This window comes from Podarcis filfolensis (genome assembly GCF_964270895.1).
Source record: "Podarcis filfolensis genome assembly, chromosome: 6".
Taxonomy (NCBI): domain Eukaryota; kingdom Metazoa; phylum Chordata; class Lepidosauria; order Squamata; family Lacertidae; genus Podarcis; species Podarcis filfolensis.
In genome coordinates this window covers 94414624-94475571 of record NC_139609.1, presented here as the reverse complement: position 1 = coordinate 94475571, position 60948 = coordinate 94414624, and the positions used below count along the sequence as shown (strand labels likewise).

The 60948-nt window shown below is 48.1% G+C and overlaps 1 protein-coding gene across 2 annotated transcripts; it reads left to right on the top strand.

Annotated features, from left to right (window-relative positions):
• The first annotated feature begins 4371 nt into the window (after positions 1-4371).
• LOC310764647 (serine/threonine-protein kinase 35-like) lies at positions 4372-27934 on the top strand. 2 transcript variants are annotated; one of them, XR_014549194.1, is made up of 4 exons: positions 4372-4849; positions 10802-11551; positions 22150-23418; positions 23480-27934. XR_014549194.1 is itself a non-coding variant. In XM_083618998.1 (3 exons), the coding sequence occupies exons 1-2, from the start codon at positions 4387-4389 to the stop codon at positions 11512-11514; spliced, it is 1176 nt and encodes a 391-aa protein (XP_083475124.1). In that variant the 5' UTR covers positions 4372-4386; the 3' UTR covers positions 11515-11551; positions 22150-27934. The 2 variants fall into 2 exon arrangements, 1 of the variants encoding a protein (XP_083475124.1); XM_083618998.1 differs by having other exon boundaries at positions 22150-27934.
• The last annotated feature ends 33014 nt before the right edge of the window (positions 27935-60948 follow it).

The window sequence follows — 60948 nt, the reverse complement described above, 5'->3', positions numbered from 1 at the left end:
AGCAACACTGTTATGAGGCTAGAGGCTGTGACTTGCAAGAAGCAATCCAGTGAGCTTCATGGCTGATGGCCAAGGGAAACCTTGGGTCGAATCCCCAAGTCCAACACTTTAACTTTGAAAAGTCAGAAAGGGCTTTAATTGCAACATCTTGAAATGGGCCCAGAAGGAAATTGGTCATGGCTAGACTTGCAGAAAAATATGGTGCATTCTGTTCCTGTTCCCTAACCTACCCTCTGCCCAAGAGGTGGGTGTTAATCTGAGCCCTACAAGGCCTGGGGAACCATCAGTTTCAGCAAACCGTAGAGCAGCCACGATGGATTAAAATGGATGTGACCAAGATCGAAAAGCTCTGTGTTAAGTTTGTGCAGGCTGCTTGGGACTCCTTGCTGACCGTAGGCATCTTGAAAAGCATCATGCCCTCAGGATAATAATACGTTGAAGAACATTAAGAAAATGACAGTGGTGTCTCAGCAAATGTGGAACCCTAACGTTATGGAAAATGGAATGTGTCAAAGTGAGCGTTTCCCTCGGACAGATTATGGTGGCAGGTGAAATTGAAAGACATGATACGTAGATGAGCTTGATTAATCTGGAGCAGTTGCCTTGTGCAGAGTCAGGTCCATTTCTGTCTAAGCCAGGAGCAAGGGTACTTTTTCAACCAAAAAGCCACATTCGCTCCTGCCCAACCTTCCAGAGACCATATGCAGAGCTATGGACGTGGGCAGAGCTATGAACTTGGTTCTTAAAGGGACCCCTGGCCATTAGGTCCAGTTGTGGTCGACTCTGGGGTTGTGGCACTCATCTCGTTTTATTGGCCAAGGGAGCTGGCATAAAGCTTCCCGGTCATGTGGCCAGCATGACTAAGCCGCTTCTGGTGAACCAGAGCAGCGCACGGAAACGCAGTTTACCTTCCCACCAGAGTGGTACCTATTTATCTACTTACACTTTGACATGCTTTCGAACTGCTAGGTTGGCAGGAGCAGGGACCAAGCAACGGGAGCTCACCCCGTCGTGGGGATTCGAACCGCCGACCTTCTGATCGGCAAGTCCTAGGCTCTGTGGTTTAACCCACAGCGCTACCCGCGCCCCACAACTTGGTTCTTACAATAAGCTATGTTCCATCTAAGCAAGTGTCAGGGGGTTCTACATGTGCACACAAACATCCTCCCCTCATCCGGCCAAGCAGAGTCCAAGAACCTGTTCCAACCAGGCAAAAGCCTTTGAGCAAAGCAGGGCTAGTAATGGGTGTGGCATAAGAAGGAGTGGGTTGGGGAATCCCAAGCACAAAGAGAGAGGCCTCCAGGGCTACATTCAACCTCCAGGACCTGAGGGTTCCCCCACTACTGGTCTAAGCCCATGTCAGTCTATCCTGCTTGAAGGTCACCTCTGCTACCTGAGACTAGGCTTTTAGCAGTGCTTTGTTGTGTTGAAATGATGAGACTCCGGCAGGTTCACGCCAACTTGATACGTTGCTCCCTTATACCAAGACTCACCATCTGGTATTGTCTAGCCGCCTTGGCTGACTGCAGCTCAAATCCAGAGGCATTTCCTGTTTTTTTATATTGATAATATTAATATTCTCTATTTTTGTAGATTGCTTAGCGGGTTGGTGGGTTGTTGTTTTCACAAACAAGCCGCGTGCCAATTTTGTTAAATAAAAAGAAAGCTATGTCAGTTTGACATTGACTGGGAGATCCTGGGGACTGAACTGTGGGTCCTGCTCTATATGCAAAGCCCACGCACTGCCTCACTGCCACATATTAGCCCTCCCTTTTGATGAGGATTAAGGGTCTGCCAAGCAGCTGCCATTCCTCAGGTGACACCTCACCACGTTGTGAGGACAAACTCGGCAAACTGCAAGCAAGTTGAGAGTTCCAGCACTTCTATTGTGTTCTGCTTCTGGTTTTTATTTGGAAATGCAATCTTAAAAAATACATTAAAAAGGCATTTGCACTTTGGAGCACCTGCCGATAAGCCACTTTGCAAGGTTGTCATTCCAAAACAGAAGTAACATCCCAAGGAAATTATGATTAGGATCAGATTGGCTAAAGTTCACGTAACCAATACATTCCAGAAGACTAGCATGTGCTTGGTTTTAAAAGCATCAGAAAAGCTTCTGTTTTATATGTAACATTTATATCATAGTAACATAGACAGCTGCTTTATCGTTGGTCCATCTAGCTTGGTACTGTCTACATTGACTGGCAGCGGCATTTCAGACAAGGGTCTCTCCCAGTGCTACCTGGATTTACACAGCTCTGTTCCATTTGGGCTGTTGTTGTATTTTTGTCATTTTATGATTGAAGTGGTTTCATCTGTGCCCCCCTTTAATAATATATTTTATTTATTTTCAAAAGAAGGAACATAGGCATGAACGTAAACATTATCAAAGTACTAGATTCAGGTAGGTAGCCGTGTTGGTCTGATGCAGTCGAAATATATAAAAAAAATAAATGTCCAGTAGCACCTTATAGACCAACTAAGTTTGTTCTTGGTGCAGTGGTACCTCTGGTTGCGAACAGGATCCATTCCGGAGCCCCATTCACAACCTGAAAGGAACACAACCCGCATCTGCGCACGTGCAGGTCGCGATTCGCCGTTTCTGCGCATGACGTCATTTTGCGCTTCTGCACATGCACGAGCGGCAAAACCCAGAAGTAACCCTTTCCAGTACTTCTGGGTCGCTGCAGGACGCAACCTGAAAAGATGTAACCTAAAGCTAACATATCAAGAGGCATGACTGTATAAGCTTTCATGTGCATGCACACTTCTGAATAAGTGTGCGTACACACGAAAGCTTACACCAAGAACAAACTTAGTTGGTCTCTAAGGCGCTACTGAACAATTTTTTTATTTTTTTATATATTATCAAAGTAGTTGGGTTTCCCCCAGAACAGATGATTAGCGCATCAAGTGTTCCCATAAACCTACATGTGCTGTTGGTGAGTGCCAGCCATCAGGGTGCTCATCTGTTTTACGGCAGCAAAGAAATCCTGCAAATCAGTAACAGCAGGAGTTGCTGGAGGTTGAAATCTGGGATCTTCTGCGTGCAATGTAACGCTCCACCATCGAGCTATGGCCTTTCCTAAACTTAAGGGAAGTTTGCATTCAGATTAAATAATTCCCGCCCCCCTTCCAATTTGAAAAACCCACCAAGGGAAAGAGGCGAGTCTTCCCTCCCAGGTTCATACCCCCTTCCCAGGCAGTAGCGCACGCACCGCTTTTGGTGCCTCTTCGTGAGGATAAGCAGATGTTGCCTGCCTGCCTGCCTGCATGTCCCTCTCTCCCCTCACCGGGGATGGCCAGTTGCTATTACATAAGGGGGCTTATGCAATGATCCCCTCCCCCCCCCCGTCATTCCCCGCCGTCCACCTCTTTCGCTCCTCTCCTAGCGACAGCATCAGCTAAGCTCCCAGCTTCTCTGCATCCATTCAGAGGTTCAGAGGATCTCCCTCGCCTCCCTTTCTTCCTTCTCAGCTTGGGAACCGACACCTCCAACCGCGCAAGCTGGGGAGGGGGCGCTCAGAGGAGGGAGAGGGTCGTCTCCTCGTTCCAGGTAAGTCGAGGTTTCTTTGCAATCCAGCAGTTCCCCCCTCCCCCCCAAAAAAAAAAAATCCAGGGTTGCAAAAGTTGTCAAGGAAGGGAGTAGGGAAAGCAATACAATGGAGCATCTGAATGGGCTGATCTCCCGTTCCCCATCCCAAGCTGCAGAATGGACTCGTCCGCCTCCCTGAAGCTATGAATGAAATGTTGACAGTCCAAGAAGGGAGCGAGCTATTCCGAAGGGGGAGGGGGGGTTAACGACGGGTGCTCTCAGCTCACCTCGCGCTAGGGCGGAAAGAGTTTATTACGCGCGTTATTATTTAAAGGTTCCTTCCGCGAAAACAATCCGCGCTGGGGAGAACGGCGGCTCTCGTTCGGATTTTGAGAAGGGGTTGCTCTGTGCCCCTCCCCCTTTAGAGGAGGAAGATGGTACGGCCCGCTTCTCCCCCCCCCCCCCGCCCCGACTTCCACCTGGCTGCCGCGAGCGGCGATTGGCTGCGCGCTTTTTAAAGGGGCAGGCAGGGCGCGCTTTCTCCCCTCCGACCTTTCGCTTCTCCCATCCCCCGACGCGCTTCCCTCCTCACTGACCAGCCGCCCTTGTGTGTGTTTCTCTCTCTTTCTCCCCCCCCCCTTTGCCTCGCACCCGACGCCGCCCCCCCTCCTCTCCCTTCCGCAGTTCCTGAGGCGGCCCGGAGGAAGCGCGTCCGAGGCGGCGGCGAGCCCGAGGACCGTCCGAGCCCCGTCCCGGAGCAGCCGGGCGGGCGGGATGAAGAAGGGGCTCCCCCGGCCGCGGCCACGACGACGGCGGCGGCCCCACCAGCTAGGCCCCGCCGCGGCGCTGCCATGGAAACGGGCGGCGACGGCGGCCGCCGAGGGACACAAAGGCTGCCGGAGCGGCGCTTGAGGCGCGAGCGGGCCGCGCCGCTGCTGAAGGAGGGAGCCGCCGCCGCTGCCGCCGCCGCCGCCGCCATGGAGGTGGGAGGCGGCCCGAGCCAGGCGGCGGCTTCCCCGCCGCGCTACCGCCTGGTGGCCGAGATCGGGCGCGGCGCCTACGGCGTGGTGTACGAGGCCGTGTCGGGCCGCAGCGGAGCCCGCCTGGCCGTCAAGCGCATCCGCTGCGACGCGCCCGAGAACGTGGAGCTGGCGCTGGCCGAGTTCTGGGCCCTGACCAGCCTCCGCCGCCGACACCCCAACGTGGTGCGCTTCGAGGAGTGCGTCCTGCAGAGAGACGGCCTCGGGCAGCGCATGAGCCACGGCAACAAGCAGAGCGCCCTCTACCTCCGCCTCGTCGAGACCTCCCTCAAAGGTAGGCCGCGGCGGGGGGGGGCGCCATATACCACCCAGGGGGGAGGGGGGCCACCCATGGAGGGTCTCGCCCTGCATTCCTCGGGAGTAAATGCCCCACCTCGGGAGTAAGGGGCCCACCCAGAGAGAGTCCCCCCCCCCGCCTTTGCTGGCGCTCCTCGGGAGTCGGAGGGAGGGGGTTTGCTGGGCGAGGATCCTGTGCAAAGGTAAGGAGGCTGCTGCTGCTGCTCTGTACAGGCCCAGCACACGCGCGTGCACGCTGCAGCGGGTCCGCGCCTCCCCTTCCCTCCACTTTCAGTTTGTTTTGCTCTTTCGATCTGCATGCTGCTCTGGGGAAAATGATCCCCGGAGTAGTTTGCAAGTCGCTTGTGCCTTAAAATGGGGTGCTTAATGCACGGGGCCTAACGCTGCCCATGTGTTGGGTGTCTGGGAATGCCTACTTCCTGCTTGTGAGTTTTCTTCTGGGGGGGGATGAGGGCAGAGGACAGGTGCCCCTTCCGCCTTGAAAGGCCTGATCCCAACAGCCAGCCTCTTATTAAATGGCATCTGGTGAAAGGAGGGGTATTGGAGGTTTGGTTCAGGGCAAGACTCTATGGAAGGGGGGGAGTTTTTTCTCCCCAGGTTGGTCTGCTAAACTTCCTCTCGCTAAACTGAGGTGTGTATGTGAGGGGAATCCTTCCTAGGGTGCCTAATGTGGAATAATCTTGTCTGGCTACATTCAAGGGATGAAACTGCCCTTTGTATTCGTGGCAGAAGCAAAAAGGTGCGTAAATAGCGGTTGCGTGGCACATGAAACTTCTGTACAGTGGTACCTCTGGATGCGAACGGGATCCGTTCCGGAGCCCTGTTCGCATCCTGAAGCGAACGCAACTCGCATGCGCCGGTCGTGATTCTCTGCTTCCGCACATTCACATGTCATTTTGAGCGTCTGCGTGAGTGGCGAAACCCGGAAGCAACACGCTCCATTACTTCCGGGTCGCCACGGAGCGCAACCCGAAAAAGCTTAACCTGAAGCGACTACAACCCGAGGTATGGCTGTATATGCATACACTTCAAGGTACTGGACCTTGTGGAGATGTTGGGGGAGGGACAGAGAAAAATCCCTATGCAATGTTCCCTATACAGTCATACCTCAGGTTACAGCCACTCCAGGTTGCGTTTTTTTTGGGTTACGGATCGCTGAAACCTGGAAGTACAGGACCAGGTTGCTTCCAGGTTTCGGCGGTCGCACATGCGCAGAAGCACTAAATCATGCTATGCGCAGAAGCGCCGAATCGCAACCCGGGCATGTGCAGATGCGGGTTGTGAACGCTGCGGGTTGCAAACGTGCATCCTGCACAGATCATGTTTGCAACCCGAGCGTCCGCTGTAGATGCCTGGTGTGTGCATACACCAAAGTATTGGGGCCCATGAATGGATCTTTATATGTAATAGGTACACAATTTTAAAACAAGTATGAGAAGGGGGTGCTAAGCATCTTGCTTACACATCCTACAATATACTGGACCCCAGGGCCAGACCATCTGTGAGATGACTGCCTCAGGTGGCAGGATCCACCGGGGTAGCAGGTCTCAATGTAATACACACACACACTTCCTGGTGTAGATCTTGCTTCACCCCTTTTATTGGACCAGCCCTGCTGGACTCCTTTGGTTATGGAAGTATAGCGCAAAGAGTCATGGGGAAAGATGGGCACATCCTCAGTGGGACACAGACAGTGTGGCTAAGTTCTACCTCTAGCAGTGCGCTGGCTGCTGTGAGAACAGTATGCTAGACTAAATTGACCACTGGCTTTTCTTATGTTCTTACCACTGAGCTGTGCCTATTCCCTGAGTACAGTGGTACCTCAGGTTACATACGCTTCAGGTTACATACGCTTCAGGTTACAGACTCCGCTAACCCAGAAATAGTGCTTCAGGTTAAGAACTTTGCTTCAGGATGAGAACAGAAATCGTGCTCCTGCGACGCTGCGGTGGCAGCAGGAGGCCCCATTAGCTAAAGTGGTGCTTCAGGTTAAGAACAGTTTCAGGTTAAGTACAGACCTCCAAAACGAATTAAATACTTAACCTGAGGTACCACTGTATAGGAATATTGCATGTGGTCCTCTTAGGTCCCTTCTCCAAATCCAAGCTGACTGAATCATGTACAGAGACCTGAATCATGTACAGAGACCTTCCTCAGAGAGAGCACTGAGTATGTAGGCCCTGCAAAGATGAGTGAATGCTTACAAAATACCAGCCCCTGAAGTGCTTTTTTATAAAAATCCTCAGAAAGTTTGCTTAACAGTTGTGTGTGTGTGTCTTTGATGGTTCTTTGCAGTTGTTGTCTTTTCTGTTCCCCCTTTTTGCCTTCCTGACTTCATAAGTTGAAGCTGCATCTCATGGTGGCTTCAGTCAGTGCAGTAAAGAGCTCCTAAAGATCTCAACATGATCTTTGGAACGAGCAATTAGCTTGCAGCCCACCTGTAAATATTTTTCCAACTTTGTTCAGGCCAGTCTAGCGTGTGAAAGAGTCATTTTAATGCATATATCTAACCTCTACACATGCACACCTATCTCCTTGTCCCTCATCTCTCCTCTGATAGTAGTTCATTTCCTTTGGGATGAGCAGAGACCTCCTGGAAATAGCCTTATTTCTTTCCTCATACCCAACTCCCTCCACCACCACCTCGGTCTGTATTCCTGTCCCTAGTGGTCCACCTCCACACTAGTCAACCTCGTATGCCGTCAGGAGTCACCGTCGCCATGCCCTTTGGAATAGCAGGCACCACAATTACGCCGAAGGCTCAGGTGGTGAGGATGATCCTCTTGGGGGGTGAGGTGCCTAATAAGGAGGGAAAGAGAGCAAACAGCAACTGAGCTTTCTGTGGGACAATTCTTTAGCAGAAGGTTGCCACAGATTTTCTTTTATTATTTCTCTACATTTAGCGTAGCCTGCGTCTTTTAATAAAGGGCATTCCTTGGACCCAAGTAAATCTACCGCGTGTGGAGAGCGGTGGGGGTGGGGGATGGGGAGAAGAGAGAGCATGTGTGTGGAGCATGTGTGTAGGCAATGCGCAGCCTTGTACCCAGCGGCATCACCCAGTCTGAGCTTGTGCTGGGCTGTGTGCTCTTTGCAAGGCAAACTGTCAGTGTACAGAGCTGGCTTATTATAGCTAAGCCAAGCCCCTTCACGTGTCGGCTGGCGTGCCACGGAGCCTGCTCAGCTGCGTGCCATGCGGGAGCTCACAAAATGCCCAAATGGGCACCACAGAAAAACGTGCAGCATCCATTTGCTGTGCGTTGGCAACCTTTTGAGTTTCATGCTTTATTGCCTCGAACTCACGGCTAGTCACTCACTGTTGCCTCGTCAACACAACATGGGGGGGGGGGTGTCACTCAACATTGGAAAGAGAAGGTGATCGCTAACCCTCCAGTGTGTCTAATTAATATGGGAGAGGGGTGCTTTTCCCATAGCCGTTTAGCTAGTTTTGATGAATTGACTTTCTGCTAATGTGCACTAGGCATCTTAGCAGCAGCAGCAGCAGCAGCAGCAGCAGCAGCAGCAGCAGTAGTAATAATAATAATAATAATAATAATAATAATAATAATAATAATAATAATTTTTATTTATACCCCACCCTCCCCAGCCAAGTCCGGGCTCAGGGCGGCTAACACCAGGTATAAAAACAATTGATCAAAATACAACTTAAAAACAAGATTAAAGTACAGCATTAAAATGCAGCCTCATTTCAGTAGAAACTCAAATCAAAAACTTCAAATGAGGGATTTCACAGTCCAATCCTACACACATTGACTTGAAAGTAATTCTAATTGTGTTCAGCTAGGCTTTCTTTCAGGTAAGTGTGCATAGGGGTTACAGTTTCTGTGTGTGGCTGTTTATACCGTGTGGCTGTTAATTGCAAAGGACGCTCTAAATGGATGCGTATTCCTCATGGCCCATTACTGGCTATGAAATTGCTTACCGTGTTTAATACTTGAGGCGGAACAACCGAAACATTAAATTGTTTCATCTTGGTTATGTTACAAACTTCATGTTTTTCTTTAGAAGGGGAAAAAAACTTAGGTTTGAGGCATTAATGGAACAGGGGGAGCACCTGCGTGGCTTGTAATTTAGTGAATGGAGTGACGCCCATAAGACCTTCTGATTTTTATTTTCTGAGTGCAGCTACGGTCTCTTCAGTTTCCATTTTCTCACTGCCTTCCCTCTCATCCTCTTGTTCACCTCCAGCTTATAACAGGAAAGAATACTCTCTTTTTCCGCCCGCTCCCCCTGTATACAATCAAATCCTTCTAGAGGCCTGTAGCCCACACCCTTTTTCATGTATTTTTTTTTCTTCCTAAAGTTTTTCCTGCTTGCTGTTGACAGGGCAGGATAGCCAAGTGGTGATATAGCCTTCAATTACCATAGCAGTAGTCATGGGAACAGACTTGTTTATGCAAATAGCCTGTGCTCCTGACTATTAAGGAGGCTGTTATCAAAGACCTGGGAGCAACTTATCTCTGGTTCTGTTTGGTCATACTTGGCGTCTTCTCTTTGGAAGGTCTGTTTTGCTATCTTGCCCACTTCCCAAGGCCCTTGGCTTGCTGCAAGGTGGAGCGACAAGATGCGCGAGAGCCCAAAAGACATTTCAGTAGGAAAAGGAAAAGCAATTCAAAGCTTACATGCAGGAGTGTTATTATTTCATATATTTATATATCGCTTAGTACTGTCTTAAGTGGTTTCCCAACATATAAACGTATGTATAATACAGTCATACCTCATGTTACATCCGCTTCAGGTTGTGTGTTTTTGTCTTGCATGCCACGGCAACCCAGAAGTACTGGAATGGGTTACTTCCAAGTTTTGCCACATGCGCAGAAGCGCTAAATCGCGCCTGCGCAGACATAGCGCTTCAAGTTGTGGGCTTTTCATGTTATGGACGGGCCTCCGGAACGGATCCTGTCCGTAACACAAGGTACCACTGTAATGGAACTAAGAGGCTGTAATACCAGATGAAAGAATAGCATCTCAGAATAACAAAAACATAGTGGCATACTTAGACTTTTAATATGTTTCCATGGAAATGAGTCAGTAGCCTGGCAACAAAATACCTGTACAGTGGATGGAGGATTGAAAAAAGGTATGGTCCACAAACATTTGGACCCTTCCCCTCCAACCATAACCACAGAAACAGGATCACCCGTCCTCTCTCCCTCTGGCTAAGGTACATCCACCCTCACAGTGTGCAGCACTCACCCCACAAAAACATACACACACCACAGGAAAATGCACACAGGGCATAGCTTTTGTAATATGGTATCAAATGCTTTTCGTTTCAAAAGCGAAACCAGATTAGCTTGATTGAGCAATAACTTGTCTCCTGGATTTAATAAATTCCATCTGCTGATGGGCTGCGTGCTGGTGAGGACTACCTGCCGTCCCATTCAAGCAGCCAGTTCAGTCAGATGGCTCCAAGTCATTGTTTGCAATGAAACACACCCCGGCAGCCATTTTTGTGGTGCTTTTGTGGCTAGAGGCCTTGGAAGAGGGTGCCTAGGACATAGCTGCTAGTCAGCATGGGAGAAAGTGTATTAAAATATTGCCCGCGGGGTGTCAGAATATTGCTGGAGGTCTGTTCCTGTGAGATCTGAAATGTTGCACAGAAGTCAAAAGTGTGTTGATCTTTAATAGAGAGATTTCTGAAAGCATTTCTGTTCATCTGTGTTCGTCAAAGAGCCAGGCCATGTCCTGACCTGTTGACATGGCCTCCAGTGATGGATTCACTACTGCACATCCAGTTTTCACAAAATAGATTGGTTTAGTTTTGTGTAGAATAGACCTCTGGGACAGTGCTAGGAAGATGTGCTGTCCAATTGCACACTCCTTTCCCAGGTTCCGATTTATCTTTGTAGTCTCCCCGTCTTGCTCATGCAGTAACCCTTCTCCTTCTCCTTTCTCTTCCCCCGGCAAGGTGAGAGGATCCTGGGCTATGCTGAAGAACCTTGTTATCTCTGGTTTGTCATGGAGTACTGCGAAGGGGGAGACCTGAACCAGTACATCCTTTCCCGCAGGCCGGACCCGGCCACCAACAAGAGTTTCATGTTGCAGCTGACGAGCGCCATTGCCTTCCTCCACAAGAACCACATTGTGCACAGAGACCTGAAGCCGGACAACATCCTCATCACGGAGCAGTCGGGCGCTCCTGTCCTCAAGGTGGCAGACTTTGGGCTCAGCAAGGTGTGCGCCGGCTTGACTGCTCGAGGCAAGGACGGAGGGAACGATAACAAAAATGTGAATGTGAACAAATACTGGCTGTCTTCGGCTTGCGGCTCAGACTTCTACATGGCTCCTGAGGTCTGGGAGGGGCACTACACTGCCAAGGCGGACATCTTTGCCCTGGGCATCATCATCTGGGCAATGATCGAGAGGATAACGTTCATCGATGCCGAGACCAAGAAGGAGCTGCTGGGGACCTACATCAAGCAGGGGACTGAGATTGTGCCCGTTGGGGAGGCGCTGCTAGAAAACCCAAAGATGGAGTTGCACATCCCCCAGAAACGCAGGACTTCCATGTCCGAGGGGATCAAGCAGCTCTTGAAAGACATGTTGGCTGCTAACCCGCAGGACCGACCCGATGCCTTTGAGCTTGAATCCAGGATGGACCAGGTTACTTGTGCTGCTTAAACTCAGGTCAAAGTGTTGGTGTGCTTTGAAAACTGGGGTAAGTGCTCTGCAGTTTCTCTCTTCTCTGCACAACTTAGTGGGGCAATGAAGCCATTTTCTGTCTGTTAAGCTGCTTGGGGCTATAGAGACATTCAGTTGCCTAAGAATTTCTTCCTTTGATAGCATTTCCACCTGGTTTACCTTGGTTTTTCCCTTTAACAACCATCAAAAAAATTGTTCTGAGAACTCCGGGTATAGGGCGGTATATAAATTTAATAAATAATACATGATAATAAAACATAACCTACAGCTCTGCTATCTAATGCTGTTCAAATGGTGCAAGAGCAGTTTGTGCATGTCTGCTCCCTTCCTACCTGAATAAGATGAGGTTCTGTGCAGTGAATGAGATTAAGGAGCAAGATGCTGAACCACTAAAAATCAGATCCTTGTTGTTACAAGGATACCGTGAACCCTGTATACAAAGGCAAGTATTTGTATGAATTTGCATACAGGTAAAAAGCATTGTTTTTGAAATAACAGCAGACATCACCTTGAAAGAAGCATTCATCCTGTGTTCAAGAAAAGGGAGAAAGCCTCTTCCAAGATGTTGCTTGCCACCTGCAGTTTTTATAGTCATGTCAAAACCTTTTTTTAAATGCTCAATTAATCAGGAGTGTGTTTAATAGATAAACACATTTAACCAGTGCTCTAATTGGTTAAACATTGCAGCCCTAAAGGCAGCATACTTGATTGCTTCTATGAGAGCAGTGAGCTGCTGTTTATAAGAAAGGTTGATGCACTCCCTTCCTTGCAGATACCTTTCACCCTAAAATTATGAATGCAGTGTCACTCCTGGGTCAATAACTTCAGTGCGTCCTTGCTCCTCCTTTGAGAAGGTGGGCCTGCTCTCCGCTTTTTTCATATTGGTGATGTGAAGCATCAGAATAACCCCTTTGTGTTCTGAAACAAGTATGTGTTGGACCCTCAAGACACTAGTTGCCTTCGGTAGCCAGCAAAGATTTGTGCTTGCAACAAGCAGCAGAGGAAAGGTCAGAGTCTGGTTTGACATCACTCAGTGCTTTAGGCCCAGGGAAAGTGGAGTAAAGGAAGTTGCTCCTTCCCTCTCCAGCTCTGAGCTGAGGCAATGAAGGATGGAGGGGAAAGGTCACCCCTGTTTTGCAGAGTCACAGCAACACACCAAGAGCTGTGAGAAAGCCTCAGTGCTTTCCAAGCATCTCTGCAGACTATTAGGCAGAGGACCCCATTCTTCTGCAGACTTGGGGCAAGTATGCTGCAATTGCCAGGTTAAAAGATGCCCTTTCCACCTGCCAATGGCAATCTGGTGACTGCAGCTGTGAGCCCTTGCTTGTTGGGGTAGTGGTCCTGTGATGCTCTGGGTCCTTAAGTAATGGCTTGGGGAATTTTGCCAAACTTTGTTTTTTATCTCCGCTTCAGAATGATGGCTAAGTTTTAGAACTGCCATGTTCAGAGGCAGTGTATCCCTCTGAATAGTGTGTGCTGGGGGCAGCTACAGAAGGCATCTAAGTTAGCTGCTGCGGGAAATTTGATTCTGGACTAGATGGACCTTTGGTCTGATCCTGTAGGTCTCTTGTGACATGCAGCTGTTCCCAACAGGGGCGAGTGTTAATGGCCATTATTAGCTGTGTGATTTACACCTTCTATCCCATGTTCAGGTTCACTGCAGAAAAGGGGCAGTAGCTTCTGAATATGAACATACGGGCATTAAATAAAAACAGGTGAAAGCTTGTCTAGTTCAGGCATCCATTCATTAGCCGCACTTTTGAATTACTGAATTGGGCATTTCTAAGAGCAGAACTAATATAATAATAATTTATTATTTATACCCCACCCATCTGGCTGGGTTTCCCCAGCCACTCTGGGCGGCTTCCAACAGAATATTAAAATACAATAGTCTATTAAACATTAAAAGCTTCTCTAAAAGTCTTCCATTCTCCTTAGTTTCTTCACCCAGAACCAATGTTCCCACCCTTCCCTCAGTACAAATTACCCATGATGCAACTGCTTCTGGAGAGTCCCTCATTAGCTTCCTTATAGAGGCTTCCTTCGCTTTTGGCTTCACCAGTAAGGAATGCAGTTGTCCTTGTTTTGCTTCACCTTCGCAGGGCTGAGCGAGGGCCGTCCTGCTCTTTTTGCACAGTGCACGCACAGTACTTATAGCTGTGTCCCTCTCACGTACTTGCAGCAGGAAGGCAGAAGCCTCCTCCAGAGTAGGTGCCAGCAACCAGTCAGCTAGCCAGTCAGCAGGGCTCGGTGACCATGCTTTGGAGTCTCCAAATCCTGCCATGTGCTCCTGGATTGAAAACACAGCAGAAACAGGAATCTTGTTTCCCTTCCAAGCACTGCTTGCAAAACACTTTCACATTTCAGGAATGGGAGGACCCTTGAACCATTTGCAAAGCCATATACAAACAATCTGTTACCAAGGATGTGCAGAGAACTTGGCTGAAATTATGGAAAATGGTTGTTAATTTCAGTAGGCGATCAGAATGCTGCAACAGTAGTTGAATGCTGCAGCAAGTGAAGTGATAAATTTGTCTTGGCAGGCCATTTCTTCTCCATTTTATTACAGTAGATTGGCAGAAGCCAATATTTAACTGGACTGCAAAATGCAAGTCAATATGATCTTTAGAGCAAGTAGAGCAAGTATAGGGCACAAGGAGAAGGGGACGACAGAGGACGAGATGGTTGGACAGTGTTCTCGAAGCTACAAACATGAGTCTGGCCAAACTGCTGGAGGCAGTGGAAGACAGGAGTGCCTGGCATGCTCTGGTCCATGGGGTCACGAAGAGTCGGACACGACTAAACAACTAAACAACAACAACATAGCATGAAAAGATGACTACTTAGTAAGTAGCAGTGAGACTTTAGATAACCTGAAGGACAGAGAAAGGTGAGGCATGATGGGAGCTCTCTCTGCCCAGGGCAGGCTTGCACCGCTAGCGGTTCATCACCCTAAATTCAGCCCAGCAGCCGTAAAGGGTCCAAACAACCTTCTGTTTGGCAATCCCCAAAACAAGGGATTTTTAGGGACCTAACAGACCACCAAAAGTGACTCAAGGGCTCCGTTTGGCTTGATGCATCGCAAGTTGTGCAGGCCTCCCTCACGCAAGCCCAAACCATTGAATTGGCTTCCTAAGAATGAATCTGTCTTCAGAGTGCATCCTCTCTCTGCGCTGAAAGCGACCTCATTCATTCCTACCCAGGAAGATTATGTGAAAGGTGCTCTTGGCAGCCTTTGCCTTCCAATTTCCTTCAGCTGTCGGGACTGTCTTGCCCTCCAGTGTACATTCCAGAAGTTACATAAAAAGTGATGTGCTGTTCTTTCCGCTCACCAGTCCGGAATGAGCTTAGATAAGAATGTTGTGTGGGGTGTTGCCTAGTGGTGCCTGTTTAGCTTCTTAAAAATCCTTGTTGAACGGTTACTGTTCTAAAATAAAACTTGTGCACAACTTTTCCATGGGTTGGCCAGGTTTGGTGTCAGGGCTGTGGCCTATAATTTGGCCCAGTTCTGTCTGTGCTGAACTGTCAGCAATGTTTAGGCAACACGATGACCATATACATCCACCCCCTTTGTTCGAAATAAGATGGGTTTATGAAACAATTTTATATTCTCCCACCACGCTGACGGAGATCTACGAAACAGCAGTCAATATCTGGAATCTCTGTTCAGTGTTGGACATTATATTTGCTGAATACACAAAGCTCCACAGCTTGTCTTTCATCATACAAAGTCTGGTACCTCGCTTCATTTAAAGATTTTCAGAGACTTTGTGACTAAGATTTCATTTTGAACTTGTTATTGTTTGAAGGAATTCTATAAAGATTGTCTATTATGTATGTATACGGTCATCCTGTTGCCTAAACATTGTTTATGTTCTCTTTTGCAACACAGGAGTTTGTTTGGATACTATGTGCTGAACTGTCAGCAGGATTTCAGGCGGAGTTTTATCCCAGACGGTTACCTTCTAGTCATTAGTTTGAAGGTGCCAGTCTTGTGCCTGTGACCATCTACCTGCCTGGCATGCTCTTCTGCACACCTTCCTTTATCCAGTCCTATATTTGATGCAGCTTTTAAATTCCAGGAAGAAAGTTCTCTCCAGATGGTGGATGTAGCCAAAATGCATCCTGTGCCCCAATCCTATTGCCACATCTCCTTAGGAGACATTGCATACATCTGAGATTATGCCCAATGGGGGGGGGGCTCAGTACCACTGTGAGACCATGCTTGATGTGGGAACTATATCTTTTAAGTTCCTAACATCCTCTTCTTAAGCAACCTTCTCCAAGTTTTCTAAGAAATGAACATAAAAGAATTTCACTCCTTCAACCTCCATGAATAAACACATGTTAAAATTTGTCTCAAGTTTGGATCCATAAGCTAGTCTCTGATGCAATTGCAGCCGTATCTGAAACTGGTAAAATAATAGGGGCATAAGTGAATCCAAAGGACAGGGATCAAGGAACTTGCAGGCCAGTTAATGTCTGTTCTTCCTAAATTGGTAGAAAGCATTCTTAAGGATAAAAACATTGCATATAGAAGAATAGGTTTTGGCAAGGAATAGCTAACAGGACTTTATGGGCTTTTCCATAGCCCAATGATACAGCGGACTGTTTGCATGCAAAAAGGTCCCAGATGAAATCTGCAACATTTCCAGATAAGACACCTCTCTGCTACCCCGGAGAGCCACTGGCAGTCAGTGTAGACACCGTTGAGTTAGATCGGCAGTTCCCAAAGTGTGGTCCTGCCCCCGGGGGAGGGGCAGCATTACTTAGCAGGGTAATGGAGGTGTAAATGACTATCAGGCATTGAAAAGCAGGAATCACTGGTTATTAGTTTTGTTCAATTAATTAACCCAAATAGTTTTAATTGGGTTTTGAGCAAATGTGCAATTAATTGTTACTGTTTTCAATTTTAATGTGCTAGTATCTTCTTTGGTGGGTTGTACAAACTGCTATTCTTAATCTTTTTACAGGGTAGAGGGCATGGGTTGAGTTTATGGAAGGAGGGGGTTGGCCCCCAAATGTTTGGGAACCACAGAGCTACATAAACCCATGATCTTGATTCAGTATAAGGCAGTTTCCTCTGCTTGCAAAGAGAAAGATCTGTCTCACTAACCTTTTGAAGTTTTTTGGGAAACGGGCAAAAGGAAGTACTTCTCCACAGCATGATATTAAACCATATTGCAAGATGTAACAAAGGGTTAGGTGGCTTCTAAAGGCAATTGTGCTGATTCCTGAAGGATAAGGCTGTCAATAGCTGCCAGCCATGATGGTTGTATACCACCTCCAAAATGATGAGTACCAGGCATTGGGAACAGTAAAGGTAAAGGGACCCCTGACCATTAGGTCCAGTCGTGGCCGACTCTGGGGTTGCGGCACTCCTCTCACTTGATTGGCCGAGGGAGCCAGCATACAGCTTCCAGGTCATGTGGCCAGCATGACTAAGCCGCTTCTGGCAAACCAGAGCAGCGCACGGAAACGGCGTTTACCTTCCCGCCGGAGCGGTACCCGTTTATCTACTTGCACTTTGATGTGCTTTCAAACTGCTAGGTTGGCAGGAGCAGGGACTGAGCAACGGGAGCTCACCCCATCACGGGGATTCGAACCGCTGACCTTCTGATCGGCAAATCCTAGGCTCTGTGGTTTAACCCACAGCACCACCCGCGTCCCATTGCGAACAGTAGGAGAAGCTATTGTCCCCATGTCCTATTTTGTGGGCATCTAGAGACATCAGGTTGGCTGGGTAGGTGTTTGATCTGATGTGGATGAATTCTTCCTTTTTCCTGCTCATGGGGGTTTGAGAGGCGTGAGGGTACTGGCATCCAAGATCCTTTCTGCTTTCCCTCCTCTCTCTTCTCCCCCCCCCCCTTTTGGGCAGCCTGTGTTTTGCCATCTGCAGTCACTCGTGCTCTGCTAACATGATGCTGCTGCTGAGTTGCGTAACCAGGCTGTGCCCTCGGGGGAAATCCCTCCTGCACATCGCTTCAGAATGGTAAAATGCAAACGTAATAGGCACTGCGAGGGCACAGACCTGCCCTGTGGCTGTTTATTCTAAGGCCCAGCTGCCTCTTCCACCCACCCTGGGCCAGAGCTGGTAGTGTCTCAATGCAAAGCGCAGCTGCAGTGAAGAAGAGGCTGCCCTGTTATGTAAGGGGCAGGGACGTGCCACTCTGCATATCCCCCTTGCTCGCTTCTGAGCAAAGTGCCAGCCATGTGCTCTTAGAAATGGGTGTCGTGTTCTTTAATGGGCACTGATTTCCCGCTGCTTTCATTGGTGCTGTTGGCTTCTCATCCTGACTTGAATACCTTGGAGAACAGAGACGCAGGAAGCTGACTTATAGCGAGTCAGACCATTGGTGCATCTAGCTCAGTTTTTGTCTACACTGACTGTCAGGATTTCAGGCAGGAATTTCTCCCAATCCTTCCTGGAGAGGCAGGAGATCGAACCAGCAACCTTCTGCTTGCAAGGCAAGCTCTCCCACTGAGCTATGGCAGCTGAGGCCAGATTTCTGCAGGCGCTGGAGTTTGCTTGTTGCAGTGCTCTTAACGTAATCATTTAGCCTGGGCCACAAGCCTATGGAGCTGCCTTATACCAGACTATTCAGTCCATTAGCCCATTCATTCTTCCTTGTGTGTGAGAGGTTTGACGGCGGGTACATGTCCAGTACCTGCCCTACTTACTGAAATATTTTTCATGGAAGATGCCTGGATTTGAACCTGGGACCTGCGTATTGGTCTTGTCCTTAATTAGTGAGCCATAGGCCCCTCCTCTCGCATGATTCATTTGCGTTCAGGGGTTGATGTGAGCTGAAAGTCACCAACCTTTGGCTCAGTCAGGGCATGCTTGTCTCTCATGCTTGTCCTGGGATAAGTAAATAATGTAAACACTCCCCACCCCCACCCCGGTCACAATTCCTCAGAGATTCACAGTGAACTATCAGTGACCTAGAACAGGCAGCGAGGAGGAGTGGTTGGAACACACCCTACAATTCCTTGTTGATGTAAAATGGGGAGGCTGTCCTAACTATGACAGAAATGGAGACTTGCTTGTTCACATGAGCGCTTGCTAAATCACAAGGGAATGATTTCAGAACTGAAGGCAAGAACTGTTGTGCCCAACCAGCAGAAGATGAGGATCTCTGGACTAAAATGCCTCTCTGTACAGTCATAGCTCGGGTTGAAGTCGCTTCAGGTTAAGCCTTTTCGGGTTGTGCTCCGCAGCGACCCGGAAGTAATGGAGCACGTTACTTCTGGGTTTTGCCGCTCGCACATGTGCAGATGCTCAAAATGACGTCATGCGCAGAAGCGGTGAATTGCGACACGTGCAGACGCGCAGTCGTGGGTTGCGTTGGCTTCAGGATGCGAATGGGGCTCCAGAACGGATCCCGTTCGCATCCTGAGGTACCACTGTATCTGCAGTAGGGTTCTTTCCCCCATCTCAAGCTGAAGTGGGAAACACAAAAATCTCAAAGCTTTGCATTTGCCAGAGCTACTGCTCTGTAATGCCTTTTCTCTTGCTGGTGGTGTTTGAATTCACCTAGACTGTTGCCCTCTGCTTGCTCTGCAAAAAGTGTTTTTTGACACACAGGAGTGTTTGCCTGTCATCTGCACCAACTTGTATATTAGGCAGGACTGATCCTTGGTGTGGCCTTCCTTTTCACAGGGTCAGGGCTAGTGACTAAGCCTTTTCCTTCCATTGGCAAGATCAGAACCATTAATCTTGCAAAGGCTTACATAAGACTTATTGCCATGATCTAACTTGATGGTTGTCATGTTCACTCCTGCGAATTGCAAGGGTTCAGGTAGACCACTGAGGGGCTATGGATGCACGCACAAACATATTGATGGAATTTAGGTAATGGGGTGTTTTTCTCCCCAGCCCACTGATTTATAAGCATAGTTTGTGTGTGTTTGCGGAATACAGCAAACATACCAGTTTTGGATTATTTCAGTATTTGGAGTTCCATAAAATTCGGAATTTCTGGCAAAGATCTGAGGTGACGAAAGAGATGAATAGGATTAGGAAGAGTCAAAACTTTAGTTTTTGTGAGGGGGCCTATGATGTTTGCAGGAGTGAGATATATTTGCAGTGACACCAAGTGCACAGTCATGTACGTAGAAAGCCTCAAACGATACATCAAAATCAGAGCTTTTGAAATGACAGCACATTCCACAGGGTCTGATAGGTCAGGCAGCATCTTAAGCCGAAATTTACCTGCTTTCTGCTTCAGCTGATTTTGTCAAATAGGTTGCCCTGTCTGTTTAAACGTTGCTCTAATTGCAGCAGCCTCACCTGAACCCTCCTCTCTTAAGGGGCCAATTTTAACTGTATCTAAGCTCCATTTATGAAGCACCTTTGCCAAATCCAACAAGAAAATTAGAGCCTGGGAAAATGCATTGCCAATTATCGCATACCCTTTAACCATTATTTTCTGCTTGCAGCTTCCTCCAACTAATTGGGCTTTCCACTGGAGGGTTTGTCACAAGAAACTTGGTTCCTGAGTTTGGATGCTGAAGCGAAAACTAGCCTAAACCTTACTCCCAGGTGCATTTTGTCAGCGAGGTATGAGGCAGGTTGCCTGAGTTATGAGCCCAATAATTGGCTTAATGCCTCCTTACGCTCCCAGCCAGGCTAACTTGAAGTCTGTGCAGCGGGGGCAAAGCTTGTCTTGTTCTGCTAATTCAGTACAGAAAGCAACACCTGGAAGCTCTGTGCCTTTTAGAACTATTAAGCTGCAGGGCTGTGAAACAGAAAATCTGACCATGCTCATCAGTTAATTCTCACCATTGAGAGCTAAGGGCTAAGTGACTTAGATGTGATGTCATTCATGTTATATTTAGCATTTATAAAGGGCTTTGTGTACAGAAGACTGAAAATACATTCTAGCAACCCCTACAATAGCCCTGTAAAGGGACTGATGAAATCATGATGTTACTTTAAGAGTGAGCTAGGATGAGATCTGCATTGGAAAAAACTCTCCTTCACTTTTACAACACACCAGCTCTGGCTGGGGATATTTTGCTGGGCATAGACTTGTGCTATCTAGATGGAAATAGGTGCTTTAACCCTTTCTGCCCCCGCTGCAGTCCTGATCCTGGTGAACTTTGGGACATATCTGCTTACTTTCAAAAAACTACAAATCGCATGAATGTTGCGTGGTCCAGTTTGACATTATGACTCCCCCATTATGGTCCCAGCCTCTTTCAGTGCCTCTGTTTAGAAGTGACCGTGTAATAAGATTCTTACCCAAAAGATGGTGACACAAAATGGGGAAGAAAATGCAGTTCACAGGGAAGAAGAGATCAAGGCCGAGGTAGTGCAGCTGCCTGTAAGCCCAGGCCACAAGATGCTTGAGCAGATGAAACCAGAACTGAAACACTGTGTGTGCACTGGAAGAGGCCAAAATTAGCAGTTAGTTGGGGGACTGTAGCGCTTGAACTGAGCATGTAAAGCATCATGTAATAGCCAAGTGACAGCGGTGTTGGCGCAGCTTGAGTCTCCTGCCATTTAAGGTGGAGGTGAGCTGGAACGGTGCAGACGGTTTCATTGTGTGGAGGACAGGAGATAGAGCAACTGTATAGAGACTCTTGATTTTAGCCTTTGGAATGAAGCGAGTGCTCTGAACTTCTTCAGTTCATTGCAGCAGTCAGCCAGCTTCCCCTCCACCGTCTGCAGTGTAGAGGAGTTGGTGTTTGGCCAGGAAATCTACAAATGCTTGCTTTCGGCACTCAGGGGAGAGAGATGCTGCTGCCGCCTCCACCACCACCATTGCAACTTCGATGAAACACTATAATTACGCACAGACCTCAGAGAGCCGCAGCGGAGAAGTTACAGGATAAACTGCAGAGCAAAACACTCAGCCAGCTTTGCAAATGTGTCTGGTGACACTGGTAGAATGCTGATACACTCGACCAGAAGCTTGTCCCTCTAATCTCCAAGGTCCTGGGGGGATCTCGTTGCTGTTTCACTGGGACCATTGCCCAGCCCAGGTGCAGCAGTCAACACCAGGGAGGTCCTGCACTGCCTTTGGGGCCCTTGTTTTAGGGCTAAAAGGCGGTTTGCGTATATTTTAATTTAAAAAGATCTTCTTAAGGGGCAGGTGGAATCTCTGAACAAAAGTCAAGGACATCCCTGCCTTGTTAGAGGTGGAAGTGCCTCATTGGTTTCTTCTGATCAACCACAGTTGCTGCTGGCATCTAACTGGGAGACTGTATTCCTTGAGGAAGGAGATAAGACCCCCAAAAATTGTTTAAACAAGCCTATCCAGATGTTTAAAACGTTGATGCGTGTTTAAATCTGTTTTTAATCTATTGTTATTTTAACTTTTGGATAGGCTTAAATTATTGTTGCTAACTTTTCTCGTTGATAATTTCCATGTTTTATCTTTTTTGTAAACTGCTTTGAGGATATGTTTTTACAGTGAGGCAGTGTGTACATATGATGAAATGAATCATAAAATTGATGGGCTTGGTATGCCCATTCTTCTCTGCCAAGGCTGGTTGTTTGTGGCCAAAGGAATGCAAAGGGTTTGAAGCCCAGCAAATGTAACCAGTATTTGTTTGACCAGAGTTGTCATAATTCATTTTCTTTTCTCTTTCTTGATTTCTTACCAGGGACCTACAATCTCCGCGATTTACATGCATAGAGGAAAACTGAGGAGGCTCCAGGCCGATCACCGGGATCTCTGGCGACGTTAAGCATCGAGATTCTTCTTAAAAGTCACATGAGACACCTAAGAGGAGCAGGAGCTGTTGTAACCCATTTCATTATTGAGACTCTTAAAAGTTTATCAAATTTATGTTCCCCCCTTCTTCTCCCCTTGTTCCCTTTCCCCTTCCCCTCCCTTCTGCTCACTCAGCTTTGCTGACCAACTAAATCTGTGCACATACTTCTGGAGAATTCCTTTTTTACCTAAACAAAATACGGGGTTGGGATATGCAAAACATTTTTTTCTACTGCTGCTAAACACCAGAACTCTGGGTCCAAGATCTGTTTTTCTTACTGTTTGTTTTTAGCTGGAAGAGATTCAGAAGGGATATTGGGAGTCCTAGAGCTGAACACAACACAAGTTGTCAACTCTAGAGGTTGCTGCTTATTTGGGGAACAAAAAGCAAAGATAAACCTTTCTCCTTCTCCCTTTCCTAAAAGTGTTCTTCACCAGTGGAACTTGGCAATAAGAAGTCATGATTACAAGAATAAACTCTTTCCTTTTTTACGTGGCCACAGGACTACATGCAGTGCGGTGCCTGAGAAACACCTGCAGTTTTGCATGCCAAATTTCACAGGTCAAGAACATAGTATTTGGAGGGGATGAAGAGAGCCTACAGATGGGCAGGTGTTTTTTCTGCCCTTGAAAAGTCCACCAATGGGTTTGGTGGCTTGCTCGGCTACTTAAATGACCGTGAGAGCCTGGACACATTAAACTGATCCCTTAACTTTGGGCTCATTTTGGCTACTTTAGCTTGGTAGATCTTGCCCAGAACTGCCTTGGTGTAAAGAGAGTGTGTATTAAGCCTAGCCTAGCTTGCCCTTGGGGCTTGTTTGTGCTAGCAAATACTTATACATAACCCACTCAAACTCACACTTAATACCCTCCCTCTCCTGCAGTCTTCTAGTTTGAAACACTCTTAACTCTTCCAAATATCCCATTTCCTAGCTGGCATTCCAGCAATTGTTTTTAGCTGATCTCTTCCAGCGATGAGCGGGTCTTTACACTAAACTTACCAGCTGCCGCAGAGGAAGTTTCTAATCCTGTCCATCTCTTCTTCCATCGGTCTTGATTGGCAATGGTGCTACTACTTTGGGGATGAGGCTGTTTGTTCCAGGCACTGTCCAGACCCATGGAAGTGAAGGGAGCGGCTTTGCCAAGCCAGCGCAATTCGGTTTACACTTGTTGGCAGTCCACTTGCTGGGTTGCCCGCATACCTCCACACTACTACTGAGGCTGATGGCTGCGGCCGTGGCCAGGATCGGTGAGACTCTGGAGGAGATGCTGTGCTGTTTATTCTGCGGCTCTTGGAAGGCCATGAAAGAAGTCTCTGCTTTGCCCACTGTCTTGCTCTTTGCATCCCCCTCTTTCTGGGATGTGGGCAGCCACAACCAGGGCACGAATCAACCAGATTCTTCCCTGGATGGTTATTTGTGGCTGAGAAGGCTTGCCTGCTTATTTCAAGGCCTACCATTTGCAAGTCCTGGTCTCAACTGGATTTCCTAACGCTGGGGATCAATTTGTGTTGAACTTCCTTTGCACACTACCCAGAAAAACCCTCATTTAATTAGCTGTCAAGAAATCTCGGTGTAGGCTATAGACTTTTTGCTCTTGATCTAAGCCACGACCTCTCTGTCTGTCTGTCTCTCTCTGTCTCTGTCTCTTGACCCTTCAGTAATTCCCTTAAAGTGAAAATGATTCACCTTGGCTGGCCTAGAACAGGGTTGAGGAACCTTTGGCCCTCCAGAGATTGTTGCAGTTCCTATAATCCCTGACCACTGGCCATGCCACTTGGGGCTAATCTACCAGTTTCCTTGCTGCTGAACTAGAAGGCTCCAGGTGATGCACAGGTCTTGCTCCTCCTAACCAGGAATATATTTCAACCAGTTAGAACAAAGCAGCTTGAAGTAGGTGAGGCAACCATAGAACAGCCAGAGTCTCATAGCAGCATTCTTTTGCTCAGCAATTCGTCCTCTGTTGCTGTTCCAAACAACCGTGCTCATGGCCAGAACAGCAAGATGTGTTGATGAGGAGAAACAGTCTGTCGAGAAGGTTCACCAAGGGTTGCTTTGAGTTTGCAACTCGGTTAGCTGGCAAGTTTTGAAACCAAGAGATCAGTGAGATCCTTAGGCTTAACCCTTTCATATTTCTGAATGCTAGCAAGATAGGCGGTTTCCCTTCCTCTTCTCCAGAGCATCTGTGTGTAGCGGTCTTTGTCGGAGTAGATTAGTCCTTGCTTCTCACTCCTGCGCCTTTGAGGTGAGAGGCAAGGAGGAACCCACAGGAGCGGGTGCATGACCCAGACCCTGGGATAAGCTCTGCAAGCAAATGCCAACCCGTAGCCCAGTTCATCCTCGCTGCTTCTGGGACTTCAGGCACACATGCCCCTCTCGTGCTCACGCTGCAGTAAATGCTTGTGGTTTTGTGGTGGTAGCTTGACCATAGTGCCTTTATTTGGAGGGGGTGGGGCTTGAAGGAGACAGCATTGGGCCAAGGAAGGAGTTTCCCCCTCTCACTTGTATTCCATTGTTGCCCCCAAAATGTCGTGTCTTCCCTCTTATTCTCTGGGGCAGCTTCGTTCAGTTGCCCACGGAATACAGCTAAATCTCTTCAGAAAAACCTTAAATGTTTTTGCATTGTCCTTGTGAATCTGCAACAAACTTTTAAGGGCAGGGTGGGAAGTCTGCAAGATGGCATGTGAATGAGAGCAGCGTTCCTTCTTTGAAAGAGCAGGCACACACGCAAGTTTCTCTTGAGGAGACCTTCTGCCCGATGAGCTGCTCCCATTTCTGGATGCTGTCCCGTTTACGGTTGTTTGTGTGAATGCACCGATCCTTGGAGTCCCATACTGTAGCCTGGTGTTTCGTCTCCCAACTTCACTCCTATAGGGATGGGTGGCAAGAATCCTTCATCCTTGGATGAATTTGGCATGGGGGTTGCCAGCTTATTCCTGAGGAATGTGAAATATCACTGAAGGTCCACGTCACAGTTGTTTTGGAGGGGTTTGACTGACATCACTTTCATGCGTCGTGTGTATGACTTTACATTAAAACTGTTTACATCCATGTCGTTCGAAGCTGGCAGTGTGGGCTCAGACCTGCCAGACATTGTCTTGTATGGGTACGGCAAGCGACAGCAGACGGCCTGAGGGGGGAATTTCACAACTGGCTTCCAAAGTCCCTGACCACTACAACCACCACCTCCCTTTCCTTTGACTCCTCCTTGTGTGTTGCAGGCATAGCAGACCCAGCCACAAAATTAGCAGCATTGCTTGTTTTAGTAATTTCTTTTGCAAGCACACAGTGGGTGCTGTCACCTTCTGTACCAGAGTGAGCCACTGTGAAGTTGGGATGGAGGATGAGGACAGGGTGACTCCTAACCCCACCAGAGGGTACAACTGTCCCAGGGGCTACTGCTGAGCAGTTTGTTGCAGCACTCCTGAGAGTTAGGACTGCCACCTCCTCGCAGGCTATTTTGGACGTCCTTTTCAGGGACAGCACCATTGGTAGAACCAGGGCATGAAATTTTGGGCCATAATAGCACTGTCCCATCAAAAAGTCTCTTCCTGTGCTGCTCATGTCATGCTCCTGCGTGAAGCCTCGGGGCAAGCAGGCCGTGATGGTCCTCACCAGCCTTTCGTGGTTTGGTTGGATTACAATCCTTAGGGAAGGTTGGCCAGTGATATTTGATGCCCCGGGCGCTTCCATGCTTCCAGTGCTGCTCCTTGAGAATTAAATACCGCAGGAAACCCACCAGTTTCTCTTAAGCTAACGTGGCTGTTCTCCTGGCAACGTTGATCCCTTTTCTCCCCCTCCAGTATCTCCCTGAACCTTGTTTTTCTTCCATGGCAGAGGTCAAGGGGAATCAGTATACTTAAGGGGCCCCTCTTTCTCCTCCTCATTCTTCTGCTGCTGCTGTTTTTAGGATTGAGGTGCTAATAATGGGTGGCAATTGTCTTCCTTTTCCCCTGGCGCTTTGGTTCCCTCAGGATCCCACTCAGACATCTCCAAACACTGTCAGAGTAGAGCAATAAACATCCCCCACCCCTGGTGGGAGAGAGAACGCAGTCTCTGTGAATTCCTTGTCTTTCTCCCCCTCTCTCCCTATATGCATTTGTCTAGTCCGGATTTAACCTTGCTGGGTTTCACTCTAGCACAGCTTACAGTTTAAGCTAAGGGGTATTTTTTACCTGGGCTGCACCCGGCTTCTCCTTTCAACAAAAACACATCTCTGAAGCAAACGCACCTAAGAGACTGGATTGCTCTTCCATTTAAACAGACTTGCGCCCCTTCTATCAGAGGTTGTATGTGGAAGGGCAGAGGCACAATGAGGGACTTAAATCCCCTCTCTCCGAAATAGACCTCTCCCATCCACCATTGGCTTGGGGAAGAGGCTGTTGGATCTCCCTCTTGTGACATATGTCACCGTCTGTCGTTTCCCCAATCTCGGTGTTTCTCAAACTTTGGATCTCCGGTTGTTGGACTACAAAACCCATCATCCCAGACCACTGGTCCTGCTAACTAGGGGTGATGAGAGTTGTAGTCCCAACAACAGCCAGAGACCAAAGTTTGAGAAATGCTTTCCTATTTACTTGAGTCCAAGGTACCTAACTGAGGGTGGGTGACCAGTTACCTTGGAAGCTGCTTTTTGGGTGCCCGGTGCCATGTGTCCACTCAGCATGGACCGCTTCCTCGGCATGAGTCTTTATCTCCGGACGTCCCAACGCAAGCAGCAGCTTTCCGCTGACTGGAATGAAGTGTCTCTTGCGGAAAACTGCCCAGAGCTACTATCTGGGTTGCTTTTCTGCCAGGCGTTTTCAAGTCATGGGACGCCAGTGCTTGATCGGCAAGATGGAAAAGCCAACTCACCCCTCCTTGCTTGGATGTGTTTCTCTGCTGTAGAGCTTTCCTAGTTGCGAGAAAGCAGGATGCATGCATCAAAGTCACAGCTTCTCGCTCAGGTGGTCACTCTGTGTTTAGCTGTACCATTTAAGAGTGTAGGTGAGGTCTCGTATATGGAAGTCACTTGTTTTCTTTTAAAAAAACCCACCACATGGGAAACTGGCATGTCATGGACAAGAAGATCTAGCCGCCTCTCTGCCCTACACCAAGTTTTCTGAGCAGAGGGCTGGAGGAGTACTCCATTATGCACCACCACCACCCCCCAAAACACATCCACACACACTTGCAGTCTGAAATGACACAGCAAAGGTAGCCCACCTTGGTCTGAACTGGCCACAGTCCAGCCTCCCCTCCCCCTGCCTCCAACCTCATCCCTTTCTCTCTCCCATTTTTTCCCGTTTGGTCCAGTTGCGAGTTTGGCCCACCTTAAGCTTGACTGGACATGGTGTCTTCTTAAACCTGGAAAACCTGCACACACAAGGGAAAGGCTTAAACCCAGACTCCAAAACACAGTTTCCAATTTTGCAATTTCTCATTTTTCTTTGCACAGAAGCTGGTAACCTAGGACCTGTGTGCGCGCGCGTGTGTGTGAACAACTTTATATGTTGTTGGTTGTTGTTTTTTTTAAGCTATTTGGTTTACTTGGGTTGGTGTGCGACCTTGTATTTAAGTTTCTTGAACACTGTGGAAACCCTGATTGTGTATGAATGGCAGCAGTTTTGTAAATTAAAGAAACGTTTGTGTGAATAAACATAGAGGATGGGGTTGAAAAGCCATACCCAGTTTTGAGATGAAGCGTCTTTGTCTTTGTGTTCATTATTCCTTTTACAGCTATGTTTGGTAGGCGGGGATCCAGCCATGGGCACTGGGGCATGGGGTGCCACAACCCTCCCCCCCCCCTTTTTTTTTTAACTTGACCACCAGCAGCTGTGGAAGGGCTTGGATTAACTTCTCCTGATGACAAGCTTCCAGAAGATGAAAAGCTGCACGTGTGATGCAGCAGCAAAAAAAGCTGATGCTATTCTAGACTTCATCAACAGAAGATTAATATCCAGGTCAAGGGAAGTACCGTATTTTTCGCACCATAGGACGCACCGGACAATAGGACGCACCTTGTTTTAGAGGGGGGAGAACAAGGGGGGAAAATTCTTCCGCTCTCTGCCCAGCGCCCCTTCAGCGAAGCGGCAGGAGGCAGCTGCGCAGAGAGGGGGAGAATTTTCCCCCTCTTGTTTTCCCGCTCTAAAACAAGGTGCCGTTTAAGGTGCGTTCAGGCGGCTACCTTGGAAGCCTGGAGAGCGAGAGGGGTCGGTGCACACTCCAGGCTTCAGGTTCCTTTCGACCTGCTCTTTGGGGCTGGTGGGGGGAAGCCCACCACCAGCCCCAAAGAGCAGGTGCGGAAAGGCGCAGCGGAGAGGCTGCTGCCATAGTCACGCGTCACCTCTCCAGCTGGGAGAGGGTCGCGGGGGGCTGCTTTAGCCCCGCGCGCTCTCCCGGCTGGAGAGGCGACGCGCGGCTATGGAGGCTCCTGCCATAGCCGCGCGTCACCTCTCCAGCCGGGAGAGGGTCGCGGGGCTATGGCGTCTTCGCTCCATAGGACGCACACACATTTCCCCTTCATTTTTGAAGGGGAAAAAGTGTGTCCTATAGAGCGAAAAATACGGTGATAGTACTGCTCTACTGTGTCGTGATCAGATCACACCTGGAATGCCCAGTTCCAGGCACCACCATTTAAGAAGGATGTTGACAAGCTGGAACATGGGTAGAGGAGGGCAACCAAGATGTTATAAAGGTTCTGGAAACCAGGCCTGATGAGGAGCGGTTGAAGGAGTTGGGTATGTTTAGCCTGGAAAAGAGGAGATTGGGAAGAGATAGGATAGCCATCTTCAGATATCTTGAGGGCTGTCAATGGGAGATGGAGCAAGCTTGTTTTTGTGTGCTCTGGGGGGGTAGGACTCAAGTTACAAGAAAGGAGATTTTGACTAAACATCAGGGGGAATTTTCCTGACTGTAAGCTGTTTGACAGTGGAACAGTCTCCCTTGAAAGGTGGTGGACTCTCCTTCATTGAAGGTCTTAAAGCAGAGGTTGGATTGCCTTCAGAGATGGATGCTTTAGTTGAGATTCTTGCATTGCAGGAGGTTGAACAAGATGACCCAAGTCTACAATTCCATGATTCTAGGCAGGGAGGTACACACAAATTGTGTTGCTCTGCATATCTCTACAAAGGGTTGGGGTGGAATTTGGTGGAATGGGGGGAGAATGGAAGAAAGGGTGGGCATAGGGATTTGGAGAATGGAGAGATCTCAAGAGGCAAGTAAGAGCCAGGAAAAGAGGTGTGGCGAGGGTTTAAGAACAGACTGTCTGATGCAGCAAATGGAGCTACAGAACCCACCACAATTAGCGAGCTAAAAATGGCTTCATGCACTGGGAAATGAACCAAGTGAAAGGAGTTACACAGTGTTGCCTTCAGGCCCTCCCTTGTCTAGTTTCCATTGGAAACAGGATGCTGGGTTCTTACAGCTGATCCAATAATTACCTTCTTGTTACGCTAACTTTTAAATAGCAGTGGCAGGTTGCAGCAAGGCTTTGGGGATTGTCTAGCTTTTCCTTTGCGGAAAGAATCAATTAGGCCAGGACTATAACAGGCTGAGTACCATCTGATCCGAATCGGGGGCATGAACCTCTTGAGGGAAAGGTATAGGGTCGGGGCTCTCCTGAGCTGCTTCAGCAAGTTGCTGCCTAATTCGTTTTGGCCTGGTATGATGCAGCTTTCACTTGCTGCATGCCACCGTAAAAGCAAAAACCTCCATCCATCTGAATCTATTTCAAGACGAACCCCTCCCGCTGGCATTTCACAGAATTAGAGAGTTGGAGGGGGACTGCCTAGGAACATCTAGTCCAGCCCCCTGCATGCAGGAATCCCAACTGAAGCATCCCTGACAGATGGCCATCCAACGTTGGCTTAAAAATATCCAAGGAAGGAGAGTTCACCATTTTAGGGGAGTGGGGATGCAGACACTCCCAGTTTGCCTTGGTTTGCTCTATCCTGGCCTCTGTTATAAGAGACTTTGACACATTTTACATCTTTTGGGGTGTTGTGAAGTATAACCCCACAAACTTGCAATTGGAACACCTCTGTTTGCATACCACATTTCAGCTTTCTCTTCTCTTAGCCGTGGCGATAATCTAGAGTGACTTGAAGAGATGCAAGGTGCTGTACAAAGGTTTAAAAATATCATTTGTTCCTCTGCTGAAATTTCTCTGTCCCCAACCACTGCTGACATTTGGCCCTCAGGAGGCTAGCCAGAAGCAAATGTGGCCCTCCAGCTACAGAAGTCCCTCCCCCCCACATTGCCCTACACAGACAAGTACTTTCTGATGAGCTGGGCGCAAAAGCGTCCCTACCTGGGGTCCTCTCCTAAGGTCCTTTGTCTTCTCCTGCATTGTCTTCTGCATTTTTGACGTCAAAGTGGTTGGTTGCACAAATACACCCTCCAAGTTGACCGTGAAACCAAATGGCTCTTATCAACTCCCTTGGATATAATCAAAAGCCACATTAGAAAAAAAATAATTGTCCTTTTATGCCTTTAGTAGGAAAAAAAAATCAGATACTCCCAGTTTGGCCAGACAGTACCATAGTTCCTCCAGCTGCTTGGCTTCCAGCACTCCACCCTGTCTCGAGTTGACAAGAGGTTAGTATAAACTCCTGCCATAACAACCACTCAATTTTTTCTCTCTCGTATAATTTGGATGCAGTTTTCCTAGTTGCTCACAGCTTAGTTGGCAGAGCAGCTGCCCTTAAACGTGTGTGTGTGTGCGTGTGCGTGTGTGTGTAAAAAACAAGGTTCCTCGAATCAGCCAGTTTTTTTTAAAGGAGGAGAGCTGTTTTATTTATTCGTTACGGACACTTGAATACCACCTTTCTTTCTCCACGGAGCTCAAGGTGGTATACCTGGTTGTCCTCCGCGCAACAGCCCTGTGAGGTAGGTTAGGCTGAGAGATGGTGACTGGCCCAAGGTCACCCAGGGAGCTTCATGGCTAAGTGGGGGTTCAAACCCTGGTCTCTGAGGTCACAGGCCAACACTCTAACCACTGCAACACACTGGCTCTCTTTCAAGGTGTACCTCAGAGCATCCATGAATTCTTGGCACACTTATTGTTCACTCAAGGGGCAGTTGGTTGGATGCCAACAAGAAATTAAAGACCACCCAGAAATTAAAGCTTCCCTCCTGCTTCCTCGATGGTGCCAATCAACCCTGGTGACTTCAGGTCAGACCTGCAGGTCTGGCAACCCAGGAAAGCAACACGAATCACAACACTTTCATGCGGTGGTGATCTTCACCGATATGCAAGCGCATCACAGCAATACGCATGCTGCACAGGGGACTCATCGAGGCTGCAGCTCCCATTGCGTGGCAGAGCTGCGCTTGCTTCCACATCATGTGTGAACCAGCCCTGCATGATAAGGGTCTCAAGATGTGCAGAGGGGCAGGCCATCGTGCTTCCCGGAGGGGCCTGCGCTGCGCAAATCGGCGTTCGGAGCGGCGAACGGCAGCAGCTCAGGAGAGCGCTGCGTGACGCAGACTTCCAGGGAGTTACATAACTGGCAGCGCAGCTGGCAGCTCAAGCCGCCTTACGTAATCGGCCCAAGCCGCACATCCCTGGGAACGTGGCCGGTTTGTTTTGGCCGTGCTTTGTGGGCAGGCCTTTGTCTCCCATCCCACCCCAGCCGGGCGCTGGAATCTTACAAATACGCCGAAGGAAGCAGCCTCCAGCTCCCATGGACAGACCTCGTCAGCATTGTGTCCCTTAATGGTTTCCGACAACGACCTGAGATGGATTGATTCGGCCCGACTCGGTTTGAATGCCGCCTGTCAATCCCAGCTAGCTGCCCAGCGAGACAAGGCCCTGGCGTGGCTCCAAGCCTGGGCCACAGGAGACTTCGCTCGCCTCCCCAGGGCCTCTGATTTCCACCAAGTCGAGCTGGCCGGGGGCTGGGATCATTCAGTGCCTTGGAAAACTGCTGTTTATCTGCTCCACTCAACTTTTATCACAAGGGGAGTCTGCTGAATCCAGCCAATGGCCCGTCTAGTCCAGTATCCTGTTCTCACAGGCTCCAACCATATATGAGACAATACTCTTTATTGTCATTGTCCCATACAGAACAACAAAATTGAAAAAATCTACATAAGACATTAAAAAACCAACAAGCCTGCTAGCCCAGCCATCCCAACCTGCTTAGCCGCCTAAAAACTCTTGATACCCCATTTTTAAATACAATATACTCCCATAGAGACTCCTTAAAGGGACCCCTGACCATTAGGTCCAGTCGTGACCGACTCTGGGGTTGTGGCGCTCATCTCGCTTTATTGGCCGAGGGAGCCGGTGTACCGCTTCCAGGTCATGTGGCCAGCATGACTAAGCCTCTTCTGGCAAACCAGAGCAGCGCACGGAAATGCCGTTTACCTTCCCGCCGGAGTGGTGCCTATTTATCTACTTGCACTTTGACATGCTTTCGAACTGCTAGGTTGGCAGGAGCAGGGACCGAGCAACGGGAGCTCACCCCATCGCGGGGATTCAAACTGCCAACCTTCTGATCGGCAAGTCCTAGGCTCTGTGGTTTAACCCACAGCGCACCCGGGTCCCTAGAGACTCCTTACACTGCATTTAAAATCAAAATCGCATTTGGATAGAAACTGTTTCTCAGGCGGCTAGTCCTAGTCTTTACAACCCTGGACCTTCTTCCAGAAGGCAGAAGCTGAAAGAGATCGTTTCTGGGGTGCGCACTATCCTGCGCTCTCTCTGCAGCTTTCTTATGGCACCTGGAAGCATAGATTTGATCCAAGGTGGGAAGAGTGCACCCAATTATTCTCTCCGCAGTCTTTACAACCCTGGACAGCATTGTTTTTCCCTGACCATGCAGCTCCCAAACCACACACACAGAACATAAGTTAATACACTCTCCACAGTACAATGGTAAAATGCCATCAACAGGTCCTTTGAGAGATTGGTTTTCCGGAGGATTCTCAGAAAATATAACCTCTGCTGTGCTCTCTTCATCAGGTCTTTGCTGTTATCCCCCCAGGTTAGCTCATTTCTCAACCCCATTCCCAGAAATCGAAACACCGAGACCTGTTCCACGCACTTCCCCTCAATAATAAGTGGCTGACTATTCAATTTACATTTCCTAAAGTCCACAATAATCTCTTTTGTTTTCTTTGAGTTAAGGAGTAAGTCATGGGTTGCCTGTGGGAAACCCACAAGCAGGATTTGAAATGCAAAATCAGCCTCCCACTCCCCTGTCTTCATGGAAACAGAGCACAGCCACCTTGTCTAGTAGCCATTGATAGCCTCATCGTGCATTGCAGGGGGTTAGACTAGATGGCCCTTGGGGTTCCCTTCCAACTCTACTATTCTGTGATCCTTCATGAGTTTGTCAAATCCTCTTTCAAAGCTATCTAGCTTGGTGCCCATCCCTGCCTCCTGTGGAAGAGAGTTCCACAGTTTAACTACTTGGTACACAAATAAGTCCTTTTCTTTTATGTGTCCTGAATCTTCCAACATATGCAGCTTCACTGCATGCCCATGAGCTCCAGTATTAGGAGAGAGGGAGAAAAACTTCCCTCTGTCCTCTTTCCGCATGCTATGCATGATTTCATAAACTCCCATCATGTCGCCTCCTGCTTGACTTTTCTCTAAACTTAAAAAAGTCCTAAACCAGGGGGGTTGAATTTTTCACACCAAATGGGCTGCAAAAATACAGAACCTGCAGGTCGCACCCTGAATTAAATTTCCATCTTGTAAATTGAAGTGTTTCCAATATATTTGATATAATTTAATATGCAACAATCTATTTAACTAAATATATCTAATTAAATGCACAATAGATTTAATTATCAAATGAATTTAATACACAAACAGATGTAAGCACTTCCGTTAACAAGGCATTTTTTTTCTGGGATGTTGCTATGAGCCGTGAAAGGAGGACTCATGCACAGCCTGCGGCCCACAGGCTGCAGGTTGGAGCACCTTGACCCTGTCGCTTCCGCCCCTTGATCATTTGTTGTTCAAGAGGAAAAAGAGCAAAGCTGGCCTGGAAGATGCTCTTGTGGAGGTGAGGCCTTATCATAGGTAGTGACACGGAGCAGGGGCACCTCATCTTAGAAATTATGGCAGAACATAGGGGAGGAACCTCAAGGAGGTTTGCAGGTGATACAACGGTGGTTGGTTTAATCATAGCTGGAGAGGGGGAGTCGGCCTATCGGAAGGAAGTTGAGCAGTTGGGGGAGTGGTGCAGGAAAAACAACTTACTCCTTAACTTAAAGAAAACAAAAGAGATTATTATGGACTTTAGGAAAAGTAAATTGAACATTCAGTCACTTATTATTGAAAGGAAGTGTGTGGAACAGGTCTCGGTGTTTCGATTTCTGGGAATGGAGTTGAGAGATGACCTAACCTGGGGAGAAAACAGCAAAGACCTGATGAAGAGAGCACAGCAGAGGTTATATTTTCTGAGAATCCTCCGGAAAAACAATCTCTCAAAGGACCTGTTGATGGCATTTTACCATTGTACTGTGGAGAGTGTATTAACTTAGGGTCTGTGTGTGTGGTTTGGGAGCTGCACGGTCAGGGAAAAAACAATGCTGTCCAGGGTTGTAAAGACTGCGGAGAGAATAATTGGATCCACTCTTCCCACCTTGGATCAAATCTATGCTTCCAGGTGCCATAAGAAAGCTGCAGAGAAAGTGCAGGATAGTGCGCACCCCAGAAATGATCTCTTTCAGCTTCTGCCTTCTGGAAGAAGACCAGGACTAGCCACCTGAGAAACAGTTTCTACACAAATGCAATTCTGGTTCTAAATGCAGTGTAAGGAGTGTCTCTAGTATATTGTATTTAAAAATGGGGTATCAGAGTTTTTAGGGGGCTAACCAGGTTGGGATAGCTGGGATAGCAGGCTTGGTTTTTGGGATAGCTGGGATAGCAGGCTTGGTTAGCAGGCTTGTTGGTTTTTGAATGTCTGATGTAGATTTTTCAATCTCGTTGTTCTGTATGGGACAATGACAATAAAGATTATCGTATCGTAAAAAGGAGGTAAAGCGCAAGACAGAAACACCCACCTGGTTGTTGCACACACGGCTTCTTTGAAACATGGCCTCCCTCCGTCCCTCTTTCCCCTTTCAGTGAAGAACAGGCGGCCGCCTTCTGCTCTTGTCTCAGGAGAGTCCACCCAACTCTTGTTCTTCCCTTCTTCCTCCAGGTGCTGGAAGACCGTAATGGGAACTGCCATTAGCACCGTCCCCCTAATGGCTTTTCCCCCCAGGTGCCTGCATGAGTGTGAAGTTTATTCCCTCCAAACCCCTTACAGATCATTAAGCACAATTGCTCAAAGAACAGGAGCACTGCAAGGCCCTCTGGCTGGCGTTTTAGGAGTTCTTTTCCAGCACCAAAACAAGCCCAAAGAAAAAGTTGTGAAGAATAATGTCTCTCTCTCCTTGAGGTCATTGGGTCTGTCCAGCATCGTAACAATGTGAGAATGGGTCGTCTAAGTCTGGCATCTTGTGCAAGAGCAACTCTCCCGCCTTGTGGCTTCCAGCGACTGGGATTCAAGAAGCATTGCTGCCTCTGATTGTGGAGGCAGGACTTAGCCATCGTGGCCAGAAGCCCTAGGCCATCTCATGGTATACCTGGTCTGCAGCAGGGGCCACTGAGGTCCTGAGACCAGTGTCTTCTTCATCAGTCCCTCCAAGCACTATAGAAACAGAGGAGATTGTGGAGCCCAGACTTCCACCGCTGGCAAATATAATAATAATAAATTTATTATTTAGACCCCGCCCATCTGGTTGAGTTTCCCCAGCCACTCTGGGTGGCTTCCAGTCGAGTGTTAAAAACAATACAGCATTAAATATTAAAAACTTCCCTAAACAGGGCTGCCTTCAGATGTCTTTTAAAGATAGGGTAGCTGCTTATTTCCTTCACATCTAAAAGGAGGGCGTTCCACAGGGTGGGCGCCACCACCGAGAAGGCCCTCTGTCTGGTTCCCTGCAAACTCACTTCTCGCAGTGAGGGAACTGCCAGAAGGCCCTCGGCGCTGGATCTCAGTGTCCGGGCTGAACGATGGGGGTGGAGATACTTCTTCAGGTATACAGGACCGAAGCCGTTTAGGGCTTTAAAGGTCAGCACCAACACTTTGAATTTTGCTCGGAAGCATACTAGGAGCCAATGCAGATCTCTCAGGACCGGTGTTATGTGGTCCTGGCAGCCACTCCCAGTCACCAGTCTAGCTGCCACATTCTGGATTAATTGCAGTTTCCTGGTCACCTTCAATGGTAGCCCCACATAGAGCGCATTGCAGTAGTGCAAGCAGGAGATAACCAGAGCATACACCACTCTGACAAGACAGTCCGCAGGCAGGTAGGGTCTCAGCCTGCGTACCAGATGGAGCTGGTAAACAGCTGCCCTGGACATAGAATTGACCTGTGCCTCCATGGACAGCTGTGAGTCCAAAATGACTCCCAGGCTGTGCACCTGGTCCTTCAGGGGCACAGTTGCCCCATTCAAGACCAGGGAGTCTCCCACACCCCAAATATTTTGCTTGCTCCCTTCAGTTCGCTGAAAACACCTGTGGTCAGGCTGCTTCCCGGTTCCTGGCTAGAACTTGGAAAGTTCTGGAGCCAATCAGAATGAAAAGAGGTGGGTCAGCCACTGAGGATTGGCTCCTGGGGTCACTCTGGAGTAAGTGTACAGGAATAACACAGGGGAGGAATTTGTTCTCCATGCTCCAATGCTAGGGAACGGAAGTGCTTCTGCTTCCAGAGTACGGTGCACATGTTCCGTGGCAACTTCAAGGGAAACACAACTTAACTCACTCCGAAAGTAAGACACTGGAGCGCTCTGAAACAATTGCCCATGAATCTGCAAAGACAATGGCATATCCAGCTGGAAGGCTGCAAATGGAGATCTGCATTGATCGTTGAAATGCATCCATTATTTTATATATATATATATATATATATATATATATATATATATATATATATATATATATATAATTTTATTAGTTTTTTTACATATCATTTTCAACAGTAATTAAACATACTTTTACATCTTATTCAGTTTTTTGGACTTCCATCAATCCTGTCTGAAAATTTTCCAATCTAGTCTCTTAGTATGCATTTCTTATTTTCCCTATTACATTTCAAACTCATAACCAATATCTCTATCTTCTTCTACTTTGTAACACTGCGTATATTTCCCCTTACAAAACTTCTTGTAGTCCTACTAGCGTAATTTGTTGATTACAGTTGCTCTTCAAATAATTCATATACTTCTTCCAATCTTCTGTAAATCTCTGGTCCCGCAGGCTTTGAATCCTTCCTGTCGCATCTATTATTATTATTATTATTATTATTATTATTAGAGATTATGTATAAGAAGGGGGCGTGGCTGTGACTATCATGGAGGGACCCTGCACTTCTGAATGAGCCACTACGCAATTGCTCTCTGCGCTGGATCAGACAGGCGCATTCAGCTACAGGCAAAGGCGCCACAGGGCCCATTCCTGGCATTAACCGCCCTGCTGATAACAGAATAAACGCCCACTGCAACAGAGGTGGCAGCAGCAACCCTGTGTGCTTCCAAGCAGTCCTCCCCTCCCTTGCCGTGTTTCTTGTATCTCCGCATTTTTCATTGTTTAACCCTCAAGTCGAGATTGACAGAGACATAACTTTAAACGCCACCTCCCAGTTGAGGACCAGCAGGGTTGCCATGCCAACAGGAGCACGTTGGGCTGGCAATTTGCTAGCTCCATCCTCGCAAACCTCACAGGTCACCTCCATCTCCGCACAGCCTCAAAGAGATTCCTTCATCTGTCGTGATTTGGGAAAGTCCAGATGATTTTTATTGTTATTGTTTTCATTCCTTAACAGCTGCTTTCTTGGTTCAGTTCTGGTTCTTTAACAACTCTGCATCAACAGGTAAAAGGTGTGGGACTCTCCCCAGCCCCACACCCTCCTACTGGAAAGAAGCTTCACCTATTGCATTTCTGCCTGCAAAGAGATGTTAAAGGAACAGGAGCACAGTCAAGGTTGGGGTAGTTAGAGAGAGAAGCAACCCTACTATTGGCCTTGAGCTAGGAGTCTCCACTGTTATTGCCCTAAATGGATGCATAACCTCCGTCTCTGGTTTCCATGTTGGAATACATAGATGGTCTAGAAACTGTTGTCGGAGATCATCATACATTTTACATTTAAGGGCCATGCGATGAGATCGCACAGGCCTATCTATTCTGAATGTTCTTTTGTGATGCCAATAAAGGTTACTTGACTCGACTTGACTAAATGGATGCAAAAGGTGTTCAGTAAGGCCTTCCAGAATGATCCCTGTTAAGAAATATAAATCATTTTGATCTCTTGTGCTTTCACGGTCTACACTCAGAGCTCAGCACTTGAAAAAGTGTCTCTGTTACTGGCCAGTGTCTCCAGATAAACAATTCGCAGTTTTAGAGGAGAGGGGCGAAAGCAAAAATTAAATGTAGAGATGAATCATAAAATCATAGAATTGTAGAGTTGGTTCTTTGCTGAAAGAAAATTACAGTACATGAAAATGATGCATAGATGGTATATAACACCAGTGCAGATAGGAAGAATGTATAAAACTTGCTCAAATATATGTTGGAAATGTAAGGAAAAAGAAGGGACTTTTTACCATATATGGTTGGACTGTGGTAAAATTTTAAAAAATTGGGAAATGATATACAATGAGTTGAAGAAAATGTTCCAATTAATATTTGTAAAAAAGCCTGAAGCATTCTTGTTAGGGATTGTAGGAAAAGACCTTCCAAGGAAATTGAAAAACATCTTCATGTACGCAACAACTACGGCAAGAGTCTTAATAGCACAAGGATGGAAGAACGAGGAAATCCCAACCAAAGAACTATGGCAAGAGAAACTGATGGACTACGCAGAATTGGCGAAATTGACACACAAACTACGCAATAAGGACAACTGTAACTTTAAAGAAGTATGGGAACCTTTTACAAAGTACTTAAAGAAACAACAAAATGAACTGGACTCCTTGGCAGGTTTTGAATAAACATCCACAAGCTTTTTATTGGTAATATATAGATAGATAAATTAAGGATCCTTACAATTTTATAATATGCAGAGAATAACATGTGCTGAAAAACCAGAGAGAGGAGCTGAGGGAAGTCTGGGGGGGGGGGTATTTTGGGGGAGGGGAGGGGGAAATGGGGGGGATGAGGATGATGTGTTTTTGATAAATTGTTATGTTGAAATTCCTAATAAAAAAAAAAGTTTAAAAAAAAGAATTGTAGAGTTGGGAGAGACGCCCGAGGGTCATCCATTCCAACCCCCTCAAATACAGGAATCACAGCTAAAGCATCCCTGACAGGTGGCCACCTCTGCTTAGAAACCTCCAAGGAAGGAGAGTCCACAACCTCCCGAAGGAGACTGGTCCACTGCCAAACGGCTCTCACTATCATAATGTGTGTTTTTTAATATATATATTATTATTATTATAACCTTTAAAAAGCAGCAGAGATAAAGTCCATTCACTGATAGCATCCTTGGGTTTCTGAACCCAGTCTCTTTCATCCAGCTGCTGCATAATGGCATAATGCTTACCTGAGCTTACCTGAGTAAGGAAACGTTCCCACAGCGAAATGACTCACAATTGTTCCGCTCTTTAACCAAGACTCATGCGCCCCCTTGCGGACATGTGAGTGCCTGCAACCCGAAGCCAAAGCGAGAGGTCGGAGGCTTTTTTTATTAATTTGTTGTTGTTGTAATAATCATAAATAAATAAGAATAAGAATGTGCAGCCCACCACCGAGACCATTCGACTGTAACTATCCAACCTCCCAAAATTTCAACACCTCTTGCGATGGTTTGACCCCTTTCCGTTTTAACAGTACAAATTCTACAAATACCCTCCATATCTCCCCCAAATCATTTCTCCTGCATATCCCCCGTCTTACTTTAATGGCACATGTTAATTTATCAGTAATAGCTATGCCCCACACCTCTTTATACCATTCTTCCATTTTATATTCTGCTTGCCCCTTCCACTTCCTAGCAATAATAATTAGTGCAGCTGTCAATAAATTTGTGAGCAAGCCCTTCCTAGCCTGCAAACCTCCCACCCAGTCGTAAGTTGATAATAATGCTACCTCTGGACTTTCGGTCAGCTTTAACCCAGTGATTTCTGTTATCACCTTAAACACCCTTTGCAAAAAAAAAAAATGTACATATTTACACCTCCACCACGTTGTTGTTGCTGTTTAGTCGTTTAGTCGTGTCCGACTCTTCGTGACCTCATTGACCAGAGCATGCCAGGCACTTCTGTCTTCCACTATACCTCCACCATATGTGAACATAATTCCCTGTTTCCTGGCATCCCCTCCAACATAACACCAAATATTCCTTGTTTATTTTTTAATTGTCACACTTCCAAAATTATGTTACAAGCAAGGGTTTGAAGAGCAGTGTCGAAAGCCCTGGGGTGAAGACAGACTACAACGTGACTGTCTGTGCTGGACCCGGGGGTAACCCGAGTGACACGGTCCAGGTCTGGTCCCGAATCCAAGGGTACCGCAAGGAGACAGTCCGACAGGGCCAAGGCAGGACACGAGGCAGGAAACCAGGCTAGGTCAGGCACAAGGTCTCAGGCAGGTTCTAGCAAACAGCAATGTTGCTCCTGCAACCTGGGGCGAGGTCTGACAGCCTTTTATCTTTGTCGGGGTAACGGCCGGTCCTGATCCCCCGGCAACTCACCTCCCTGTCTCGCCCAAAGGCAAGCACTCCTCCTGCGAATACTCGGGTCTCTCCTTCTCTCAGACCTCAGTCTCTGCAGCTCGGGAGACGTCGGTGGGTTACTAGACCCAGAGGCCGCCTCAGCCTCCCCTGACCCAACTGAAGGCAACAAGGTAATCCCCGCATCTGGAGCCAGGGCAGGCTCAGGCCCCTGACTTGGCCCAGCTGGTGTTTGTTGCAGGGGAACCTGTGCAGACTGGAACTCTTCAGAATCAGGCCCCAGACTTGGTTCAGATGCCACCTTAGGCAGAGGATCTGGTGCAGACTGAGACTCCTCTGGTTCCGAGTCCGAGCCCGAGTCCCAGGCCACCACACTGTCACCCGTCACCACTGCCTTGATGTGTCTTAATATTCTCTTACTGCCAGCGGCTGTCCCAGGTCTTAAGAAGGGTCATTTCTGAGCCATGCTACCTGTGGGATTATATGGGCCATTGGCCTGATCCAGAAGTCTCATCTGAGTTTGGTCCTTTTAGCTGGTGTTGGGTGGGACTCAGCCTGGGTGACAGCTCTGCCTATGCACACATTACCTGGCTTGACCCCCTTCCAGCTACACCATCGCAGGGGAAGTTGCGGCATTCTTTTTTTTTTTAAGAAGTATTTATTAAGATTTTACAAAAACAAATATACAAAAACACATAATAATAAAAGAGAAAAAATAAAAAATAAAAAGATAAATAAAACATACAGAAACAACAAGAAAAATTAAAAACAATTATTTTTCATAACATAAAACTCGTTTGCTTGTTTCTTTGACTTCCTCACACCTCCCCTTCTTGTATTCCCATTTAAATAATCAAATCAGCAAATCCTTACCCTCTTTCATTAAGTTGTGGCATTCTTCCTTGGCATGTCTCTCCTTCTGTCTCAGTCCAGGTGCCAACCATCATCCCAGGTTGTCTTACGAGTAGGCAGAAGACCTTTCAGGACTCCAGCTAGAGTTTTCTGCCCTCTCCTACCACCGCTGTTACTTATTGATCCCGAATCATTCCCACCTTTTCCCCCTGTTAGTTTATTCATATCAATTATTTGGGCCCCCCCTTTCAGAATGCAACTAAGAAAGATACATTAATAAAAGCATTACAGGATTGGGGGTCAGTCTGGATGATATCCATGGGTCCCTTCCAGACCTGTGACCCTGTATCTGTGAGGTTTAGAATCTACTAGAAGTAAGCCAATGAACCATCAAAAAGCCTTAGCTGGCCAGTTAAGCACCGCCATTTACATGTCCAAAGAAGTCGCTATGTTGCCGTAGAGACAAACAGGAGGGCTTTTCGTCACCTCGCCCAGCTGGACCCCACATCATCCTAGGATGGAGAACAATAGGCCAAAGAGAGGTTGAGTTTTGGCTGATGCCGGAAGCTTGCTGCATGCTAGACCCATAACGATGGTTTAATGATCTCCGTGGGAGACTAACAGTGAGTCAAGATCTTTTGGGGTATTAATGTTGTGAGCCCTCCTCCATCCTATGCTCAGGCATAGCTGTCAACTTACAGATTTGAAAATAAGGGACCAGCAGGCTCGAAAATAAGGGATCAGCAGCCAAAATAAGGGATTTTCCGGGCACAGGTATGTTCAACTTCTGAACCCCTCCAAGCCAAAGGCAGAAAGCCCAGCCAGCAACCAAACGAAGCCAATAAGGGACAGCAGCGGGACATGGCACTGGGATAAGGGACTGTCCCGCCAAATAAGGGACGCTTGACAGCTATGTGCTCAGGATATTTATGAGTGTAAACAAAACCATGTAAGACACCACAGTCCCACTGATCTTTACTGGAAAAAAAAACCCTGGGTAAGCACTGGAAACCCTGGAGTCTCTTGCTGCTTGGAGACTGGGGTGCAGACAAGAGTATTAACATGATGTGTTCATTGGGATCCTTCCCTATAGCAATGGGTAAAAAGGTAAAGGTAAAGGAACCCCTGACCATTAGGTCCAGTCGTGGCCGACTCTGGGGTTGCGGCGCTCATCTCACTTTATTGGCCAAGGGAGCCGGCGCACAGCTTCCGGGTCATGTGGCCAGCATGACTAAGCCGCTTCTGGCGAACCGGAGCAGCGCACGGAAACACCAATTACCTTCCCGCCGGAGCGGTACCTATTTATCTACTTGCACTTTGACGTGCTTTCGAACTGCTAGGTTGGCAGGCGCAGGGACCGAGCAACGGGAGCTCACCCCGTCGCAGGAATTCGAACTGCCGACCTTCTGATCGGCAAGTCCTAGGCTCTGTGGTTTAACCCACAGCGCTACCCATGTCCCTGTAGCAATGGGTACTTGTATTTAAATAATAAAATAAATGTAACTTTGAACAAAGTGTGAGACGGTAAGGCTAATTATTTCTGCAAGGTTCTGTAGCAAGCAGACTTCTTGGAAATTGAAGCAGTTTGTGTAAGGTGTTGTTGGCCCAGGACTAGACACAAGACAAAGTTGTTTCTGCTTGGTCTGAAGCCCCAGAGGCTGCGATGCACGTACAATCCACTTGGCACAACAGGTACCAGACGCCTTGACATCCACTTCTGTAGTTCTGTAAGCTGATTGTGACTCAGTGGGGAAGCAGGCTGATAAAACTGTTCTCCAGCAGAGCTCTTTTTGCCATGCAGGATTAATAGCCCGGCTCTTTGCTCTGCCCAGAGTGCTGAGAATTAAGCACCTGTGAAGAGAAGTTCTAAAGCCCGGAGCAAATGAGACAATTAAAAGCTCATTCCCTTGGCGGAGGAGCAAAAGTCCCAAACGAGCTCTGGGGTTCTCTTTCCCCTCCTCCCCTCCAGCCTCAAACTTTGGTCCCTGGAAGTTCATCTGCCATTGGAGTATTTTGATGCTACTGATGCTTGCTGGATTCGGGGCAGGGGCAGAGGAAGGGGGGTGCGGTGGGTGCAGTCCGCCCCGGGTGTCACCACTGAGGGGGGGTGACAAAATGCCAGGCGGCACTCACCGTGGGGCCTGCAGTGCACCCGAGCCACAAGTCTCTCCTGGGAGAGACGCTGTGGCTTGAGTGCCCGCAGGCTCCGCACTGCCCAAATGGTCCGTCCGCTGCCTCCCCCCTCAAACTGTGCTCCCCACTTTTGGAATGCAGGGGGGGCATATCCAGCATCATTGCTGGCCACATTCACACCCTCCATTTAAATTTACTTACAGTCATACCTCGGGTTGAAGTAGCTTCAGGATAAGTATTTGTGCGCTGCAGCAACCCGGAAGTAATGGAGCGCGTTACTTCCGGGTTTCGCCGTTCGCGCATGCGCAGACGGTCCAAATGACGACATGTGCATGCACGGAAGCAGCGAAACGCAACCCGCGCATGCGCAGACACGGGTTGCGTTCGCTTCTGGATGCGAACAGGGCTCCGGAACGGATCCCGTTCGCATCCAGAGGTACCACTGTACTGTGTTTCTTTCACTCTGTTTTCCCTTGGGCGCAGAACTTCGGCGTCGATTTATGCTGCTTATACAAAGGTGCATTCGGGGTAGTAAATTAAAGTCTCGGCTCGGGTGACGAGTGCAAAAAAATACAGCATTGCGGAGAGGGCTGCAAATCAAGAAACGGGCACTTGAGTCAGCTTAGCCTGGAGGCGGGAAGCGGAGCGTTTTATCCTCAGCGGGATTTGAGTTTTGCAAACAGGTGCCCACCAGTTACCAACCCCTAGACCCATGGTTCCCAAACCTTTGGTGGCCACTGCCTCCTTGGTTCCATTAACCCATCCCCAGTGCCCCCTACCCTATAAAAAGCATTGTTCAGAATAGCAGTTTGCACGACCCATTAAGGAAGATAACAGCATGATGGAATTCAAAGCAGTAACAATTCATTGCACATTTATTCAAAACCCAGTTAAAACGATTGAGTTTAATTAATTCAATAAAAAGGATGGACTTGATCCAGTGATACAAGCTTTCCAGTACAAGTCTGAGAGTCATTTGTACCTCCAGCACACACACAAACCCCAGCTGCCCTGTTGCCTCCTATTCCCCCATAAAATATTAGCAAAATCCAGACGCAAAAAGTTGTGCTTTTTTTTTTAATCACCCAAAGAAAATTGTTGAGCTTTCTTGGAAGGTTGGTTTTTTGTTTTGTTTTTAAGGGGAAGGGGAACTTTCAAAAACCCAGACATTTTGACGATTTCCAGGAATTTCCCACTGACACTAATTCCGTCACTGGGATCACATATGTCTGGACATTTGGCAACCCTGCCAGAAATAGGGTTTGCAACTCCCTGCAAGCCCTGAAATTGGGAGTTGTAGCAAAATGAGAAGTGGGTGGTCTTTAGGCTTGGGGAATTTACCCTCAAAAAAACTAAAACCCTGAGATGCAGGAAGAGGAGCCTGTTGCAAAAGGTACCTGCTTGGAATTTAAAAATCCTGACCCCAGGCATTTGGGTAGCAGGACCAGACGGGACAGAATTACCACCCAGAAATCCACTTCTGGGTGGAAACTCAGCCACTTCCTTCCTTCCAGCAATATAATATATCATTGGGATAAAGGTAAAGGTAAAGGGACCCCTGACCATTAGGTCCAGTCGTAGCCGACTCTGGAGTTGCAGCGCTCATCTCGCTTTATTGGCCGAGGAAGCCGGCGTACAGCTTCCGGGTCCTGTGGCCAGCATGACTAAGCCGCTTCTGGCAAACCAGAGCAGTACACAGAAATGCCGTTTACCTTCCCACCGGAGTGGTACCTATTTATCTACTTGCACTTTGAGGTGCTTTCGAACTGCTAGGTTGGCAGGAGCAGGGACCGAGCAACGGGAGCTCACCCCGTCGTGGGGATTCGAACTGCCGACCTTCTGATTGGCAAGTCCTAGGCTCTGTGGTTTAACCCACAGCGCCACCCGCATCCCATCATTGGGATAGTCCTAGGCATTGGGATAGGTAGGAGTTATTCTGTTGGGAGTCCTTGCTAATGTACTTCAAAACACCCAGAGATCTAAAAATGGAGATGATAGATAGATGATAGATAGATGATAGATAGATAGATAGATAGATAGATGATAGATAGATAGATATAGAGATGATAGATAGATAGATAGATAGATAGATAGATAGATAGATAGATAGATGATAGATAGATAGATAGAGAGATAGAGAGATAGATAGATAGATAGATAGATAGATAGATAGATAGATAGATGATAGATAGATAGATAGATGATAGATAGATAGATAGATAGATAGATAGATAGATATAGATAGATAGATAGATAGATGATAGATAGATAGATGATAGATAGATAGATGATAGATAGATAGATAGATAGATAGATAGACAGAGATAGATAGATAGATAGATAGATAGATAGATAGATAGATAGATAGATGATAGATAATTTTTATTGGTTTTTGCGCATGTTTTCCAAACATAACATCCCATCTCATACAATATAACAAATCTTTGGCTATCACAGCCTAGGACTTCCATTAACCTCGTCTAATGGTTTTCTAACTTTCTTTCTGATTTTGCATTTTATTTTAATAGTTATTGCTATAAAATCCAGATCTTAAATAAACTCCTCCTTAGTCCTTTTTCTCAATAAGTCATATCGTTCTCCTTACAAAACTTCTTGCAACCCTACAGGCGATGTCAACTGATTACAATTGTCTTTCAAACATATCATAAATTTCTTCCAACCTTTCAGGAAAGTCTGGTCTTGCTGGTTCCGAATTTTCCCAGTTAATTTTGCCAACTCGGCATAGTCCATCAGTTTCATCTGCCACTCTTCTTTTGTTGGTAGTTCTTCTTGCTTCCATCGCTGGGCTAATAGTATTCTTGCTGCAGTTGTCACATATAAAAACAATTTTTTATCATGCTTATAAATCTCTGTATCTACTATACCAAGTAAAAGGGCTTCCGGTTTTTTTTTGCAAATGTATATTTCAACATTTTTAAAATCTCATTATAAATCATTTCCCAGAAGTCCTTTACTTTCTTACATTCCCACCACATATGGTAAAAAGTACCTTCTTTTTCCTTACATTTCCAGCATTTGTTATTTGTTTTGTACATTTTAGCTAATTTCACTGGTGTTATATACTATCTGTACATCATTATGTTTTCCTTTAAAGCTCTCCTGTCCGTCTTTCAGACCAAGACATCTGCAGGGCAACAGGTTTGCGAATAGCGGCCCCAGATTATTAATTCCCCCCAATTCCTGCCCATATGGATCTCCCAAATCATTTGTTTCTGAGATGTAGGCCCAAAGGTGTGTTATGTTCATCATGCCAATAATAAAACAGTCATACCTCAGGTTGAAGTAGCTTTGGGATGAATATTTCCAGGTTGAGCTCTGCGGCGACCCGGAAGTAACGGAGCATTTTACTTCCGGGTTTCGCCATTTGCCCATGAGCAGACGCTCAAAATGACGTCGCGCGCATGCGCAGAAGTGGCGAATTGCGACGTGCAGACGTGGGTTGCGTTCGCTTCAGGGTGTGAACAGGGCTCCAGAATGGATCCCATTCGCATCCAGAGGTACCACTGTAATAATAATAATAATACTGTAATATAAAAGTTTGATACAGCTACTTTTAGTCTGAAGGCAAGACAGCTGAGGACCTCCCCTCACAAACTTCTTTTCTGTCGAACGTCCCCTCCCAGCTGTTGCTTGCACCTTCAGGGTCCAATATCAGCCAAGGAAAAACTGGCACACATATGGGCATCCGTCCCTTGGTTCATCTATGCCAGGGGTAGGCAACCTAAGGCCCATGAGCCACAAGCAGCCCACGGGGGTCATTTAACCGGCCCATGAGCCGCCCCGAACCAAGCTGTCCGCTTGGCGAGTTCCCATGCGCTGTGCTAAACTCCTGTAGTGCTGGAAACCGCGCCTGCGCATGCTCAGACGCTGAAAATCTCATCTGCGGAGACGCAGACGCCGGAAATTGCGGCTGCGCAAGCTTATGCGTGTGCACAATTCGACCCATGGAGAGATCTCCAGTGGAGTGAACCGGCCCAGGCATAGTAAACCTTGCTGCCCCCAAATCCATGCCAAGGATGGAAACTTTAGGCCTGAGGGCTGAATGTGGCCCTCCAATCTTCTCCATCTGGCGCTTCAAACTCCCCCCAGCCACGCACCCCTACTAGCCCAGCTTGGCATGCTCCTTGAAGGCTTTTGCCAAACTGGGATTTGCCCTTGAACTCGGACAATGCCTCTTGCTTCACATTGATTGCTCTGCCCACTTGTGATTCTGTCCCCATCCCCAAAGAAAGGTTGGCTGGAAGAGAATGCAGCCTTTAGGCTGGAAAAAAAAGTCTCCTTCACCCATGATCTATGCTCTTGACCAGGGGCCAGCAAACTTTTTCAGCTGTGGGCCGGTCCACTGTCCCTCAGACCTTGTGGGGGGCCGGACTATATTTGGGGGAAAAAAATGAACCAATTCCTATGCCCCACAAATAACCCAGAGATGCATTTTAAATAAGAGCACACATTCTACTCATGTAAAAACACCAAGCAGGCCCCACAAATAACCCAGAGATGCATTTTAAATAAAAGGACACATTCTACTCGTGTAAAAACAGGCTGATGCCCGGACCATTCATGGGCCAAATTTAGAAGGCGATTGGGCCGGATCCGGCCCCCGGGCCTTAGTTTGCCTACCCATGCTCTTGACAGCTGGTGCAAACTGGCCCTGTGAAATTGTATTTCAGGCAGCATAGAGGTTCTATTTGTGGTGTGACATATCTGGCACAGTCTGCTTGCACATGAAAATCATCCCTAGATGTCGCAGTCATCCAGTGATAGGAAGCCAACAGCTTTCCTCTCCCAAGCACCGGGATGGTGGGCTGTCCCTCCATCCACATAGAATCACAGAATTGTAGAGCTGAAGGGATCCTATGGGTCATCTATTCCTGCAAAGCAGGAATCACCTGCTTCTCTTCCTCTCTGACATCCCGACGTCAAGGACCCCCAGGCACTGCATGCCCCCAAAATGGAGACAGAATGAAGCCACTCTGTCCATTATTTTCCTCTCTCCGTTTTCCCCAGCGCCCCGCAACGCTGTCCCATAAACTCAACTGACATGAACTACGAGGGCAGAGATTGCAAGAGACTTTTAATTTGGGTTCAGCTAGTTCTTCTGCCCCGAGAGATCGATTTCCTACGAAGATGGATCGCGGGTGTCGGGGCCCGGCAGACAGGTGGCATACGAGCGTTTTTGCTTACTCCTGGCATGAGGAAATATAATGTTTTATTAAGTGTCAGATCAGAGAGCAAGCAAGAAAGGAGGGGGCGCAGAATCAATCCGGCTCCTTTATATTTTGATCCCGAAGGCAGGAACGATGACACACGCTTAATTTTGATTGCAAAAAGGTCGGGCTGATTAATGCCTCGGACAACGGCAAGCAGCTCGTTGACAGGGAGCTCTCGCTGATAAAGGGGAGCGTGGGACGAGACGCCTTCATATAAATTTATATTTGCATTAGTTCCCAGAGACTCATAGCCTTGTAAAATTTACTGGGCCAAGTGGAGGTCTGGTGTAATGTCTCTGAAGTTCATTTGTGTGCTGGCACAGGCCCTTTCACATAAATTTATGCATTCCCCCCAGAACTGACACCTCTGCGAACCCGCACACCAGCTGCTGAGCTTCAATCTCCATGTTCGCTTCCTACAGAGATTTCCAATTACAAGGCCGATATCTGCCTTGCAAGCAGAAGGTCTCAGGTTCAATCCATTGGTATCTCCAGATGGGGTTGGGAGATTCGGTCTACCAGCTCCAGCTCCTACACAGGATGAGACCCAACCTGCCTGCGCACTGTCTTGTCAGAGTGGTGCATGCTCTGGTTATCTCCTGCTTGGAGTACTGCAATGCGCTCTATGTCGGGCTACCTTTGAAAGTGACCCGGGAACTACAATTAATCCAGAATGCAGCAGCTAGACCGGTGACTGGGAGTGGGTGCTGGGACCATATAACACCTGTCCTGAGAGATCTGCTTTGGCTCCCAGTAATTTGTTGTATAGTTGTTTAGTCGTGTCCGACTCTTCGTGACCCCCTGGACCAGAGCACGCCAGGCACTCCTGTCTTCCACTGCCTCCCACAGTTTGGTCAAACTCATGCTGGTAGCTTCGAGAACACTGTCCCACCATCTCGTCCTCCGTCGTCCCCTTCTCCTTGTGCCCTCCATCTTTCCCAACATCAGGGTTTTTTCCAGGGAGTCTTCTCTTCTCATGAGGTGGCCAAAGTCTTGGAGCCTCAGCTTCAGGATCTGTCCTTCCAGTGAGCACTCAGGGCTGATTTCCTGCAGATTGGATCGGTTTGATCTTCTTGCAGTCCATGGGACTCTCAAGAGTCTCCTCCAGCACCAGAATTCAAAAGCATCAATTCTTCGGCGATCAGCCCTCTTTATGGTCCAGCTCTCACTTCCATACATTTCTACTGGGAAAACCATAGCTTTAACTATACAGACCTTTGTCGGCAAAGTATTTGAGCACAATTCAAAGTGTTGGTGCTGACCTTTAAAGCCCTAAACTAGGCTTCCTCAACCTTGGCCCCCCGATGATTTGAGACTACACTTCCCATCATCCCTGACCACTGGTCCTGCTAGCTAGGGATCATGGGAGTTGTAGGCCAAAAACATCTGGAGGGCCGAGGTTGAGGAAGCCTGCCCTAAACGGCCTTGGCCAAGTATACCTGAAGGAGCGTCTCCACCCCCATCGCTCATCCTGGACACTGAGGTCCACCACCTAATGGCAGTTCCCTCCTTGCGAGAAGTGATGTGAGGAACAGATTTTAAATTCTTGAACGGGCCACATATAGAACAGAATAGGCAACCACATATAGAACAGAACAGGCAGCCGCATATAGCTAAGGGGGGGGCTGCATTAGCTAACCAACTGAAAACATGACTAAATAAGGAAAGGAATGTTCAGAGGGTAAGAGGAAAAACAAGATAAGGTACCAGGCAGAGTAACAGGTACCAAGCATTTAGCAGCACCACATACGTAATAATCACGTGCACACAGGTACCAATGAATGTATAGCACATGAGCTGATCACGCGTTGCACAGGGCTGGGGAGGGGGACTGGGGAGGGGTACGTAGTTGGGGGGGGAAGTGAAAGGTATAAATATCGCTGTTTTGCTACTATGTGTCGCAGCCATCTTTGCAGAACTTATCTGCTGGTTGCCCCTGCATGCAGAGCAACTGAATAAATCTCTTTTCTTTGACAAAGAAGTCTCTGGAGTCATTCCTTCCCCTGAGGTCTGAGTGGTTTGAGGGACAGCTGAACAGCCGGACTCTTTTAACTAAGGCTTCATTTGGGGGCTCCTGTCCGGGATATGTCCCCGCCCCTCGCATAAGACCAGGGGCCAGGCTCGACCGGTGAACAGCCAGGAGCGGCGTCTGCAACCTCCAGCGCGCACCCTGCCAGTTTGTAGGGGGAGATCGCTGCACCGTCCCTGCGTGGAGACACCTGGTCGAGGGAGAAAAGAGAGAGAGGCCGGCCGGAGGGGTGACAGTCTGCAGCGGAACAGGTAAGCCCTGGGGAAGGAAAAGGCAGGGCGTGAGGCCTGATCAGCCTCGACTGGCCGTGGCAGTAAAGTGCCGCCAGTAAAAGGTAAAAGGGTGGTACAAGGGGGAAAGGTTTTGGGTGGTGGGGTATTAGGAGTGAAGGATACTCCAGTGAAAGGATGAATGTGTGAGTGGCCGGGGCTTAGCGTCCCCTTGGCTAAGCGTGTGTAGGGCTGTGAGATTCTTGGCAGCGCGAGCTCGACCAAGCCACAGCCTGTAGCGAAATTGTGAGTGCTTGTAAAACCCTGTGCAGGAGCGGAGTATCCTATTAGGAGATGGGGTCAGGAGGCAGTAAATGCACCCCCCTGCAATGCTTTCTGGATAACTGGAAAGCGGCCACGAAGGACGATGATTGGGGTTTTAAGCTAAGAAAAGAACGCCTACGAACTTTGTGCGAAGTGGATTGGCCCGCCCAAGGGACTAGGTGGCCCTCGGAGGGAACCTTCGATTTGCAGTTAATAAATCCTTTGTGGCGAAATATAGTGAGCATCCACCCAGACCAAATCCCATATATTTCCACTTGGAAAAGGAACACAGAGAATAATCCACCTTGGCTACAGAATTGCCGAACGTCCTTGGGGCGTGGTGCCCAAGAGGCTCGGGTCTGTGCAGTAAAAGAAAAGCCTGTACCCCCAGTCCTCCCAGAGCCAGAAGAGGAAGAAGGAGGGATCTTGAAGCCCCCTCCCCCGTATGCCCCGCCAACGGCGCCGCCACCACCAGGTGCGCCGCTGCCGGATCCGCAACTACCAGAGGAGGCAGGGGCGGGAGGAGGGGCAGGAGGGACCCCTGCAAAGCAAGACACCTCAGATGATGAGAAGGATAGTGAGGAAGACGAGGTTCATTTTAGGGAAAGACTTAAAAAACGGAATAAGGCAGGGAAGAGGTGGTCAGAGCAAGATGAACTGAAGGTAAAGAGAGATGTTGAGCCGTGGAAAAGCGAGGTGGATGTATCCCCACATTTGCTGGACGTGGCAATGTATACGCCAAAACAGACAAAGAAATTGCAAAGGTGTTGGTTAGAAGCATGGGATAGAGCGAAGCTGCATGAGGCAGCTCAGAAACAAAAGGAAAAAGCAAGCACAATAGCCCCTTTGCGCCGAGTTTATGACCCACCAGGACCCCCGGGGCAAGATGGGACGATACCACCTCGGACATATACCGTCCAGCATGTCCCTTTTACTAGTTCTGATGTGTGTAATTGGCGCAACCAGAATCCCTCTTTTGAGGAAAACCCAGCAAAAATTATAAAGTTGTTTGAGGGGATTTTTCAAACGTATAACCCCACTTATGATGATGTGCAGTACCTCTTAAACTCTTTGCTGACTACGGAGGAGGTCCGAAGAGTTCATACAGAAGCCAGGGCACATTTGCGGGCCCAAAATGTAAATGAAGATCTTGCCTATCCCCTTCAAACCCCTAATTGGGACTACCAGGAAATAAATGGTCAAAACACCCTGAATACTTACCGTCAGTATGTTCTGATTGGGATGAGGAGGGCCTCCCGAAAACCCATTAACTTAGTGAAGGTCAGGGAGGTGGTTCAGAAACCTGAGGAACCCCCGGGAGCCTTTTTGGAACGACTAAAGGAGGCGTACAGGCAATACACCCCCCTAGACCCAGATGAAGGAGCAAATGCTCCCATCATAAAAGCAGCCTTTGTGGGCCAGGCGGCACACGATATTAGGAAAAAAGTTCAAAAACACGAGGGGTTCATGGGGAACACCCTAGAATGGATGTTGGAAATAGCGCAGACTACCTATAACCAGAGAGATGAGGAGGCCCAGAAGCAAAAGGAAAAATACCAAGCTAAGAAATTGATGGCACTTCAGGCAGGGGCCACAGGGGGAGGCGCCCGGGGAGGAGGGCGCGCCCGACTCGGCAGAAACCAGTGCGCTATTTGCAAGCAGGATGGGCATTGGAAGAGAGAATGCCCCCAAGCAAATTCCAAAGGGAGGGGCCAAGGAAGAGGAAACCTAATGAATCCAGCAGCTGAATCTTGGGTGCCGGGAAGGGGAAGAGGTCGTGGACAGGGACCGCCCTGGTACCCCCCCACCCCAGGAGGACCTGCTGGAGCCATGAGTCTCCAAGAGGACCAGTATTAGGACAGACCGGGCCCAACTGACTTAGGTTCCCATGAGCCTACGGTCAAAATGAAAACAGGGAACCGGACTTTTTCTTTCTTGGTGGACACAGGAGCTGCCCATTCGGTTTTGCCTACAGCTATATCCAAACCAACCCAACAAGCAATCACCATTGTAGGGGCCACGGGCGAACCGCAAAAGGCACCATTCCTGCAACCTGTCTGCTGCAAGCTGGGAGGACATACAGTCCTGCACAAGTTCCTTTATATCCCTGAATGCCCCATTCCATTATTGGGCCGGGACATGTTAGCTAAATTGCAAGCTCAGATCACCTTTACCCCAAGTGGAGAAGTAACTATGAACACGGGTGTAAAGGGTGAATTGTCTTTAGAAGTACCCCTTAGGGAGCATTGGAGGCTGATGGTGTTACAAAAAGAGGAGGGGCAGATCCCTGAGGTGATTTTACGGGAAGCAGACCCCCGTGTATGGGCTGAGGACAACCCACCAGGCATGGCCAAAAACATCCCACCCATTATCGTAAAGACCAAGCCCTTTGCCAACCCTGTGGCAGTAAACCAGTACCCCATCCCACGAGCGGCAGCAGAAGGAGTGTGGGTTCATTTGGAACGATTGTTGAAACATGGAATTTTAAAACCTTGCCAATCCCAGTGGAATACGCCCCTACTGCCAGTAAAAAAGGAAGGGGGAGGGTTTAGACCGGTTCAAGACCTTAGAATGGTAAACCAGGCCGTGGAGACCCTCCACCCGAATGTGCCAAACCCATATACTTTGCTCAGCCTTATACCACCCACTGCACAGTATTTTACTGTACTGGACTTGAAGGATGCGTTCTTTTGCTGCCGCCTAGCGGAAGAGAGCCAACCCTTGTTTGCCTTTCAGTGGACTGACCCGGGAACTGGCACTAAAGTACAATATACCTGGACCAGACTTCCCCAAGGTTTTAAGAACTCACCTACCCTTTTTGGGGTAGCTTTGGCATCTGATTTGGCAAGCTTCCCTACTGACCCCACTAGGGCTCTTCTACAGTATGTAGATGACCTTTTATTGATTTCTCCTGATAAGGACACGTGTCTCAGGGCAACTATAGAGCTGTTAAATCACTTGGCAGAAGCTGGATACCGTGTCTCAAAGAAAAAGGCCCAAATTTGTCAGCCTACGGTCAGGTATTTGGGGTTTGACATATCTCACCAGCAGCGTAAGCTAAGGGATGAAAGGAAGCAGGCCATAATCCAAATACCTGAACCTAAGAACCGCCGGGAACTTCGCGGATTCCTGGGATCTGCAGGGTTTTGTAGAATATGGATTCCCAATTATAGTGGTATAGCGCGCCCCCTGCATGAATCCACGAGAGGAACAGAGAAAGATCTATTTGTGTGGGGACCTGAGCAACAACAAGCCTTCCAGGATCTTAAAGCTGCATTACAACAAGCCCCAGCACTTGGCATCCCCAACCCAGAAAAGCCGTTTACCTTGTATACAGATGAGGATCGGGGGGTGGCCAAGGGAGTGTTGTGCCAAAGACTGGGAAGTTGGCAGCAGCCTGTTGCTTATTTATCAGAACAATTGACCCCGACGGAACAGGGCTTGCCCCCTTGCATGAGGGCAGTAGTGGCTGTGGCTACCCTGCTGGAAAAAGCAGACAAGTTTACCTTTGGACAAGAGACTACTTGTGTGACGCCACATGCGGTTCCGGCCCTGCTTGATATGAAAGGCACATATTTTCTGTCTCAAGCGAAGATGAGGAAGTGCCAGGTGTTGCTACTGCACCCACGCTTGAAGTTTCAGGTTACAGCAGCCCTCAACCCAGCGACCTTATTACCGGTTGGAGAAGATGAGGAGCCGACCCACGATTGTGTAGAAGTCATGGACGAAGTGTATTCCAGCAGACCTGACTTGAAGGATGAGGCTAACCCACATTGGCCCACCTGGTTTGTGGATGGAAGTAGCTTTGTGGAAAATGGCCAGCGGAAAGCAGGGTATGCAGTGGTAGCCTTGGAAGACCAGGTTATTGAGGCGAAGCCCCTTCCGCCCGGTACTTCAGCGCAGCTTGCAGAGATCACGGCACTCACTAGAGCTTTGTGCCTGGCAAAAGGACAGAAGATTAATATATATACGGACTCCAAATACGCCTTCCTGACTCTGCATGCCCATGGAGCACTATGGAAAGAGCGAGGCCTACTCACTTCCAAGGGAAACCAGGTAGCCCATCCCCAGGCACTCTTGGACCTTTTGGATGCCGTTTGGGAGCCAGAAGCAGTGGCAGTAGTACATTGTTATGGGCACAAGACTGGACCGGGTGCAGCAGCTAGAGGAAACCGTTTGGCTGACCGGATAGCAAAGGAAGCAGCCCGGACCCCATTTCCAGCACCTTTTATTGGCGCTCTAGTGCCAGAGAAGATTCTGGACAACTCATCAAAACCAAGGTATTCTGCACGTGAGGAAGCTACTGCATCAGCCGAGGAATTCAGGCTTTCTGAAGAAGGATGGTACCTTACCCCTGATGATCGAATATGGATTCCAGCCTCTCTATCTCGCCAGATCATTCAGCGATATCACGAGTCCACACACACAGGACCAGATGCTATCGCCCAGCAGCTGGGAAAATGCTTTTATATGGCTAACTTATACCAACTAGCGGCACAAGTGTCAAGAGGATGCACTTTGTGTCAGGCGAACAACCCTAGGACTGGGCCTTTGGTGCCCCCAGGCACCCAACACGCAGGGAGTGCCCCTATGGAGGACCTTGTAGTAGACTTTACTGAGCTACCCCGTTGCGGATTTTACCGCTACTTGCTAGTGGCAGTGTGCACCTACACAGGGTGGGTGGAGGCATGGCCAACTAAGACTGAGCGGTCTACCGAAGTGACTCGATGCCTCCTGAAAGAAATCATACCCCGTTACGGGCTACCTAGAACAATTGGCTCAGACAATGGACCAGCATTTGTACATTCAGTATTACAAGAACTGGCAAAAGCCTTACACATTGGTTGGAAATTACACACAGCTTATAGGCCCCAGAGTTCTGGGAAGGCTGAAAGAATGAATAGGACATTGAAAAACCAATTAGCAAAGCTCACTCAGGAGACGGGTTCAAATTGGGTGTCTATGTTGCCATTGGCCCTACTCCGGGTACGGAGTCTACCCCTGAAGCGCACCCATTTGTCCCCTTTTGAGGTAATGTTTGGGAGACCGGTCCCTTACGTTAGGATGATAACACCATACGCGAGCAGAGATGTCCAGTTAGACAATTATGTGCAATCACTCTCCCGAGTTTTCCTCTGTCTCAACAGGTGGACCCAGGCTCGCACGCCTTGTGTTTTAATCGAGTCTCTGCATCAATTCGAGCCAGGTGACGAAGTGTGGATCAAGGACTGGGCCCAGACACCCCTGCAACCGTGCTGGAGAGGCCCACATACTGTATTGATATCCACACCCACTGCTGTTAAAGTCGCTGGCATCACTCCATGGGTCCACCACACTCGTGTTAAGAAGGTCGTGTCAAACTGGACAGCTACCCCGAATCCTGACGATCCCTTGAGGCTGACCATCTCCAGGAAGGCACCTGACAACCGCTCTGCTGATACCACTCCGGAGGCTGGTATCTCTTCGCACGGCTGAAGCAGTGGATAGGAGGAGCGCCCGCTGGCAGCGCTCCCAACGTACCCGAGACAAATACTGCTATAGTTTGGGACTACTCCCCTAATTTTAAATAATGTTCAGTTTCTGGGATAGTTGGCCCTGGTGGGTGGGTGCCTTAGTAGTTACCCTCATTCTTTGGATGCTATTCTATTTTTGCTGGCATGAGCGCCATCGCTTCTGGGGACGAAAGAAGCCCACTTCCCTCCCCTTTCTTCTAGCACTCTTGGCCTTAGTTGGCCTAGGGTGTGGGAAACCTACCCCAGCATCCCCTCCAACTAATGTATGGGAATCCTTTGCACAAACCCTTAACGTGTCATCTTTTTGCCTAACACAGCAGGTTTCCATAGGCGACCTTTTGGGGTCTTGTTTGATCCCTGTATGCCATGATCCTGGTGACATTAATAATGATACATGGTTCTATTCATCCCTGCCCCAAAATGACTCCCTCCAGGGTCTCGGATATCCCGGATACCACAATTGGGGTAGGCAGTATCAACGCCGTCCGCCTTTGGCTATTGATCTGCTGACCCCTTACGTGGCTTCTTTTAATACTACCTGTGCCAGGATGGTGAATTGTACAAAATCTAACTGCATAAGGCTCGGCCGAGACAATTTTAACTGCTCTAAGTATGTGAATATTTCCTATATGTACAAATACACTGAGTTGCCAGGGGGTTGGTTTTGGTCCTGCCCCGGGTACACATTTAATTACATTCCTGCAAACATAAGCCATGGAACACCATGTTGTCTGAGCCGTCTCTCAATGATTTTACCAGAGAAGCACCACTTCTTTAACCATACACCACGGACTAGGCGCTCTGTGGAATTAACCAATGACTGTGATGATTCTGTTGCTCTTCCCAGCAAAGCTGAATATGTTTCTTTAGCAGTTTCCCTTGTAGGAGTCCCTGGATTGGCAACCCGAAATAGCAGAAATATAAATGGGTTAGCTTGCTCTGCTGCAAAAGCTCTCAATTCTACGTCACAGGCCCTTCACCTGTTGACTAAGGAGCAAAGTGAATTAAGACATGGGCTCCTACAGAACCGTGCAGCCATCGATTATTTACTTATGCTCCATCATTATGGCTGTGAGCAGATGGAGGGGATGTGCTGTTTCAATTTGACTGATAATTCCAAGGCGATAGAGCAGCAGGTATCCCACTTGCAAAATTTGACTCACCACATGAAAATGGACACTGGAGCAGATCTATGGAGTTGGTTGTACTCCTGGCTGCCGGACGGCAGTTGGCTTCGACACCTTGTGGTCCTGGTGGCTGGCCCTCTTTTAATTTCGTTACTAATTTTGCTGCTGCTTTGCTTCTGTATACCTTGCTTAATGCAATGCTTGCAAAACATGATACGCCGTGTAACATCTCATTTGCTAGGCCCGAAGGTTGTAGCTGTCATGCGTGGCTACCATGAGCTATCGGTGGATGCGCTCAATAGCGATCCACAAAAAGAGGAGGGAGTGTGAGGAACAGATTTTAAATTCTTGAACGGGCCACATATAGAACAGAATAGGCAACCACATATAGAACAGAACAGGCAGCCGCATATAGCTAAGGGGGGCTGCATTAGCTAACCAACTGAAAACATGACTAAATAAGGAAAGGAATGTTCAGAGGGTAAGAGGAAAAACAAGATAAGGTACCAGGCAGAGTAACAGGTACCAAGCATTTAGCAGCACCACATACGTAATAATCACGTGCACACAGGTACCAATGAATGTATAGCACATGAGCTGATCACGCGTTGCACAGGGCTGGGGAGGGGGACTGGGGAGGGGTACGTAGTTGGGGGGGGAAGTGAAAGGTATAAATATCGCTGTTTTGCTACTATGTGTCGCAGCCATCTTTGCAGAACTTATCTGCTGGTTGCCCCTGCATGCAGAGCTACTGAATAAACCTCTTTTCTTTGACAAAGAAGTCTCTGGAGTCATTCCTTCCCCTGAGGTCTGAGTGGTTTGAGGGACAGCTGAACAGCCGGACTCTTTTAACTAAGGCTTCAGTGAGGTTATAGGGAATCAGGCAGAGGGCCTTCTCGGCAGTGGCACCTGCCCTGTGGAACGCCCTCCAATCAGATGTCAAGGAAATAAACAACTCTCTGACTTTTAGAAGACATCTGAAGGCAGCTCTGTTTAGAGAAGTTTTTAATATCTGATGTTTTATCGCATGATGATGATGATGTTGGGAGCACCCAGCCAGATGGGTGGGGTATAAATAAATTACTACTACTACTACTACTACTACTACTACTACTACTACTACTACAGTCATACCTCGGGTTACAGACGCTTCAGGTTGCGTTTTTTCAGGTTACGGAAGCGCCAAACCCGGAAGTACCGGAACGGGTTACTTCCGGGTTTCGGCGGTCGCGCTTTGCGCATGCGCAGAAGCACAGAATCACAACCCGCACAGATGCAGCGCTGTATGTTGCGGACGCTGCGTGTTGCGGACGTGCCTCCTGCCCAGATCACGTTCGCAACCCGATCATCCACTGTACTACTATACTCCCTGCCTGAAATCCTGGCGAGCTCCTTTCAGTCAGTGTAGACAGTACTGTGCTGGATGAGCCAATGTTCTGACTCGCTATAAGGCAGCTTCCTATGTTCCTACGTCTTGTTCCTATGATCTTCGGTTATGGAAGAAGGCAAACTGCAGCTCGAAACAGAACTAAAAGATTGTCTCACCCCTTATATATTCAATCGATCTCTGCGCTCTGCAGGAGGGGGCCTCCTGCGGGTGCGATCTCACCAGGAGGTCTGTTTCATGTGATGTGGGAACTGGTAGCAACCCTTTGGCAATCTCTCACATTGCGCATCAGACAGGCTCCATCTTTACTGTCATTTGGCTGCCTGCTGAAGACCTTCCTTTTCCGGCGAGCCTTTTAACTGCAATTCTTATCCCTGTCTGCATCTGTCTTAGACGACTTCATTACATGCCACCCCAATCTCCAAGAGGCAAGAGAATCCCGGGGTTCCCAGAGCTTGCTCAGGGTTTGGTTTCTTTGGAATGAAGATCAGCAGAGACTGCAGTGTCTCTAGGATAGAAGGTTTCATTTACACATAAATACAAACTGAGCATAAGAAGGGAGCGGGGCTCAAAGCATGAACACCCCCTCCCCAAGAGATCCCAGTACATTTCCGAGCACAATTCAAAGTGTTGGTGTTGACCTTTAAAGCCCTAAACGGCCTCGGCCCAGTATATCTGAAGGAGCATCTCCACCCCCATCGTTCTGCCCTAACACTGAGGTCCAGCTCTGAGGGCCTTCTGGCAGTTCCCTCTCTGCGAGAAGTGAGGTTGCAGGGAACCAGGCAGAGGGCCTTCTCGGTAGCGGCACCCACCCTGTGGAATGCCCTCCCACCAGATGTCAAGGAAATAAAGAACTATCTGACTTTTAGAAGACATCTGAAGGCAGCCCTGTTTAGGGAAGTTTTTAATGTCTGATGTTTTATTGTTTTTAATATTCTGTTCGGAGTTGCCCAGAGTGCCCAGGGAAAACCCAGCCAGATGGGCAGGGTATAAATTTATTATTATTATTATTATTATTATTATTATTATTATTAGACCAGGTAGCAGTAGATACTGGGACAGTCCTCTTGGAGGGCAGCTGTCTGTCAGAACAGGCAATACTGCGCCAACTGCGTCAATTGGACTGGCTCAGAATAAGGCAGACTCTTTTACCTCCCACATTTTTGGAAAAGGAAATTCTGCCTGAAGGCTTACAAGCCTGAACCTTTCCATGTCTGACTGTAGCACCTCC

Coding starts and splice junctions, on each gene's coding strand:
- LOC310764647 (XM_083618998.1), top strand. CDS start 4,387: ATGGAAACGGGCGGCGACGGCGGCCGCCGAGGGACACAAAGGCTGCCG. Junction 4,850..10,801: donor CGTCGAGACCTCCCTCAAAG/GTAGGCCGCGGC, acceptor TCCCCCGGCAAG/GTGAGAGGATCCTGGGCTAT.